Genomic DNA, 72089 nt, shown 5'->3' with positions numbered 1-72089 from the left:
CATCCACAACCACAGTTTAGTTAGTATTACCTGACCAGGGGCAACAGCAGCATCTCGCCAGATAGCGTCATTATCATCAGGTTTTCGCACAAGTACAACTGTGTGTTTGGCACCGAATATGACCTTGTGGACATCTCTGCAGAATCCAAAGATGTGAGACAATGGAATCACACCTGAGAACTCTTCATCTCCACTTAACATCGATCTACGTGTTGCAAAACCCAAATTAAAATTTTCGTTCATCGATGCAACTGCGTCACCGGCATTATTCATTGTTACATTCCTGTTCTCGGGGCTGTCGGTTATATCCTTTGCAAACATCATTGATGGTCCGGCTGATCTGGTGTAATCATCCGAGTATCTCGCCAACCCGAGAATTGTTGTGGCAACGTCGACGTTATCATGAATTGTTTCAATTTCTTTTCCATCTATCATGTAAATAGCGGATTTAAATAACGCCATGATGCCGTTGTTAACAAATCCAACTCGGTCGCCGATTCCGTAGTTAGTGTTATCATTCTTTAAAAGCCTACCTTCAACTTCGATGAAGGCCTCAGCGGGCAAGAAGTATCTACTTGTATCCTGGACCTGTAGTTCAATTCTTCCGCGTTGGTTAGGATCACGTGCTTCATAAGAATAATATTGAAAATCACGTACAGAATCATCTTTAAGTACTGGTTTGGACATATCAAACGCGTCATTGGATTTTCGTGCAAACATTATTATTATTTGTGATGATCTAATTAAAATGTTATCGTCACCGGAAACCACTACCAGCTATCAAATTAGCAGTTACACTATCTTGCAACGCTTTGGAGGTAATTCCTGCTGTTGCGATCTCAGCTAATTTCTGATTTACGGCCTTATTTACTACGCTACTAACATTTGCCGGCATAGCTTCAGTGGATGGTAGTTTTACTGGCACCAACCTCTCGACTGGGTTTTTTTTTCGTATCAGCTGTGCTAGTCGATCCTTGATTGATTGAAATGCTTTCCCGGCAAGACTACCAACAGTGCCAATGGCTTTATCCTTGACAACATCAGCGGCTTTCATCGCGAATTGTTTTGCTAACGGTCCAGCTTTCGGAGCGATTCTTGTGACTAAATCCCTAACAACATCACCGACTCCATCTCCGTAAACAACCTCGTATACTGGTAATCGTGAGTTTACTACTCTGACACTTCTTGGTCTGCGAAAAGAATCGTGTAGTATCATTTTATTTAATTATTGTTTATCTAACTGAATTTGCTAGCAAATTTAATTATTAGTCGCTGTGGTAACCGTCTGCGAGTTCATCAATGAGCCCCCGGTAGATGCTGATATCCATGATGCCACGCTGAAATAGTCTCTGACAGATATCTGCGGCTTCATTTATAATTTCCGGAGAATTGTTTCCGGCACGTCTTCCTCCGATGAGAACTTCCAACCGTGATACATCATCGATGATATTATTAGGGCAGGCAATAAAACCGGATCCTAAACCCTCCCCTGTTGATGGTACAATTCTTGGGGATAAAATGTCTTGAGGCAAACTTTCAGAAGATGTTGTTAAGCTAATTATCGGCGACCTAGTTTGTTTGAATTTTTGCCCCCGCGGACTTCCTTCAGATGCAGCCTCGTATTCACTTAACGGAGTTAGGTCAGGATCTATTGCTCTTCGCCGTGAAGGATATTGTTGTCGTTCTGTGTGTTGCAACGGTGATTTTTCTTCTTGAGGTTGCGATGGTGGAATTTCAAGTTTACGTATAGCATCTACAAGTCTATCGTATTTTGTATCGTCCCTGCTGATTTGTTTTTTATTTTCACGTATACGATACGAATATTTGATAAAATTATCATCTGTCATAGAACCGTGTTCTGGGTTTAAAGACACATCTCTTCTAATCAATCCTAACAGTATTGTCTCAGGTAATTTCTCTTCTGGTACATTTTTAAGAAGTTCAATATAATCCGGCGTAAATCTTTTGGCGGGGTCAGTAATTCTCCCTGTTACTCGCTTACCAGCAGGTACTGACACAACAACTTCATCGGGTGGAGGCGGGGGTTTAAGTCCAGCTGAAATATCCTGTAAAATTTTCCTTTGCTCTATTAAAGCCTCTTTGGTAACAGCTGCGGATTTTTCAGTAGCTTTGGTCACGGGTTTAAATAATTCCTCCGTAGTCTCTGCAAAGCCTTCCCGTGCTTGCTGTCTTAGTTGTAATTTTTGTCTGACACTATCACGGACAGGAAGAAATTTCTGAATTGCTTCGAGACGTTCTCGAGCTAATCTAGTCGTATGTGCTTCTCCAATATTTGCCATTATTTATTTGTCAATGATTTAATTCCGCTAACATAAAAATGTTTTTCCTTGGAAACTCATTTCGTAGGGGGGGGGCTGGACCGACCGACCGTGTCAATGATGACCCGCGGGGGAATAGTTTCAGATTTATTGAAGTAAACCAAGAACGTCAGCGCGCGGATGTTATTGCATTTCCCCGGTCGTCGAAGAGTCTCTCCGAGAGAAATTATTCGACGTTCAGGGATATTTTTTTTTTATTCTGTGGTCGTCATGGAAAGGTTTATCGTCGAAATAAGTAAACCGAAACTGTTTTTGTCTATTCAGTACTATTTTAGTTTCGGTCTGTTCACCCCCTCTGCTGCTAGATTAGTTGATGCAAAAAAAAAGCCAAATATGTCAATGAATACGTTCACGTTAAAATAAAGCTTTTCTTGTGTCTACAGAAAGATTAAGGCGGATTTCATGTTATAGTACGAAACACTGTCTATTGTGTTGCATAAATCTACACGACAAAAGTAATTTCAAAGGAGTAAAAGGGGTAGGTAGTTTGGTTCAGATAAAAGTTAAACATCGCTTGCAGACTGATCAATGAATTGCACAGTTTTTGTTTTTACAATTGAGAACCTGCTGTTTCAAGCAACAAATGCTCTGTTACAACCGCTAATATTGTGTCAGTATGATTATTCAGGCAGACGTTAAGGGCATGGATGGGTCAATACGGTCATACTTTAAACAACTAAACAAAGACTTGTGTGAAAACCTAACTTTTGTAGTAGTATTATTATTCGTATTTTACAATGTTTTAACCGTTTAATCACATACACAAACAGTATAAAGAAACCTGAAGCTTCGTCCTGACGTTAAGGACTTCATCAGCAGACTGATTCAATCTCTACTGACTGTTAACATCACTCGATGGAATAGTGAGCGATATTAACAGATTGTTCCAGATGTGTGGCAGTTTGTGTATGTCATTGAACAGTTATAACATTGTCAAAAATGAAACAAAGACAATTAAATTACAAGAAGCAACACGATGAAGTGAGAATAAGATCCGTATTGGCGTAGAATAACTTGCACATCAAAATTACGTGTAAGTATTGTATATTGAATTCATAGACAGTGTGTTAAGTTTAATGATCATGTAGAAATCTGCAGCATGAAGTTAAAACGGTTGGGAATAATTCCATTCAGAAATTTTGGTAACTTTGGTTCAGCTGAGTTCCAAGCATGAACATGTCTTGCTTTTATAATAAGCACTTATGAGGACACGTTCACAACAACTGGTAACAAATTTGGTGGTCATAAGAGACAAAGCACAATCATAATTGTGTAAGCGAGTGCGTGTTGTAAGGCTGCTTTTGGGGTACACGTATTTTCATACGATCGCAGTGTAAATATATTTTCAAAGGATCGGGGCTATCACAATATTGGAGAGAATAAAATGCACGAACCCTCCTTGCTATTCAATTTAAATTTAATAAGTCTGTGTGTGTGTGTGTGTGCTTAATGGAATGGTTTATATTCTGCAGATTAAAAGCAAAAGTTCTAAATAACCGAAATCGACTTGGTTTATTTGTAACCCGTCCATAAAATGATAAGTTTTTATTTTATCAAATATTTTCGGCAGATGACAAAAATGAGAAATCAGGTTAAAGCCGTCTGTTCTTCGAAGTAATAAGATAAAACCTTTGAGCTTAATATAAGCACAGTTCATAACTTTAATAGCAGGGCCAAATATCGATGTAAGATAATATCAGGGCCAAATATCGATGTAAGATAATATCAGGGCCAAATATTGATGTAAGAATATTTATAACGGAGATGACATCGACAAAAATTATATAGAAGAACAGGCTTCTTGACGGACAGGCACACAAAAAAACGAGTTATATTTCTATCTAACAATTAATGTTTTAAGATCAACTCGGATGCAGCTTTTGGAAATCGGTAATAACTTAGTACATGTTTACATGGAAACAAATACTTCGATAAAGCTCATATCACTATTATAAAAAAAAATTATGTTAATGGTCAAGTGACTACAGTATTAGTTATGCAGTATGAAAACATTGACACTTATTCATTTTCAAATTTGGATTCAGTTTCTGGACAGTTATCTGAAGAAGTTATGGCTAGACGGATATAGAGAATCGAGAGAAATATATAATTAAACAGAGATGTGCATATGAGCTGATTAAAGACGGAGGAAAGACTTAACGCTTCACATTGAAGAAGATACAGGCACAAGATGGTTGCAAGAATGGACGTAACCTTCTCCATGCTTACCGGTCGTATACCTTAGCAGGCCGGGTGTGACAGCAGTCATTTACACCATATTTATATATATACACGGGTGGTTACTAACCATGAATACACGTGATAGTGAAGGTCACCTGACCTCTTTACAGAATTAGATGGAAAAATTTAATTTGGTATGTTGTAGTTACAAATGAAACCGCGTGAATCATACAAAATAAGATGTAGCTGGAAAATTGGAGAGCATTGGGCGATTAAAATTAGACATGGACATGCTTTACAAATCAACCAAGTCCCCCTCTGATGTCATCTCAGATTTCATCACCATATTCCATTCGATCAGGACCGCTCCGGTGGTTAGAGCGTCCATCCCGGATGCGGGTGGGGTGGGGTGGGGTTCGAACCCCGGCCGAGTCATACCAAAGACTTCTAAAAATGGTACTAACAGCTGCCTCGCTAGGCGCTCAGCATCAAGAGGTTAGTGTTAGGACTGGTCGGTTTTATGTCAGGATAATTTGACTGGGTGGGACATTATACCCCAGTGCTAGACATCACTTTAAACTGCCATGCTGCAGACATCGTAGCGATATGACTCGAAAATTGTTAAAGCTACGTTAAAAATCTAAATCACACACACACACACCATTCGATCAATTGCGTTCAACAAGATTAGTTGATACAAAAAAAAGCCAAATATGTCGATGAATACGTTCACGTTAAAATAAAGCTTTTCTTGTGTCTACAGAAAGATTAAGGCGGATTTCATGTTATAGTACGAAACACTGTCTATTGTGTTGCATAAATCTACACGACAAAAGTAATTTCAAAGGAGTAAAAGGGGTAGGTAGTTTGGTTCAGATAAAAGTTAAACATCGCTTGCAGACTGATCAATGAATTGCACAGTTTTTGTTTTTACAATTGAGAACCTGCTGTTTTAAGCAACAAATGCTCTGTTACAACCGCCAATATTTTGTCAGTATGATTATTCAGGCAGACGTTAAGGGCATGGATGGGTCAATACGGTCATACTTTAAACAACGAAACAAAGACTTGTGTGAAAACCTAACTTTTGTAGTATTATTATTATTCGTATTTTACAATGTTTTAACCGTTTAATCACATACACAAACAGTATAAAGAAACCTGAAGCTTCGTCCTGACGTTAAGGACTTCATCAGCAGACTGATTCAATCTCTACTGACTGTTAACATCACTCGATGGAATAGTGAGCGATATTAACAGATTGTTCCAGATGTGTGGCAGTTTGTGTATGTGATTGAACAGTTATAACATTGTCAAAAATGAAACAAAGACAATTAAATTACAAGAAGCAACACGATGAAGTGAGAATAAGATCCGTATTGGCGTAGAATAACTTGCACATCAAAATCACGTGTAAGTATTGTATATTGAATTCATAGACAGTGTGTTAAGTTTAATGATCATGTAGAAATCTGCAGCATGAAGTTAAAACGGTTGGGAATAATTCCACTCAGAAATTTTGGTAACTTTGGTTCAGCTGAGTTCCAAGCATGAACATGTCTTGCTTTTATAATAAGCACTTATGACGACACGTTCACAACAACTGGTGAACAAATCTGGTGGTCATAAGAGACAAAGCACAATCATAATTGTGTAAGCGAGTGCGTGTTGTAAGGCTGCTTTTGGGGTATACATATTTTCATACGATCGCAGTGTAAATATATTTTCAAAGGATCGGGGCTATCACAATATTGGAGAGAATAAAATGCACGAACCCTCCTTGCTATTCAATTTAAATTTAATAATTGTTAGTGTGTGTGTGTGTGTGTGTGTGTGTGTGCTTAATGGAATGGCTTATATTCTGCAGATTAAAAGCAGAAGTTCTAAATAAGCGAAATCGACTTGGTTTATTTGTAACCCGTCCATAAAATGATAAGTTTTTATTTTATCAAATATTTTTGGCAGGTGACAAAAATGAGAAATCAGGTGTGTGTGTGTGTGTGTGTGTTAAAGCCGTCTGTTCTTCGAAGTAATAAGATAACACTTTTGAGCTTAATATAAGCACAGTTCATAATTTTAATAGCAGGGCCAAATATCGATGTAAGATAATATCAGGGCCAAATATCGATGTAAGATAATATCAGGGCCAAATATCGATGTAAAATAATATCAGGGCCAAATATCGATGTAAGATAATATCAGGGCCAAATATTGATGTAAGATTATTTATAACAGAGATGACATCGACAAAAATTGTATAGAAGAACAAGCTTCTTGACGGACAGGCACACAAAAAAACGAGTTATATTTGCATCTAACAATTAATGTTTTAAGATCAACTCGGATGTAGCTTTTGGAAATCGGTAATAACTTAGTACATGTTTACATGGAAACAAATACTTCGATAAGGCTCATATCACTATTATTAAAAAAAATTATGTTAATGGTCAAGTGACTACAGTATTAGTTATGCAGTATGAAAACATTGACACTTATTCATTTTCAAATTTGGATTCAGTTTCTGGACAGTTATCTGAAGAAGTTATGGCTAGACGGATATAGAGAATCGAGAGAAATATATAATTAAGTAGAGATGTGCATATGAGCTGATTAAAGACGGAGGAAAGACTTACCGCTTCACATTGAAGAAGATACAGGCACAAGATGGTTGCGAGAATGGACGTGACCTTCTCCATGCTTACCGGTCGTATACCTTAGCAGGTCGGGTGTGACAGCAGTCATTTACACCATATTTATATATACACGGGTGGTTACTAACCATGAATACACGTGATAGTGAAGGTCACCTGACCTCTTTACAGAATTAGATGGAAAAATTTCATTTGGTATGGTGTAGTTGCAAAGGAAACCGCGTGAATCATACAAAATAAGATGTAGCTGGAAAATTGGAGAGCATTGGGCAATATGAGTTTAAAAAAATACAGCGTGTTTCTTTCTTTTCGTCATAAGACATCGATTCTTTAAACCTGTGTGAAGTGTTTTCAGCTTAGATGTCTATAAAGTGGAAGAGATCGGAGGACCATGGGGCGATTATCAAACTTAGCTGGTAGACAAATGAGCTTTGCATATTCCTGGACCATGAGTCAAAGGAAGAACTGAAAAGCTGCAAAGCGATGAATAATTCTCAGACGCCTATAGCACTATTTCTATCATCATTTTCTGTTTTATATATATATATATATATATATATATATATATATATATATATATATATATATATATATATATATATATATATATATATATATATAGTTACGTTTAGGCTCTTACAAAAACGCAACAGCAAAAAAAAGAGTGAAGACAACAAACTTTGTAAAATTTAACCAATAATTTATTTCCCTTGAAAAACAACGTAAAAATGAGAAAAAGAACTTACGGTTTTACGAATCAGATCCAAAAATAATCCAGGAATAATCCAAGAATTAAAAATAGAAGTCCAAGTAATAAAATGTCCTAATGAAATTGAGTTCGAATCCCGATGAAATCCGACATGGAGGGCGATTACGTATGTTGTGGTCAGCATCGTACTGATGTGTCAACAATTCTTTGTTGAATCACAGAAAATGAAGTCCAGTCTTTGAATTCTGTGTAACTTAAGTTAACTGTCCTTGTCCAAGAATTAATTTAGAGCACAGGTATTTCCGGGGGGGGGATCTCTTTAAATCCAAATAATTTGAAGAGAAATAAAAAAAATTGAACTCAAACTGGTCACAACAAAACACCTTTAAGTGTCAATGGTTTAAAGACCGACTGACTAAATTCTCTATTGAAAACAGTTATACACTAATTTAAGACGTAAAACAGATTCCCGTATGAGGGTCACATGATCACCTTTCTAGAACAACATAGAAGCTTTTTACATGCCTAACATCACGCATGGCCTTGACTAAAACCAATCATTTTTACTCTGAGAAAGATTTTTAAATTTTTTTTTAAAAGTTGTTTACTTTAACTCTTAATGATTATAAATCAAGGTCAGGAACTGGGTAAGCATCAGATACAAAGTTTCTATTATTAGGTGTTTACGAAAAAGAGTCAGTTCAATCTGGATTACTGGAAAATGTCAAATCCAGTAAATAAAGCTACATTACGACATCATGTAATGGAATTTCAAAAATTAAAACTAACAAGCAAACAATTAAATTAAATCAAATATACACACACACACACACACATATATATATATATATATATATATATATATATATATATATATATATATATATATATATATATATATATATATATATATATATATATATATATATATATATATATATATATATATATATAAGATGATTATTTGGATGAGGTCCATTTTAACTACGCCACATTAGTTGATGTCAAAAGGCTGGATCTAACCACTAACTCCCAATGTCCCCAACACACAAAGATAAGACCAAGCCGATGTCAAAGGACTGGATATAAACACCAACTCCCAATGTCCCGAAACACAAATATTTGCTGAAGGTAGTATTTTTAAGTTCCTTTTCCAGATTTGATCCTTGACTTCACTGTGGACCCCTGGTGTGGTGCAAAAACATTACCTCTCGAGCCTCGTTGCCAGATAGTGAAGTATGTGTACTAGAATATTATACACAGAAGGACGGACAAAGGAGGATACTACGTTGTCCTTCATGGTATAGATCTAAGGTACGTGTTTTGGTAAGGATTCTTCCAACTGATTGACTTCATTAGTTTAAACTTTTAAGTAGCTTCCTCTTAAAAGACAGAAATAATTGAAATATTATTGAAGGAAACTTCATAGCGTTTTTCTTTTTAATCTGGAAGCTTTAAGTTTTGATCATCTCATGGTGGAATTGCTAGTTACAAATGACGGTAAGAGAAGACATTTTGGGTCTTTTTATCTCAGAAGTTCTCTCAACCGACATCATCGAAATTAAGGCTATGATTGGTTAAGCCCGTTTTCTCAACAGAGACACAGACAGAGCTATCAAGATAAATACCAGCTGTGCTTCATAGCAAAGGAATGACTTTTCTTGCTTCCCTCCAATATTAACATCATATCATAGACAGACCATATAAACAGAAGGCAGAGTCATACTTCACTAAAGGACATTTATGACTCTACAGAGGCAGATAGCTAAAGTATCAACTGACTTCGCTAAGGTGTAAAATCATACCATATAACTTTTTTTAAAAAAACATTTGACGACCGTCTGCTATTTTTTAAAGTATGTGGTGATAATTTTGATAGAGTTGACTCTTTGGCGACTAATGTTAGTGTTATTTAGAAACAGCAGTACGGTTTCGTTAATGATATTTCTGACGTTGCAAAGTACCGATACGTATACGATGTTAGTTACAGGTATACGACACTTAATCGCAGAAGTGACATACGAGATGTGTAAAAAGAACCCCCTATTGACATATCGGCATTCGTAAAGCCATTCCACTGTAAATCCACTTGATATAATTGGATCTAATTTTCTTTTTGGTTAGGGGAATAATTGCGAATTCTACCTTTTCGACACAACCTCCTAACATAATAAATTGACAGCCAATCTCTGAAAGAGTAAAATACTTCTTTTTGCACAAGGTATTGAGTACTTTTAAATTCCCATGCTGTGAAGTTTAAAGAATATCCATCTATTGAAAAAATGACTGTTTGCATTATTGCTGTCTAAACATAACTGGTACCTGGTTGTATTATCATGGTTATTTCTTGATCGCTTGAGAAATTTGAATTGGCTCTGTGTTAATAGACCTACTTGGATGTGAAATCTACTCTTTCAGTGCTACCACTCTAAGTTAAAGTCCAACAGTAAACACCCTTTATTTAATGTCAACAGTTAGAACGAGAGGAAAAAAATTCTTAAATGTTCATTTTGTATTATAGGGAAATGAATTTTTTCTTGAAATTTACAACATTTATTTGTTTTCGGTCTTTTCTATTACCTAGTCTAAGACCACAGAGTAATATTAGAATAAAATAACAGAAAAGAGCGAAAACCAACGATCTTTGTAAAATTCAACAAATAATTAAAAAAAGTATATATTTCCTAATTAATTCCAGTGGTCGTCCGAATGAATTCCAATTTTGAATGTGCTGATACACCGATAGCGTGGAATGTGTGATGTATTAATGTATCACAATGATATGGTCCAAAATGTCCTTTAATGAATTAACAATAATCCCAAAATAGCGATATAGTCTAAGAAGTAGTAATTAGCACTTTGTAATTCCAGTGAATAATTGCAATAAATAAATCCTCTCAAATAAAAGCTGAACACAACAATGAGATTGATTCCACTTCGGATATTAAGGTATGAAAAAGTAAGTCTGGAGTAAACAACATTTATTTGAAAAGCTAAGACACCCATAACAGAACAAGGATGAGGGTAATTTTCCAATCCAATTCTTAAAGAATTTACTTCTAGAATATTCTTCATTTCGAAATAAAGCTAGACCTTGAATTTAGCATATGTAAACATGTCTGCCTCCAATAAATGATGATCTTAAAACATAACCTAAAATCGTAGACAAATATTTGCTGTGAAATATGTCAGACGGCCTTAAATTCAATTACTGACGAAAGTCAATCACGCAATATGGATATGCATAAGATATAATCATTGAGAAAAGACAAAACACCCAATACAAATTAAATATATATAACACTAGGGTTCAGCTAAAATCTTATAAAATATGTGTTTCTAGGGTTTAGTTAATATATAGGGAGCCGGACAACATGGTCGAAAACCTCTAACCTTGGACGGACGGAAACCGATTTGTTGTGAGTATGAGAACAAATGACCGAACCTGCTTGTGGCAATGATACAAAGCCAGAACGTTGATGCAGTGCTAGGCTTGACCTCTATACATTCGTACTTTATATAATGTTTGATTTTCAAAGATAAATGGATTTTCCTCACTAGTTATCCTGACTAATTAAACAAGACCCTTTTAATCTTAAGCATTAATGAAAGAAATTTTAATTTGCTTGTATGATTGATAGTGCAATTTGGGTCGTGGAGTATACAGCTTAGTAACTTTCACTTCCTGGATTTCAAAGTTGAATTTCAAAAAAGAGATAATTTATTTATGCTTTTCATGTATTTTGTAATTCAAACATAATACTTGCACCAGATGCTGGTATTGCCTACTTTGGCGAAATTTGTCGTTTTTTCCTAAATTAATAACTGACGAAGTCAGTGTGCTTTGGATAAGTTCAAGAAGATATTTCCAGCTCTTGGGTGCAGCCATTTTTTTTCAGCGTTGAACTTAGTTCATGCACAGTTTCCACAATTACATGTATGGAAATTTCACAGTACATGAAAGAGGTACAGAGCTATGCCAACATTCTCTCCAGTGTGTATGTTGCAAATACAAACAACTTCACCTTTTACCTGTCATTCTCTTTGAAGTACCTAACATCCATAAAGCACAACCTGATCTAAATCGCTTCCAGTCCAAAGAAGGACATGTATTTATGCATGCCGCACTTTACAAATTATAACAATGACTTACAGAATGCTATGTATGTGAGATGTTAGTACAGTATAGTTGCGCAAATCCCCATCTCATATAAGTCTCATTAAATTTCGTCGCTAATTTGTTCGCAAAAATGCTTAACGATTGTCACAATTTTGAATAACCCAATAGATTCATAAATTAATCACTGAAGCATGATTTTGTGAAGGAAGATTTATTTCGTCAATATTCTATTCTTCTCTTATCGAAACCCAATTAGCACATATTAATATTTTAAAGGAAACTTAGTTTGCTATATGTTTTATGCAACTGAAATCAGCTATTTGTCGTGTACTTTTTTAAAGGAATATACATATCTTCGATGCAATGCAAGATTAATAGTCCGCGGAATGGGATATTTATTTTGTAGCGCTTCTACACGGTTATTTGTATATTATCGCATCTAATCTAACAGATTTTTCAGAAGTGTCATAAACAAAAACTTGGTGATCTTCAGACCGCTCAGTACTTGTGGAAAAGAGGTCTAGCAGAAACGTATATATGTTATATATCTTGTGGTATACAGTCTCAGACTACTTAAACATATTATATTTTTTTAATTTTTAAAATCTCGCATCAAAAATTTGTCTGAACCACCCAAATGTAAAAGAAAAGTACTTCAAGGTACTTGGGCGATAGTTTTGCTATTTTTTTAAACTGGGCCACTATTATTGTCGCAATTTTATACGAATACATTTCTAAACACTCTTATTCCAAAACAAAACAAAAGTACACTCCACTTCCTAATCCTAAATTATCATCTTTCAATTGTGCCTTTTTTAGTGCAGTTCTGAGTAGTTTTTACACAACCTAACAGAAAAGCACTCAACATCTCGGAATATTTTGCCCAGTTGCTGAACCCACCACCCAACCCCGCAAAAATTGAATTACAAAATCAATAAGTGATGCTGAAGTAAAACGTTGTTGTTGTGGAGTTTAACGCCATTTTTCAGCACACGATAGGCTATACATGGCGGCCAGTATTAATGGTGGAGGAAGAACCCGGGAAAGCCTCGGAAAGAACCACCGACCCACGAGAAGCTACTGGCAAGATTTCTCACATACCCACATTGAATCCGAGACTCGAACCGGCGCAGACAGAGAAATTTATTATTATGTATATTTAATTTGAAATATCTGTTGGCCTTTCTTAATGATTAGTATTATGTACATTTGTTCTTCGTACTAGAACTTGCCCCAAATCAAGTTCACTGTTTATCTGACAAGGGAAATTGATTTCTTATACAACACAATACATAGCTAATATTTTTTTCTGACACTAGATTAAATATTAGGATCATTATTAATGGGAAACATGTATCCTAATCTGAGCCGAGGACATTTTCATTCCCCCATGGATAAACCTGTTGTACCTGATGTTTACCATTATTATTGTGATATATCAAGAGAGTGTTACTACATCATCACACTGCAGGCCATTGGCACATTACCACGTTCGAGAATACAGGCACATCAACACATTCAATATTGGAACTTATTCGAATACACTGAAATTCAATTGGAAGTTTATACATTTGGTCTTGCAATAAAACTTTTAGGACTATTTTAGATTTATTTCACAATACAGTAAGTTCTTTTAAAATTTAATTTTCACTTTTTCCTCGAAGGAAATACATTATTTATTGAAATTTAGAAAATTTGATGGCTTTTGTCCTGTCTACTTACTTAGTTTAAGATCATAGAGTCGTAACATTATGATGAGACCAATTTTGAGCATGCAGAGTATATACATACTTTTTCAAAGAAAACAGACCAATGTACAAAATAAACAGAGAACAAAGACCAATGTATATAATTAACAGAGAACAAAGACCAGTGGATAAAATTAACAGAGAACAAAGACCAATGTACATAATAAACAGAGAACAAAGACCAATGTACATAATAAACAGAGAACAAAGACCAATGTACATAATAAACAGAAAACAAAGAACAATGTACATAATAAACAGGGAACAAAGAACAATACACATAATAAACAGAGAACAAAAAAAACAATGGATATAATTAACAGAGAACAAAGACCAGTGGATAAAATTAACAGAACAAAGAACAATGTACATAATAAACAGAGAACAAAGAACAATGTACATAATAAACAGAGAACAAAGAACAATGTACATAATAAACAGAGAACAAAGAACAATACACATAATAAACAGAGAACAAAAAACAATGATATAATTAACAGAGAACAAAGACCAATGGATATAATTAACAGAGAACAAAGACCAGTGGATATAATTAACAGAGAACAAAGACCAATGTACATAATTAACAGAGAACAAAGAACAATGTACATAATTAGCAGAGAACAAAGACCAATGTACATAATTAACAGAGAATAAAGACCAATGTACATAATTAACAGAGAACTAAAACCAGTGGATATAATTAACAGAGAACAAAGACTAATGTGCATAATAAACAGAGAACAAAGACAAATGGATATAATTAACATAGAACAATGACCAAGAACAAAGACAAATGGATATAATTAATATAGAACAATGACCAATGTACAAAATGAACATAGAACAAAGACCAATGGACATAATTAACAGAGAACAAAGACCAATGTACATAATGAACACAGAAAAAAGACCATTGGATATAATGAACATACAACAACGACCAACGGACATAATTAACATAGAACAAATCCCAATCAACATAATGAACATAGAACAAAGACCAATAGACACAAAGAACAGAGGTAAAATTATTAATGTCACAGGACGTTTATTTGACACTTTACATACCAATGTTTGGACAGAACATAAGCGAAAATTCAAAATGACTGTTTATCAGGATTGAATATTTGGCGATGGACTTAGGTCAATACAAGCCGCTCAAAGTAATCTCGTATATTGCTTTGCCTGAGTGGATAAAAAAATAATTATATGTGTTTCTTTTATGCGTTGGAGTCGGTGTTTAATACACCAGGTGACGTAGATAATCATCAAAATACAATCTGTATAGATGTAGTCATCGGTTCATTTAATTTTATATCTCTATAAATGTGTATGAGATATTTTGAAGAGGAGATATTGGTATGGAGATTCGTATAGTGCAGTAGCGAAGCCTTGACGCAGAGCCAAGGGGCGCTCAGCTGAGAACAATTACATTAAACCTGTCATAAAAACTAACGTAGAGAAAGTGTGACACAGGTTGATCATATTCACTTCAATAGTAGTGTTGCTTTGTTGCTTATAAAAGGACTTCAAGCACATTATTGGTTGTCATGGCAAAGGAATGGGAGATGCGTGCCGTCTCCAAGGACGCTAGCCAAGACGGGTATATTCACTTCAAGCGATGGTCCTAACAGCTATAAAGAGGAACATTGTACCGTTACATTGGAATAACAGCTTTATCAGATTTGGTGGTGTCATAAATAAACGAACATCATGAGAAGAAATATATATGTTAAAGTGTTTTACTTTTTATAGGCGAGAAGAGTTTTCAGAACACAGAAGGCCTTGTTACACGTTAGAAAACTCGATAGATATGTTGGTCTAGAAAAGATTCAATAGCAAAATTTAAAAATTATCAGCATCAGTTAAAAGTTCCGTACGCTGTTTTCAATTTGTAATGTATCATCGTATTTCAAACTTGTAATAGAGAACTGCATTAAATAGATATATCCTCGGAGAGTCGGCAATTATGGATATTGAAAAAGTCTAAATACATCCCATCAGAAGTTAGTTTTACATAAAGTCAGTTTATAAATGTTCTAGACTAATCATTTTCAAAGGTACTAAATGTGTTTATGTATACAAAACTGTTTAGGACGAGCCACACAATTAGTAAAAGACGAATTAAGATCAAAAATGGCAAACTTGTGATGCACAAAAAGGATGATGAACAAAATATCAATTCAACGAATGTAAGCGATATCTTTGAGAAATAAATTCTACACAATTAGTAAAAGACGAATTAAGATTAAAATGGCAAACTTGTGATGCACAAAAAGGATGATGAAGAAAATATCAATTCAACGAATGTAAGCGATATCTTTGAGAAATAAATTCTAAAACAAAAGCTGAAGACTATGATCACTCGTGTTATGTATATTTAATTTGCATTGGTTGCAAGTTTCTTTATTCGTTTTATAAAATGGATGATTATAGCTTAGACCTGACCCTGTACAAAATCAAGTTCAGTTTCCACCTGACCTGAATCATTGATTTTGGTGGCAGACATTCTGATTATAATTAAGATTTTGTCTTGTAAAATTTGATACTTTTCGGAATGAAATTTTCCATTAGGTAATAGTGTTTTGTTGAGAAAATGCTAATTGTGACTGAGGTCAAGCAGTTTATCTAGAAATTATTCATTCTGCTGTAAGATATGAGCAGAATCAGTTGTATTATTGTTGTGTCCATTATTATAATTGGGCTGGAATTAAATATTCAAACGATTTAATTCAAGTTATTCGTCTCTGGAAATACAAAGGGCTCGAAAATAGCATTCTTGGAAGTAGAGACCTGGGTTTGTAGTGAAATACAAATAAGGATATAGTCTTGGATTGTATTATTGTGATTCAACAAAAGACGGTTCGCACATCACTGTGACATGGGAGATCACGGGCACATCAACACTTTCAGCGTTGGATTTATTTTGGAATACCACTAAAGTTTATTTAGACCTTTCATCATTCGGACTTGTGTTAGAAAATCTCTGATTTAAAAAAAATCGAAATACCATACGCATTCAGATTAAACTTATGTCTGACAGGAACGGTCATATATTATAGTAAACCAGAATAATAACTGTTAAAGCACGTTTTGGTGTTATTGATTTGGTCGAGAAAAATATGTAAATTTCTTGCTTTCAAACCACACAACCTATATCAGATTCTGTTGATATCGGTATGGTTCTCTGGCTAATAAATTCTAGCAATTTATAATTTATAGTTGGTGATACTTACTATGTAATTGTTACTCAGAGTTACACACAGACACAAACACACGCACGGTGAGTCATAACGAAGTTTGTGATCATGGTAGCTTGACTGGGATTTTAAGATGGCTGCTGAAAACGAATGCAATTTAAATTTCAAATATACGAAATATTTCCCACTACTCATTCATACCTGGACCACTCCAGTGGCCTAATGGTTAGAGCATCCGCCTCGGATGCGGGATGTCGTGGGTTCGAATCCTGACCTAGTCATACCGAAGACTTATAAAAATGGTATTAACAGCTACCTCGCTAGGCGCTCGTCATTAAGAGGTTAATGTTGGGACTGGTCGGCCTGCTGTCAGGATAATTTGACATCATGCTACATGTCTGCGGCATGATGACCCAGTGACAGACATCACTAAAAATTGTCACACTGCAGATATCGTAGCGATATGACTGAGAAATTGTTAAAAATCCAAATCACACATCCATCACACACTTCTTTTTGACATTATACCATGATGTTTTCATATGTAAATCTTGCCCTCCTGAAATTAATAGCTCCATTAGTATTTTAATAGTGACTGAGATTATTGCAACAAATCACATATAATCGAATGCTCAGATTTGAATTCGCAATAATTTCCTTTGTCAGGTCTTATGTTACGTGTTTAGGCTCGAATAAACAGTAACAAAAGAAAGAGTGAAAACAACAACCTTTGACAATTTTAATAAATAATTTATTTCCCTGGAAAAACACTATAAAAATGAAAAATTAAGAATTTACGGTTTCAGGAATCAAATCCCAAAATAATCCAAGAATAATCCACGAATTAAATTTTAGAAGTCCTTGTAATGAAATGTTCTAATGAATTCAAGTTCGAGTCCCGACGAAAATTCCAAAGTGGAAGGCGATGACGTATATTGTAGTCAGTATAGAGCTAATGTATACAGACCTTTTTAGATCCACAAACAATAATATTCCGGTGTTTGAATTTCCGAACAAAATTTAAATAAATGTCTTTGTCTAAGAAATTTTATTTTAATAGGATTCTAAAGATAGCATACTTTAGACTAATTCATGCTGTTTTTTTTAGGATAAGGGAGCAGAATTTTTTTTAGCAGTGTGCTTAGATCATGTACCATTTCCATTTGTATAATATCCAAAGAAATGTCAGCCAACTTACATCAAAGTAGCATAGAGGTTATGTCAACATTCTCTCCACTGTGCATGTTTCAAATGCAAACAACTTCACCTCACATACGTCACTCTCTCAAAAGTACATAATGACTGGTGACCAGCTCCTAAATCCCTTGCGATGATTTCAGCTTGTGTACTACCTCGTAATGTGCATAATACAGTGAATCGTTGTACACATAAAATAATTGCGCAGAAAATAAAAATTATTACATTTTCGTTTATATTAAATAAAAAATGGAGCGCGTTTGTACTTGAGATCTCGTTACCAAAGCAAGTGATACAAATGTACTACGTGTATTTGGTATTTCAACAGGAAAAAATAAGCAGCCATAAAATAAAAGACTCAGAGATTTATGTAGCAAAAGTTTCAATGAGTATAGATTTTACGACTTGAACAATTATTATATAGTATGAATGTTTCAGTGATATTGGGACAAATTTGAAGAAAATCATCATTCCAAGAAATTAATAACTTGATTTTGTAATAGGTACAGAAAAATTTAACTACTAGACTCATCAAACGACGTAATCAGGTTGAAGTACAATTTGAATATAGAAAGTTTTACCACAGAAACAAATCATCAAAAAACATTTAAATAGAGCCGTAAAGGACAATGTTATAGTAGGTTTATTTTACATTTTACATACCAAATTTGGGCACGAAATAATCGAAAGCTGTTTGACTGGATTGAATATATAACATTGCACATATACAAATTTCAATTGTAAAGAGAAAACATAGATTTGCCTGTGTAGAGTAAGAATAAAACTGTATTAAGGCAAAAAAATATAGGGATAAGAACTGTTTTGTTATTGTGTGGAATGAATCTTATATAACCCTAAAACTTTTCCCATACACTATCAACGTACATTTGAGACAGGTACAATAATTAGTTTCACAGATGTCAGACAGAATATGACATGAAGAAATTTGAAAATGAGTTTGATATATCTGTAGATGTTTATGAAATCATTGAACAACTTACATCAAACTAGTTAGAATAACTAAAACAGAGATAGAAACACATCTTGATGTATTTCAACATGGCGGCCCTAATGAAAATAATGACGGAAGATTTGGCTATGCTGGACTACTTTTTCCCAAACATTGGCGTCATAATACACAGAGATCGCAAACATACATAAATCTGTATTAAAAAAAATGCTTTCTGTTTTTTCAATGTACAAAAATATACCAGAACATAATTGACTAAATTTCAATACAGACAGCTGGGCAGATATTTTCATTTCATGAGTGAAATATTTCCTTATATCTACTCAGATAAGGTAGATTCCCTTTTCATTATATTTTTAAGGCAAAAACTTCGATTGGCATGGATTTGTTTCTCCATTCTGTACGTCCCCAGCACCACGTGTTACAGATTGTGGAATAAGCCCGAAGAGTCCTCGCTGCTGATCGGAAAAGGCAACTTAGTGCAGGCAACCTGTTGACCGAGGGTTCCGGCCAGTATCGAGGGAGGAGAAGATCCTGGTAGCTGAGTAATGGGGAGACCCATAAGTGTTTCCCCGATGCAACGCACTAATTTGGCCCCTATTTCATAATAAACGGGTGGTCGGGATGGGCCCGGGACCGGCAAAATGGGTTAATTGGTGGGTCGGTGACCACGGGTGGTGAATATACAACAAAAGCATAGCGGAAAATCAAAATAATGAACATCATCTGAAAGGAACAAAGGCGTTATCTGATTCAGATGATGAGCCACGTGGCGTGGAGTCATTTCCACACTTCATGGTTATCCTATCAAACAATGTCTCAGAACCGTTTGCCGCACTAGTTCCATTCGTAGTCGAGAAGACTCTACTTCACACTTAAAAAGTGAAAAAGTTAAACCAAGGTAGATTGCTTGTGGAGTGTGGGCGAAGAGGACAGATTAAGAAGGAAAAAAAATCCCAAACTAAAATTAAGTCTTTTCACGATGTGACAGTGCCTTCTTTTGCTCACTCGTCACAGAATTCGTCCAAAGGAGTGATTCGCTGTTGTGACTTGATGGGAGCCAGCGACACTGAAATCATTGAAGGTACTAAGAACCAAGGTGTCACTTCCATCCGTCCAATTCGTATCGAACGTGTCAGAAATGTGCAGGACGCCAACACCATCATACTTATCTTCAACACACCTACATGAGAGAACGGCCAAATTGACTTCGGGACGATACATCAATAGATTTGGATCATTGTCAGTTTACTTACAAGGACTTTCCTTTGTATTTTTTGTTATTTTTTTTCAAACCTGAATTTGTGTGAGTCCACAAACAAGCAGTCTATTTTGGAAAGAGACACTGTATCCAAGTTTCGATTGTCACTTAATTTCAGGTGCAATCAATATTTATCAATGTCTGTTTTGTTCATCGTTTCCAGACATGATTGTAATCGTGATAAGAGTTAAAATTGTTACTTAAACAATCTTTTACTATGTTTTTTTCAATGCTTTTTCTTTAAAATACCATTTGTCTTTGGATGTAACAGTTATGCGATACTTACGCGTGAAGCGGACTATGGAATAGGACCAGGTTATGGAAGTTCAGTCTTTGACAATTAGCAGGACTCATATTGAGAACTTAATACTTGCAGCGAGCTTTTAGTTTATAGGCATTCTAGATGGCGCATTCTCGATGATTACATAAATGTAACTGGTAGGACAACAATCCTGATACATTTAGAGATATGTTGTTCATCCTGATATAGAGCTGGGAGGAAAGAAGAAGAAGAGGAAGAAGAAAAAAATGGAATGGGACTAAATGTGGAAATACGGGAAGGAATAACATACATAAGGGCAGATTTCCTTTCTAAATGGAAATGAAAAGTAGTTCCAAAAGAAGTTACCACCGTTGTGGTGATAAAAGTCGTATCGCCACTTTGGCTATTTAATTTTTTCTCCTATTGATATATAATTATGAAATATATAATAAATTCTTTTATTGTATAACTAATAATGGACGAATAGCAAAATGGTTGCACATTGAAAAAGGATGCACAGCAGGCGGAAAAGGCAATAATTCTTGCTGGATATTTTCGTCTTGCGTACGGGAATACTGACTGAGAAAAAGAACATTAAAGGAATAAATGTTGGTGGTACAAATTACACTAATTCTCAATATGCGTACAAATACATCACGTATACTCCTTACTTCAAAAAATGCCTTTGAAATCTGTTTTGAATGTATTATATTAATCTCCTACATTTCTAGGTCTTAATATTATTACAGAAAAAACAAAAAACAATGTGGTAGGAAACATAATAGCCAGCAAACTGAAACTAAGTCCTTAACGCAGCCAAAGCTGAGATTACGATGAATTTGTTTTTGGGTGGTCTCTTTTTTGGATTCGTTTTGATTTTGGGGTTTGGGTTGGTGGTTGTTTTAAGTCAACATATTTTACAGAATATTCCAATTTTACCTGTCTGACCAAATTTTAGAAATTATAAATGTACCTAAGAAAAAATAGAAGGTAACAGTATTTTAGCAAAATATGGTTTCAGAAAGGTATGATAATTATTTCATTAATGAAGATAGTTCATGGAAATGTTTCGACCACTTCCAAAGGAGATTCTCGCTTTCAACTGACTTCTTCAAATTTAAAAGCAATAAAATCTTGTAAAAGAAAATTGAATTTCCGTTAGAATTGTAGATTACAGCCACCTTTATGTTAATGTTTTGGCACACACTATTGTCAAAAGGATACAAAGATTTTATGTAAAAATAAAATGAAGACGATTAAAGCCCAACTTTTTGTAAGGAAATGGAATACTCCGTTCTGGAAATGGAATACTTCGTTTAGGAAATGTAATACTCCGTTTAGTAATATGGAAGGGAAACATTTGCATCAATTTTTATGCATTTATATAAACCACAAAGTGCCCAGTCATCAGAAGTATGTAACTGCAAATTTGCATAAAACCGTGGCTACAAATACTTTACTTAGAATAGTCAAAATGGTCACAAATCAGCTTTCTTTTATTATTTGTATGTGTCACATGCTGAATAATATATCATCTCTTCTTGGATAGTAATATATCCCAAGTATTTTAAATAACATGGATAGTAATATATCCCAGATATTTTAAATAACATGGATAGTAATATATCCCAAGTATTTTAAATAACATGGATAGTAATATATCCCAAATATTTTAAATAACATCGATAGTAATATATCCCAAATATTTTAAATAACATGGATAGTAATATATCCGACACATTTTTAAATAACATGGATAGTAATATATCCCAAATATTTTAAACAACATGGATAGTAATATATCCCAGATATTTTAAATAACATGGATAGTAATATATCCCAAATATTTTAAATAACATCGATAGTAACATATTCCAAGCATTTTTAAATAACATGGATAGTAATATATCCTAAATCTTTTAAATAACATGGATAGTAATATATCCCAAATCTTTTAAATAACATGGATAGTAATATATCCCAAATATTTTAAATAAAATGGATAGTAATATATCCCAAATATTTTAAATAACATGGATAGTAATATATCCCAAATCTTTCAAATAACATGGATAGTAATATATCCCAAATCTTTTAAATAACATGGATAGTAACATATTCCAAGCATTTTTAAATAAAATGGACAGTAATATATCCCAAATATTTTAAATAACATGGATAGTAATATATCCCAAATCTTTTAAATAACATGGATAGTAACATATTCCAAGCATTTTTAAATAACATGGATAGTAATATATCCCAAATCTTTTAAATAACATGGATAGTAACATATTCCAAGCATTTTTAAATAACATGGATAGTAATATATCCCAAATCTTTTAAATAACATGGATAGTAACATATTCCAAGCATTTTTAAATAACATGGATAGTAATATATCCCAAATCTTTTAAATAACATGGATAGTAATATATCCCAAATCTTTTAAATAACATGGATAGTAACATATTCCAAGCATTTTTAAATAACATGGATAGTAATATATCCCAAATCTTTTAAATAACATGGATAGTAACATATTCCAAGCATTTTTAAATTAATGGACAGTAATATATCCCAAAAATATTTAAATAACATGGATAGTAATATATCCGACAACATGTTATAATGGATCAGTGAAGTCACACCAAAAACCTTGTTTCCTCAAAGAAAAATTTAATATTCAGAATCAGAGAAAAAACTAATCTAACAATATAATAATTCTACTTATTCATTTACCAATACAATTTATGTATAAACAATATAAAGACAGACCTAATTTGTCATATTGAATAAAGTTACTTAAATTTCATTTAAATGTCGAAAATTACAATACGAAGGTCCATTGTTAAACGGAAAAGCTTTATAGTAAACGGTTATTATACATTTTGTGGTTTTGTGCTTATAATATATGTTGGCGTATGAAGACAAAAAATATGTCAGTTTGCATGTGTATGAGCCATTTATTCCTTACCTTTAGCTTTATACGGCATAAGATGTGCACACATCGGTTTCTCTTTCTATTCCTATTCTTTCTTTTTATTTTTTTAATTAATTTATTTGTTTCTTTTGTTGTTCTTGTTTGCTTTGTTTTGTTTTCCGTCAATTATATACCAGAAATTTTTAAAATGGATTTTTAAATAGCAGCAGCAGACCTGGACCAGCCCATTAAAGTATTAATTCTACAATAGCAATACAAACAGTGAATGAATCTGGCCACAGCTCAAGGAACCCCAGTAGTTTAATACTGTCGATCCCCGGAGACGAACTAACACGCCGACACAAGGGAAAGTGGGCATGCCAGTGTCCCTTTCGTGAGAAAGGTGACCAGTCCGTCCAGGTCCCACGGGTTGGACAGGATCTTTGTTCTGCAACTTAGTACTCATGCCCACCATAACACCTGCATCATCGTTTACTCTTAATTGAGACTTACACAGGTATGCAAACTTCCCTCTGGTACCAGAAGTAGAGTGGGTCTTACCGCTGACACGAAGTAGACCCATTTATCACACCATTTCTTCCTTCCTAATGCCACATTCGGTATCGTTACATGCAGGTACAAGCAGTTTGGGTCCAAGATCCATAGTTGTCTCCCTGGATCAGGCCAATCAGTGGGTTTATACTCTTCACCATACGAGCCCCTTGAGCTGCAACAATGTGTTTAATAAGACAGGGGATAATAGATAATCCTTAAATCAAACCTTTTCCTATTCACACTGCTCACAGTTCTGACCATAAAGTTCTAGGAATAATCAATTTAGAGCAATGTCAACATTTAATATAATCTAAAAACCTCCAACTTTATCATTAGCTAAAACAGGTCTTCTCTAAGATCTGATTTTTGAAAATGCGTAAAATGAATTTGAGACTCTATATCCATGTATATACACGGCAACAATATGGATTAACAGGTGTGAAATTGTCCCTTTAAGACTAAACTGCATTGTAACATGCTGCAGGTCCAGGCTTCAGTCTCATCGTCGACTTGTATGCAATGTGTCTGAAATAGTTAATAGAAACAAACAGCAAACAGAGTTTACAAAAGCACAGACAATATTAACTTATACTTCTATAGGTGGGTGTATGAGTGGGTGAGAATTTGTGCATGCCGTTCACATCATCAGTCTCGAAAATGGTTTAAACCATTCGCAAGCGATTAACGCGACAGGGTTACAACCTCAGATACCTACTTGGTTCATTGCATACTGGGTTACCTCCCTTGTAACAAAAAACTGCAAATACCAATGTTTCAATGTAAGCCAATATGTGCTCCCGCAACACACACAACACTGCCATGTCTATGCTGTGTTAAACCCAATTATCATTAATCTGTTAATTGTTCTTAAAAGTAACATTTATTATAACATAAGAAATTAAATTATGAAGATGTACATAATTTATTAATAGAGACTGTATGATTCTTTATGCAGCAAAAGAATACAACGCCAAATTCTAAACACTATACTATTTGCAAATTCTAAACACTATACTATTTGCAAGTTTCTAAACTCTACACTATTTGCAAGGTTCCAAACACTACACTATTTGCAAGATTCTAAACACTACACACTATTTGCAAGGTTCTAAACACTACACACTATTTGCAAGTTCTAAACGCTACAATATGCCAGGTTCTAATAAACGCTACACTCTTTGCGAGGTTCTAAACATTACACTATTTGCAATGCTCTAAACACTACACTATTTGCAAGGTTCTAAACACTACACACTATTTGCAAGGTTCTAAACACTACACACTATTTGCAAGGTTCTATATATGTTCTATCTTTATGAAACATTACACACTGCAACTTTTAAGTTGCTTTATATGAGTACATGTATACGATAATCTTTAAGCCCCTAACCTTGGCATAGTTATGTTTCTGCGGTTAATTAAAGCAAATGTTATTCAGCTACACGTAATGAAACATAATTAAATCAACAAATCAACAACTGCTTACTAGTAAAAACGGTGTTGTTTCAGACGTACACATGGTTAAATCAATTACTGCTTACTAATGCTTATAGTGTAATTTCAGTCTTGCACATCCAGTTAAATCCGTAACTGCTTACTAATAATGTCAGTGTGTACTTTCAGACTTACACACAGTTGAATCCATAACTGCTTACTAATGCTTAGGGTGTAGTTTCGGACTTTACAGTTAAATCCATAACTGCTTACTAATGTTTAGGGTGTACTTTCAGTCTTGCACATCCAGTTAAATCCGTAACTGCTTACTAATAATGTCAGCGTGTACTTTCAGACTTGCACATAGTTAAATCCATAACTGCTTACTAATGCTTAGGGTATAGTTACAGTCTTACACATCCAGTTAAATCCATAACTGCTTAGTAATGCCTGTAGCGTAATTTCAGACTTAAACAAATCTAACGTCCCTTTCTCATATAACTATACAATAACTAGTTGCACTCTGTGTGTTGTTGCAAAGTCTAGAAATCTCTTAAATTTGCATTGAAATCAATAAAACAGGGCTCGAAGTAAACACTAGCAAAATGCCCAAAAACTGTGGAAAATGCGAGCTAAAATTTCAAGGTTTTTACAGTCGGGTTATATACACATCAAACCATCAGTTAATTCCTTAAAGAACGTAAATTCAGCAAAAATAGACAGACATAATTCCGAAACGTACAAATAGCTTGTTTGCGCCTGGATTCCTCTACCCTGTGATATGAGCCAGGATGTAGGACAGTCGCCTCTCTAAAACACTCGAAGTTGTCAACAAGTTTGGAAATTTCCAGGTGAAAAACTAACATCCTACATTCAGAAAGAAGTAAATATCTTACCTCCATTAATAATTACTTGAATATTTAATTTATAATCAGAGAGAAATATTAGCAATGTATTATGTTGTTACGAAATAAATGTCAATGGTCAGGTACACCATAACTTGATTTTAGACAAAGGTAAAGTACAAAATACAGATATAAATAACATATAAATCATTGAGAAAAGCCAACAAACAATACAAATTAGACATACATTAACATAATCGTCCCAGGTATGATGGTGAACCTGTTGACATGTTTGATGGTGAACCTGTTGATATGTTTGATGGGGAAACTTTTGACATTTTTTATGGGGAAGTTGTTTTATGTGGAACCTGTTGATATGTTTGATGAGGAACATGTTGACATATTTGATGGGAAACCTTTTGACATGTTTGATGGTGAACCTGTTGACATTTTGAACAACTTCTTTAAAAGCATGATGAATGTGATTATTTTTTTAGCAGACTTCAGTATTGCTTGATAAACAAATTAAATGACTCTGTTTTGTTTTCCCTCGACGACATTGTTTCTGTAATAAAAGCTCTGCTTCATGGTGTAATACCTAACTCAACAAAACCAAAATACTATGCACTCTTAACAACTACACTCCCTTTCCGATAATACTAATAATAATAATAATAATAATAATAATAATAATAATATAAAAACATGAAACATGAAACAAAGTATAAAGACATGCTGCGGTTCACTATATTGTAATAACTTTATGGTATTAGGAATGGAGTCTGGCAGGCACAGTGTTCTTTTAGTGGGTGAAGATTATTTGATGATAAATGTTGTGACGTGAGATGATGTTTGGCCTATGAGATTGTGACATTTTTGATCATCTCATTTCATCTATCACTGAAAACATCCACCACGTGTGAATTGCTTATTCCGTTTCTGAACATATGCCACGCCATCTGCATTTTCTTATGGACGTGTACTCTGTGTTTTATACTAAATATGAGTAAACAAACCTTGTTCTGGTCCTCGTAATGTCACACTGTTGTCGCCAGTATCTGTGAATTCGTCAAGGAATTCGTCCAATGGCATCAACTCTGGAAGTCCCGGGAGATCAACATTAGGTAAAGAAGTTCGCATGTTAGCGGTTATTGTGCCCTATTCATTCTCAAGTCGGACCATGTGTGTGTCGTGCTGGAATTTCTTATGAATAGTTAAGGAAATGAATTATCTTACCTTTCTGAAATATGGAATATCAAAGACATGAATATGATGCTAGTCCTTAAATTAGTGACTTCTACCATCTGGTGGAGTTTTGTTACCGAAACAGCGGAGACTGCTATTTCCCACCACACTGGTCAGATACACTAGCACTAAAATTATGTTTCCATGAGATCACGCTACTATATCAGAATGTGTTACAATCTAAATACATTTAGCTGTTAATATACACAGGAATTTAGTAATATAATTAATTTCACCATAATATGGTGTATTATAAAGTTGTCTTTCGGCATTTGGATAAACAAATCTGCTCTATATTTATCAGAAGTTGATAGTGTTATGACAAACACTGTGTTGATGTAAAGTCGCTATGCGATATTGAAAAGACTGTTCTATCTCACCTTTATTATTTATGAAAATCATTTTAAGTCCTCAATACTGGTCTTTTCTATATATAACACACGAGTGCTACAACTTTACATGAAAAGTAACAGATTATCTGGGAACGAGTTATACGTAGAGAAAGTCTTGTCATGTTGAATTTCGTTAGGGCTTTACTATTATTCTTGTCATGTTCATTTCGTTAGGGCTTTACTATTGTTCTTGTCATGTTGAATTTCGTTAGGGCTTTACTATTATTCTTGTCATGTTCATTTCGTTAGGGCTTTACTATTGTTCTTGTCATGTTGAATTTCGTTAGGGCTTTACTATTATTCTTGTCATGTTGAATTTCGTTAGGACTTTACTATTATCCTTGTCATGTTGAATTTCGTTAGGAATTTACTATTATTCTTGTCATGTTGAATTTCGTTAGGACTTTACTATTATTCTTGTCATGTTGAATTTCGTTTTGACTTTACTATTGTTCTTGTCATGTTCATTTCGTTAGGGCTTTACTATTATTCTTGTCATGTTGAATTTCGTTAGGGCTTTAATATTATTCTTGTCATGTTGAATTTTGTTAGGACTTTGCTATTATTGTTGTCATGTTGAATTTCGTTTTGACTTTACTATTGTTCTTGTCATGTTCATTTCGTTAGGGCTTTACTATTATTCTTGTCATATTGAATTTCGTTAGGGCTTTAATATTATTCTTGTCATGTTGAATTTTGTTAGGACTTTACTATTACTGTTGTCATGTTGAATTTCGTTTTGACTTTACTATTGTTCTTGTCATGTTGAATTTCGTTAGGACTTTACTATTATTCTTGTCATGTTCATTTCGTTACGACTTTACTATTATTCTTGTCATCTTGAATTTCGTTAGGACTTTACTATTGTTCTTGTCATGATGAATTTCGTTAGGGCTTTACTGTTATTCTTATCATGTTGAATTTCGTTAGGACTTTACTATTATTCTTGTCATGTTGAATTTCGTTAGGACTTTACTATTATTCTTGTCATGTTGAATTTCGTTGGGGCTTTAGTATTATTCTTGTCACGTTGAATTTCGTTAGGACTTTACTATCGTTCTAATCATGTTGAATTTCGTTAGGATTTTATCATTATTCTTGTTATGTTGAATTTCTTTGGGACTTTACTACTGTTCTTGTCATGATGAATTTCGTTAGGACTTTACTATTATTGTTGTCATGTTGAATTTCGTTATGGCTTTACTATTGATCTTGTCATGTTGAATTTCGTTAGGGCTTTGCTATTGTTCTTGTCATTTTGAATTTCGTTAGGATTTTACTATTATTCTTGTCATGATGAATTTCGTTAGGGCTTTACTATTTTTCTTGTTATGTTGAATTTCATTAGGACTTTACTGTTGTTCTTGTCATGTTGAATTTCGTTTGGGCTTTGCTACTATTAATCTTGTCATCTTGAATTTCGTTAGGGCTTTACTATTGTTCTTGTCATGCTGAATTTCGTTGGGGCTTTACTATTATTCTTGTCATGTTGAATTTCGTTGGGGCTTTAGTATTATTCTTGTCACGTTGAATTTCGTTAATCTTTACTATTGTTCTAGTCATGTTGAATTTCGTTAGGATTTTATCATTATTCTTGTTATGTTGAATTTCTTTGGGACTTTACTACTGTTCTTGTCATGTTGAATTTCGTTAGGAGTTTACTATTATTGTTGTCATGTTGAATTTCGTTAGGACTTTACTATTAATCTTGTCATCTTGAATTTCGTTAGGGCTTTACTACTGTTCTTGTCATCTTGAATTTCGTTAGGGCTTTACTATTGTTCTTGTCATTTTGAATTTCGTTAGGACTTTACTATTATTCTTGTCATGTTGAATTTCGTTAGGGCTTTAATATTATTCTTGTCATGTTGAATTTCGTTAGGACTTTACTATTGTTCTTGTCATGTTGAATTTCGTTAGGACTTTACTATTATTCTTGTTATGTTCACTTCGTTATGGCTTTACTATTATTCTTGTCATGTTGAATTTCGTTAGGACTTTACTGTTGTTCTTGTCATGTTGAATTTCGTTTGGGCTTTACCACTATTAATCTTGTCATCTTGAATTTCGTTAGGGCTTTATCATTATTCTTGTTATGTTGAATTTCTTTGGGACTTTACTACTGTTTTGTCATGTTGAATTTCGTTAGGACTTTACTATTATTGTTGTCATGTTGAATTTCGTTAGGGCTTTACTATTATTCTTGTCATGTTGAATTTCGTTCGGGCTTTACTATTGTTCTTGTCATACTGAATTTCGTTAAGACTTTACTATTACTCTTGTCATTTTGAATTTCGTTAGGACTTTACTATTATTCTTGTCATGATGAATTTCGTTAGGACTTTACTATTGTTCATGTCATGTTGAATTTCGTTAGGACTTTACTATTATTCTTGTCATGTTGAATTTCGTTAGGGCTTTGCTATTATTCTTGTCATGTTGAATTTCGTTAGGGCTTTACTATTATTCTTGAGCGGTCTTCAATTTCTTGCTAACTAACATTATGTTTTGAAAAGTTGTTCTTTTTTCGTCAGCTAAACAATACTTCATGACCAAATTAACAAGACATCCAAAAACTATAAAATCATTTAAGTTGGTTTGAACATTTCCTATTGTTTTTGTCTTATTTTCACACAGTGTTATTGCAAAGTGTCGAATTTTGAATTACAGAAAATTTTAAAATTGAATTGAGCATTAAAGTCTTATAGCATTTAGGCCGGAAAAGTCGTTGTGAAGTGACACTTCGACCTTTCTTCGTTCATCTCATCCACGTCACTGTAAATTTTAAAGGGACATAATTCCAGCTCAGTGAAATTGACCGGGGTATCTTAACACGGTCCTTAGTAAGTAAACATTTGAGCTACCAACCCTAACCGCATGGTAGAAACTATGTCCACTTATCATATTTTCAAAGGGAAATTGTCACGCACTGTCGTTCACATATTCCGAGCTGTCTAAACCTGATGAAAGGAATTATTTATCTGGGAAAAATTAGGGACCACTGCCTACGATTGGTCAGAATAAATTAGAGCGTACACTTTAGAACAATCGGTCTTTGAAATGACGACCTTAGTAGAAATTTTTTAGTCCGGAAATTTCTTAGAAGAGGAAACTTAGTCTCTATTCCGGGGAGGCATAAAGAGATTAGTGCTTTCCTCGTGAAACAAGGAATGGACCAGGTGGTCGTCGTGTAAAAAGAAAGACATGTTTTGTGCTAGGACGCACACGTCCTGAAACAAACAGCGATAAGGTACACAATTTTAGTTTCACGTAATATTCTATTATTCGATTGTTTGTTTTATGCAAATGTGTTTGCTATGACTAGATTTCCATATTATGTATTGCTTATTCAATTCATGGAAATGTGTTGATGCTAGAGTTGTCATGCAATTTATTTTATTTAATTTCATGGAAAGTGTTGATACTAGAGTTATTATGCATTTTATTTTATTCAAGTTCATGGAAAGTATTGTTGCTAGAATTGTTAAGCGATATTATTTTTAAATATACAGCTATTAGTTCATTGGTAGAATTGATTTCATGCGACCCAAATGTTTACATGGGTAGGATTTCATATGGTTATATGAAATAACTTCATTTGTTGTTAGGACGATACAGATCATCGCGAGTTAACGATAATTACCTGATTATATCTGATTTTGTAATGATTGGATAATCCTGTAGGTTAAGGAATGCAGTGAGTTACATTTCTTTTGAATTTCATGCAATAGTAATAGAACATGTAGAAGCATATGTAAATAATACGGTAATATTTGGTAGACGTTCACGTGGTAATTTAAGACTTGCCGCTGGAAACGAGGTCAATGTCCTATCGTACTAAGTCAGAATCTACGCGGTGTGTGGATAGCAACATACTCTGAATAACGTAAGTGAATTGTATGTACCTCTAGATAGTGGGGTATACAGAATTATGGGGTAAATTTGTCCTTTAAGGAACAACTTTCTGAGAGAAAGACGAAACAGTTTGAAAACAGGAGAACGGGGAAAAGAAAGAAAGAAGGACGAGGTCAGAATAAAGGGACCAGGAAGTCCATGATGGGGCAGAACATAGAGCTTAGGAAGGATGAACTAGAAGACGCTGATATACGGTCAGACAGGAAGTCGATGCTATTTTTTCATCTCGTTATGATGATGAAATAAATCCAAACTGGACACACCTGTTAAATTCTATTGATATAATCTAACTTGAATTGGAATTGCCGTTATTAATCGGTTCTGACTGAATTTGTTATTTTCTTGTCAAAAGGGGGCTCGTGTTGTTTTATTTCTTTCCAGTATTCTTGCTCAGTTCTCTGTTGAAATTCCATTCTTTTTTCACTCCCAACTGGCTATAAAATCGAGGAAGGTCATCCTCTGGATAACGCCAGCCAAACCCAATCAACCACCCCTCTTACTAAGAGGGCGACGTTCCAGTGATTGTATCGTATATCAAGTTTAATTGCCTCCATAAGAAATGGTTACAAAGATACGTTCAAAATGGTTTATATATATATATATATATATATATATATATATATATATATATATATATATATATATATATATATATATATATATATATATATATATATATATATACACATACATATATATATATTCTTCCATATTCAGTGGTAAAAATTTAACATCTTCTATCGTTATGGGTCGACGGCATATATTTGTAATCAGAGAAAGAAAGAAAGAAAGAAAGAAAGAAAGAAAGAAAGAAAGAAAGAAAGAAAGAAAGAAAGAAAGAAAGATAGAAAGAAAGAAAGGAAGGAAGGAAGAAAGAAAGAAAGAAAGAAAGAAAGAAAGAGAGAGAGAAAGAAAGAAAGAAAGAAGGAAAAAGAGGCAGACCTGACGTTACAAACAAGACATGATATAGTCTTGCATAACGTGAATTACATACAAGTCACATACATTATCTAGTTTCTCTTAGATACAACCTGACAGTACATATTTGCTAACAAATACTCATATTTTGATTTGAAATTAGATTATAATAATATTATCAAAATACATTTCAAAATAAAATAGTTCAATGGCTATATATTATTCTGAAATAATTTTATTTCACAAAATGCATACAGATTTTTATAAAATAAAAACATCACACAAACCTGGACTCAAGTAGCAATCTATAAAAAGGATTACATAAATCTTTGAAATGACGTGAAGCGTAGCTTACAACATCTGACAGTGACGTGGAAATGACGTCACAACGTATATTACAACACCTGACAATGACGTGAAAATGACGTGAAGCGTAACTTACAGCATCTGACAATGACTTGGAAATTATGTCACAGCGTAGATTGCATTATCTGACAATGACGTGGAAATGATGTCACAGCGTAGATTACATTATCTGACAATGACGTGGAAATGATGTCACAGCATATATTACAACATCTGACAATAACGTGGAAATGATCTGAAGCGTATATTACATTTTCTGACATTTGACTTTGAAATTATGTCACATTTTATTACATCACCTGACAATGACGTGGAAATGATGTGACGCGCAGCTTACAAGATCTCACAATGACGTGGAAATGATGTAACAGCGTAGTTACATTATCTGACATTTGACTTGTAAATTGTAACAGCGTATATTACATCATCTGACAATGACGTGGAAATTATGTCACAGGGTAAATTACAACATCTGAGAATAACTTGGAAATGATGTCACAGCGTAGATTACAACGTCTGACAATGACCTGGAAATGTCAAGTCAACTTTTGTCTGTCTCCTTGATATCTCTGGCATATGTTGAGTTCACCTCTCATAGAGATACGCCATTCTACAACCTTTAAATTTGCGGCGAGACAAAAATATGTCCTGGACGTATGTCGTCGCAGTGATTTACAGAAAAATCATACATTTTCTTTGCCGAATATTTCTCGGCGGAAAACAGAAACCGCAAACTATTCAAACAATATCGGCTCTTTCGACAACTGGCTTGACTGTATGCTTTACCAAGAAATTACAATGTGGTCTGAATGGCATCTACTGACATGCATTTAATATAGGATTCGTAAGATCGGACCGAGAAGTTGTGAATGATACTCACGCGTGAGGTCTGGGTGGAAGCTACTAATTTCATCAATCTCCTCAGTTTTGAGCATTTAACCTTTCCTTGCATAAAACATAGAGCGACGAGAGTTGTCTACTCTGCCTTATGTCCAGCAGGTATACTGATCGGCACGATCGAGAAGATTCAAATTCCATAAGCTACGAAAACTCAATGGAAAAAGCTAGGATTTAAAAGAAGAATAAATGTGATCCTTAAAGGTCAAATATGGAAAACCTTTTTTAAAACATGTTTTTCTTTCATACATTAGAACACCATATCTTGTTGTTATTATACGTTGTTATTCCATCCTTTACGAATAAATCAGTTTGTAAATTTAACCCTTACAAATATTACCTGCCCTATATGTATGCGGAAGTGACATATAAAACAACGTACTTGCTAATATAGAGATAGATTCTAGTCCAGCGAATTTGCAAATGAACAGCGATCCAATGGAAGTTTAATAAATGAAAAAGTAATGGATCACCTATGTCAGACTGTAGTGATGATGTGAGATCCCCACTCATTACGTTTTTCGGTTATCGTTTCTTTGTGGTGATCGAGCACGGTGTTATTGCCCGGATCGAGTAAACAATGAAATAAAATATGAAATTAATGGCTGGAATAACAGAGATCTGAGCAGATCTATAAAATAGAACAACAAGAGTCCCCTTATGTAAAATGTAACAGTTTAATCAATTACATAAACAAAATGATATTAAAGATGACATTTGAATGATTCATTTTCTCTTAGACAAAGAGTTACAAATTGATTAAAAATTCAATCAGCCATTCTGTTACAGAAAAAAAAAACAAATATCACCATATAATCAAGTGATCAATCTAACTCAAATTGCCGGCATGTCAGTATCACCTGACTGCTTCCGGTTTGTTCCAAATTACTGTTGGTGATAGGTCACCGTTGCCCTCTCTCTCTCTCTCTCTCTCTCTCTCTCTGTGTGTGTGTGGAGGCTTTGGGTCATCAACCGTCTTGGTTGTAGACTGTGGTCTTTTCCACGGTGCAGTACATCTATGGAGCTATACCCTTCAAATAAAATATAATACCCAATCTAAATACGTGTCAGGTGCTTTCTTCTCCTGGAATCAAATAATATTCACACTCTTTCAGCGTCAGATATCGTTTATCGCAATTTAAGAGAATTAAGTTATGGTCAGTTCGCAACGTAATACACATTCAGAACCCTGTTGCTCTAAATTTTGTCTTTTCTAGCTGCTCCTCGCATTCCTGCTAGAACCATTACTTAATTATTCCTCCTAGATAAATCATTACACCCCGCTGTGACTATAAATTACAAGATAAATTATGTCTGTCGACACACGTTATTAATGCTAACACCAACGAATGTCGATGGGAAAAAATTTCACAGCATAATTACAAAAACAGATTAATGGACTTCATTCCTTGTCCTAACTACATTCCTTTGCTGATTATCTATTCACTGACAAATATTTTTTTTTTATAGAAAACCTCAGCCTACATGATACAAATCATTTAAGATAATTTACTTCTCACAATTCGTATCAGAAGGGATGCATGAAATTCCTAAAATACATGTACGTGATTTATATTATATCTGAACGAGGTAATTCGAACAAATTCATATAATCCACGAGTTATATAACATTGGAGACAAAATTCATGCAAACAATTAAGTTTTGATCTCAAGGAAAATTTAAGCATGACTATAAACGAATAATTCGGCAAATAATTACAAGCTTACATCAATAAACAAAACCGTCGCGCGCTTATTATCAGAGAATTCCCTCTGTTTCTTCTCTGGTTCCGAGTCTCTCAATTTTTTTCCAGGCCCACGTTTTTTGTACTATTTATTTAAGGAAAAAAATTACTTATTAATTGTCCTCAAAGTTAAGTTCTCGCTTCCTCAGAATCAGAACTTTTGCTGATTTTGCGAGGGGAATTCCTTAAAACGTTGAATTACGTTTGGGAATACATACTCCTTCGTTTAGTTTTGCCAGTCAGGATTACTTTCTTTAACCACTAAAAAAATGTTAACACTCCCATCAAAGTCAGAATAATCTTCTCTAGTCCAACTCTATTAATAACTATTCTGGAAAATACCTTTCTATGACACCTGTTTCAGATGGCCCAAGATTCCCAAAATTTTTACACTAGTTTGTCTCAACTCTGTCAATTTTTGCTATTAACCGAACGTTAGCATTGGCGCCTTTCATCTGTCTGACCGTTATCGAACTGACTCTAAGTAAAATTCAGTTCATGCCCCAAACGGAGCATATTCCAGCGCTTGCAGTCAGAATTTATTGCGAGTCTAGCCCATATGTCAAACTTAATGATTACATATCACGCTGACCACGTTAGAATGTACTGTGAAATTATCTACACAATTTTGCATCATTACAACCTACGGTCATTGATTGAGAAAAAAACATAAAGCAAGCAAATGATGACAATTGTTAGAAATAAAATTATGAAAAGTTTGTGCATTCAGCGTAGAAGCATGGTTACAGTGTATCGCCTAACTATTATAGTTATATAAGTCACGTTCAGGAAATAAATACAACAGATCCATATATTTTACTTAAAATTATCAACCATAACACCTCAACAATAAACTGCAGTTCTTAGAAATGGTAGACGAGGTCCTTCCCTTTTAAACGTAACCCATTATTTCTTAGCATAATATTATGCCATAGCTTGCTTGATATTTTCCGCTCTGAGTTTTTTCATCATAAAGTTAGGATGCAAAAGCTTATTGATATGTGTCTGCAGTTTAGATTTATGTACTCAGTCAACCAATCTCTCGGTCGCTCCCTCACCCTACCCCAAAGCCCGATTTTTGCCTAAAATAATATGTCTAAATTCATTTTAAATGTTTAAAATCATTTGTGTTGATTTGATTGCTTGAAGTATGCATGGGAAAAATTGAATCAGCAATAGGTACTAATCGGGTGGTTCATCATAATAATTTACGGCTTGACACAGTATTATCTAAAAAAAAAAACCGGTTTTCTGCATCTCGTTGAGAAATTTAAAGAAAAGAAAACAATAGCCCCTTTCTTTATTTAATCACGATTAGTGATAACTACAAAATATCTGTCATCAGTACTGGATCGGAAACGGAGGGTGGGGATGTCGACGTTTCCGGAAACCCTACCCCCCTTTAAAAAAGTACACCCAAAAAGTAGTCACTTGTCATTCGAAATTTGACCATCGTTCTATTCTTGCGTGCGTTTATTGGATATCATGCACACTTTCGGTAAAGCGACACACGGACTTTTGCTTTAGTGCCGTTTCAAGGAAAGTCAGAGCCCTTTTGCGATTTTGGAACCACCCACCCCAACATACACACTTGTCATGATACGGCCCTGAACAACCTACGAGAGTTATATTTGGTATAGGTTCCGTATGCAATTTATTGCAACATGTTGCGGGTGCCACTGGAGTCCAACCCTTGATAGCTAGTATTAAAGGTCAACTCAGTCAGTTTCTCTGCAGAACGTTGGCACTTATATACACGAGAGGAATTTTCCATAATGATTAAAATTCCAGGCAGATCTCATGCAATATGAGAGCACACAGGGAAGTTGGGGGGGGGGGGGGACTTGATTGGGCGGAACTTGATTGGGGGGAGGGCAAAACTTGACGGGCTTGTTAGTTTTCGTATATAGGCTACAGCAATTTTACAATGTTTTCTGAATGATGGTAGGGTCGTATCGGGATTGGGTTGGGTGAGGTTCCCATGGTTTCCTTGCAGCCCTTTCGGGAAAAGTCAGGGCCCTTTTTAAATTTTGGACTCACCCACCTCCAGCACTTGACTGGATCCGGCCTTCGTCATGTTCACGTTAAATGACTGTACAATCGATACAATTCTACGTTAGTACTTGATTGGTTCATTCTACAAATATCTCTGACACATAAACGCAATATTAAGAAAGGGAGATAAAGCACTAGGCAAATTTGCACACTAAATCTTTGCTCTGCATTTGCACAATGTCAAACGCGAGTTTGAAAATAATAATAATAATAAAAATAAAAAGCAGCAATATATTTTGATAATAAAAAAACTTTTGTCACACAAAAAATATTGTGACGGTGAAGTGTTTAGTTTCACAAACCTGCAAGGTTGATCTGTGCAAGTTGTAGATGCAACAAATAACAGCATCGCTGTAGTAGTAACGATGAAATGTTTTTCTTGTTGTTGTTGTTGTTACTTCTTGCTTAAACAGTTTGACAGGTGCGTTTGTGGAATCAAATCCCTGTCAATGTGTTATTAAGGAGATTTTTTATTCCTGGAAAATGCTGATTTTTCGTTGATTTTTCAGGTATATTACCCTGTTTTTGCAATGAAATCGGACGATTTTTGTTGATTTCGTGAGGGTAAAATACCCTCTTTTTGCACGAAATCGGACAGTTTTTTTCATTCTGCTCGTGCAAATCAATAAAAATTCACTGACAGATAAAAATAATATTATTATAAATAATTTTATGTTTCATGGAAAATTGTTGATTTTTGTTTACCATGCTGGTGTAATTGCCTTTCGGAATCAGCAATATGGATGATTTTGTTTATCATGCTGGTGTAATTGCCTTTCGGAATCAGCAACATGGATGATTTTGTTTACCATGCTGGGGTAATTGCCTTTCAGAATTGAGGAATCTGACAGAATTCCCTGACAGATAATTATTGTGGAAAATATTGCAAATCGGACTAGGGTATAAATCAGACTTTTATTTCTGCCAGTGCGGTTTGTATAGAAATGCCAAAGACGATTGTGTTATCCCAAGATGATATTGCGAATCGGACTAGGGTAAAAATCAGACTTTTACTTCTGCCAGTGCGGTTTGTATAGAAATGCCAAAGACGATTGTGTTATCCCAAGATGATATTGCGAATCGGACTAGGGTAAAAATCAGACTTTTATTTCTGCCAGTGCGGTTTGTATAGAAATGCCAAAGACGATTGTGTTATCCCAAGATGATATTGCGAATCGGACTAGGGTAAAAATCAGACTTTTACTTCTGCCAGTGCGGTTTGTATAGAAATGCCAAAGACGATTGTGTTATCCCAAGATGATATTGCGAATCGGACTAGGGTAAAAATCAGACTTTTATTTCTGCCAGTGCGGTTTGTATAGAAATGCCAAAGACGATTGTGTTATCCCAAGATGATATTGCGAATCGGACTAGGGTAAAAATCAGACTTTTACTTCTGCCAGTGCGGTTTGTATAGAAATGCCAAAGACGATTGTGTTATCCCAAGATGATATTGCGAATCGGACTAGGGTAAAAATCAGACTTTTATTTCTGCCAGTGCGGTTTGTATAGAAATGCCAAAGACGATTGTGTTATCCCAAGATGATATTGCGAATCGGACTAGGGTAAAAATCAGACTTTTACTTCTGCCAGTGCGGTTTGTATAGAAATGCCAAAGACGATTGTGTTATCCCAAGATGATATTGTGAGTATAATCAAGATGAGAAATGTTAATTCGGTTTCTGAAATCGCATCGTTGTACAAAATTGGATATAACCGCATTTACGATATCTGGAAGAAATATGACACAGCGAAGAAAACTGCGGTTGTTAAGGCGCTAACAGCAGCAGCTGAGAAATCTGAAACACCTGAAAAACCTGAGGAAGAATTTATTCTTGATGCACCTGCAGATGCACCTGTAAAAGTCAAATCTGTCCCGAAGATTTCAAAATCTGAGATTATACCGAAATCTGCGATTTCACCTGAGAAAGTCGCGCCTGTAAAAGTCAAATCTGTCACAATTCCACCTGCAACTGCTACAGAGATAGCGCTTCAAGCTCGTGTTAAATCGTTAGAAGCGCATTTAACACAGTCGGAATATCGAGTGACTGATCTCGAGCGGATACAAACACGACTGCGACATGAAAATTCCGATCTGATAAAGAGAAATTCCGATCTGATAAAGAAAAATTCCAATCTGGAAAAATCTAACGCGGAATTATCCGAGCTGAAACAGACACACACACAGTGCGGAGAAATTATAATCGATTACCAGCGACGGATACAAAAACTCACCGATGAGAATTCAATACTGAGTCGAGCAACCCAGGAAAATGTTTTGGATTTCATTGACTATAAAAACCGGGAAGTAAATGAAGCGATGCTGGTCCTGGAAAATAACATAAAATCTTACCAACAACTGCAACAACAGCAATACGAAATACAGAGCGAACAACGACAACAACGACGAAAACTCCGTGATAAACAAGAACGAGAACAGTTGCAACAACAACGGAGAGAGATCGCAGAGTTGGAGCGGAAATATGACGATCAACTAAAATTAATCTGCAAGGGAAGAGATATATGACTAACGATATTATCGCGTTGAAGTTGCTTCATGATGATTATTTTCGCGACAAGATGATTATTGACGATCACAACAACATCAGTCACTGGCTGTTACCGCAGGGAGCAATGATGACTTTCACGGTCAGGAACGGAGAAATTGTTCCGATTATCGGAGTGAATTCTCCGGACTTAACCGCGTGTTCGTTAATGAAGATCGCGCTGGAATTCCACAAAGAGTTTCAAAGGCGAATTTGCAACCCAAGTGTAACTCCAAGTATGTGCTTCGCTGGGTCAGGGTCGGTTGTGTGGGTTAATTTTTATGATCCTGTCGGTGTGACAGTGGAATCTGACATCACAGAATGTGGTTGTGATAAGTGTAAATAAGGATTGTTGGTTCTGATTGGACTGTCTCAGCGAGTATTTTCGTTGCAATCGCTGCCGAGCAATTTCATCTCGGGTTGGATCTCTCACTGATTGTTTCTGCGAAAAACCTCTTTCGAAACGGTCGTGAATCAAACAAACAGCATGATCTCCGATGGTTTTTACAACAGCAATCCGAGCATCTGGAACGATAACTTTGCCGTGAATCATTGCTGGATCAACCATTATAATTTAAAAGGTAGAATTTAAAATTGGATTTTAGCAGGTCGTGGATTACAGATTCAGTGGCATCTGAAACCAGAAGATAGTGTCATTGTAGGAAGCCTCAGATCGACAATCTGAGAGAAAAAGTGTGGAAAGTATCAGAATCACAATAAAAATAAAAATTATTATTGATTCTGCTAGTTTCCACAAACAGATATAGGGTTTGAAATAACAATCTAAGGGTTGCTGTAACAAACTCTGGAAAAAAACTAACATTTTTTAAAAAATCATATCAACTAAACCAACCATTAACACACCAAATATGAAACTTTAACCATGTTGTATGATCATCTGTTGCGATAATATCACTTTCAGACAGTAAAGTGTTTTTCCAAGTGGTATTGTTGAAACAATCAGGAATTGGCCACTCAGGATAATACAGTGTATAATCACTTCGATCTGCATTTCTGTGATTATCTGGTTTTAACTCCGCACAGAATCCTTTATAAACCAATTTAATTTTTTCGATGATACTCTTTACGGTTAATGTTGCTGATTGTATTCTCGCTTCGGGAAAGATTGTCGTGAAATGTTTCATTAACGTGTTATATTTTTCCAACTGTGATGGATCCCGCAACATCTTTTCGACGCGTTTTATTAATTCTTCTCGATGTACTATCACTGACATCATTGTTAAGTCCGCAGGAACCACCCAAGGAAGATTCAACATTTCCAAGAAATCTTTCACCGTATTGATTTGTTCCCGAGGTGAAGTTTTATCACCCCGAAATGGTTTCATGATTTTTTCTCCTGTAAACGTTACAATAACAAGCTCCCGTTGTCGTTGTAATTGTCTGTTTTTTGTGCGCGATTTTAATCTTATCTGTGGGAAGCTTGCTGATATCACATTGAAATATCCAGTTGAGATAATTTAGTTTCTTTTGATACGGTTGTAATTGCTCGTCAGGATCCCACATTTGTAGTATCTCAAATCATCATCTTGGTGATCCGGCATGATATTTTGTAGAATTTCGGATAAATCATCATCGATCGGTACATCAATTTCTCCAGCTTGTTGTAGTCGGGTTTCAACAGTTGTTTATAAGAACTCATCAATGGGTTTGATTTCTGTAGGTGTTGCTGTGATCTTTTTTTTCGACAGCCAAAGTTCATACTCATCTGGGATGGTCTAGATGATTTCATAACCAGTATTTTTCATCATAGCAATCAACCTCGGAGTGAAATAACATTTCGAATTGTTCTCGTCGAGGATGTTACTGATAAACGTAAACCCGTATGGGGTATTTATTTCTCCGAGTTTGGGAGCATGAAATCTTTTTTCTGGTTCAAGCAGATTTTTTTCGTTGTCGATGATAGCCTCAATGATATCTTTGAGAGTCAGTGGAAGATTTTTGTAACGCCGAGCCACTGCAGAATAATGTATCGCTGATACGCATCTGAAGCGATGCAGCGCTTGTTTGGTGGCCTCGACAGAACCTATTTCTTCCGAAAACACAAACAAATACTTGAATCGCTCATCAACGATACTAACTCCCGCTTCAAGGGTGTGATTAAACACAACCACGTCAGTGTCGTTGAACGCGTGATTGGTATCACTGAAATCGTTCTTTTTTGTGCTGGATCGGTTTCGGCATGATAATACTTTGTACGAAATCCTCGTTGTTGTAATTGTGATGCAATTCCTTCCACGGAGAATTTCGTGTTGGATTTATTGTGGGTAAATACCACAGCACGATTTTTTCCCGCGAGATAATCCAACAACGCAGCTAAATTATCTTTGTGGGATTTTTCCACAATAAATTTTTTATCATGATCGGGTTTATAATCATTGATGATAAATTTCATCTCAGACCGTCCCAATTTATCTCGAAATAACATCAAATCATCACTGTCTACGTCCGCGTCAAGAACAATTACTCGTGGCGCTGATGTGATTAACCGATCAAGAGTTTCCCAACGATAACGACTGTGTGTCACCGACGAAAAACATTGTCTTCGAATCCCGTGATATTCATCTACGATAACAACGTTTGGAATTCCCCGTACACGAGTCAACGATTCAACTTGGACGATAATTTTTTGGGATTCATCAGGTTTAAACGTAATATCTCCAGCGATATCACTGTAACATTCGAATCCATAATCGGATTTAATTTTTTCTGTAAGAGTTTTTCGATAAGATATCCACAGCGCAGGTTGATTTGGTTTGATTGATGCCATAGCAGCCTGTTTTTCCCATCCCGCAAGCTGATCCATCAATGTAGTCCCCGTCAGGAACAATTTTACAACCTGATCCTGATTCATGTGCTGGTGGTTCTTCATAGCGATAGTCCGGAATCCTGTCAGGAAATTTTCCAGGATAATCACTTCGATGATAACTTGCAGACATTAAGTATTCAATGTATTTAGGATCTCGTTGTTGTTCTGGTAATTTATCAACGATGGCATCAATGATAGAATTAGTTGATGTTTTTTGTAAAACAGCAGCAATTTGATCATCAATATCCTCACGGGGAATTGTTATTTTACCAGATCCTCGCGGACATGTCACAATAAAACAATCCGAGTGAACGTAAACAAGACAGTTGTCGCATTTAGTTTCCACGTATCCGTGAAATTCATTAAATCCATGTCTGCGTTGACAAATATTGAACATGTGTCCTGGCTTTCTTGATACTGATAGTCTATTCATGTTGGTATTTACCACACTGAGAAGTTGATCAGGTTGGCCAGTCAGCGCGGTGGAGATTTTAATCATATCCTGCTCGGATAATCGTCAGATACACATGCGGGAAGTACAACATCGACAACCTCAATACACATTGATTGAATCGAAACAGGACAGGAAAGTAATTCCGTTGCAGTAAAAACACCATAAGGTTTTTTACACCATGAGAAAGGTTTGTTTGACTTTGTTCCAGAAAGTTTGATACTGTGAAGTCCAGCTTGTTTATCGATTTTCCACTCAGGATTTTGTTCCGCTGCAGTATTTATCAACTCATCATGTTCGTCAAAACTAACTATAATCCATTTGACAAGCACATGATAAGCACTATTCGTTTCAAACAATATTATTTCATCGCTCGCGACATTGCACAATTCTGAGAAATACTCAGTTACGTTATCAGTGTTAACTCGTTTAGCGTCAGTATCAAATACTGGATAACGTTGACGTTGTCGAGGAATAACTTCAGTGACAGCTGATTGTCCAGCAAATGCAGATGAAATCAAGTTAAAATCACTATCAGACACAAACACGTAGAATTTGTCAAAATGCTGCACAATGATGCCCGGTAACATGTATTTGCTACCGTTGTAACTTCGCACGGTAAAAACATTGATAGCGTCACATTTTCGATCAAAATAAACAACATCAAGTATCGAACCAAGATATCTGGAGTAATACTCGCGCAGATAAAATAAATCAGTCTTGGCATTGTCGATGAGTTGATCGTCAGGACTGTTATCAAATACATACTCGACTGTTTCTGAGTGTCGGATTGGGATATCCAGCACATACTGTCTTGGATCTATTATGTCAATGTTAAAGTCCATATACAATATGCATTCAAAAGTCTAATTACTATTTAAAATTTAATTGATATAAATTTATATAATGCCGACTTCGCTGTTTGCCACAAACAAGTGCAAATGGCTTCCACAGTGATCACCAGTTCCATGTGGAAGAAATTCATACACGGAATTCTGCAGGATTCATATGATTTCCTCAAGAAAAAATAAATCCGCAGGACCTAAACCCTGTGTAGTGTGTAATAAGGGTGTCCGGAGCAAGTATCAACTCTGTTCTGATTGTGGTGGACCGAGATATCGATCACTTATCGATTACTGCGCTAGAAAAAACAAACCAATCCCGACCGTTGAAGAGTTTCTGCAACAACGTCAGGAAAAAACCAAATAGTTTGAGATCTTTTCATCCAAGGTTTCCTACAACGGTAATAATACAAGGCTTGGATCGATATTTTAACCCCTGCATCTGTTTGTGGAAACTAGCAGAATCGATAATAATTTTTATTTTTATAGTGATTCTGATAGTTTCCACACCTTTTCTCTCAGATCGTCGTTCTGAGGTTTCCTACAACGGTAATAATACAAGGCTTGGATCGATATTTTAACCCCATATTAATTGAATATAAAATACAAGATAGTATATAATGCCGCGCTTGGCTGTAAACAAATGTAGCTGGCTGCCTCAGGGATCATCAAATCCATGTGGAAAGAACAGCTGTGGGAAATTATGCGGTCTTCATGCGATATTTGCAAAAAAATCAAAATTAGATGGGCCGAAACCTTGTGTAGTGTGTAATAAGGGCGTTCGAGGTAAATTTCGACTTTGTACAGACTGTGGTGGTCCAAGATATCGATCCATGGTTGAATACTGCACTAGAACAAACAAACCAATACCGACCATCGAGGAGTTTGTACAACAGCGTCAAGAAAAAACTAAATAATTTCAATCTGAAGGTTTCTACATACAACCCTCAAATCGTTAATCTGACAGTAAAAAGTGGAGCAACCCTCATGATTGATTATATTTTTTAGTAAATATGAGACTTGCTCCATTTTTTTCTCTCAGATCGTTATTCTGAGGGTTCCTACAATGACAATAATACAGCCCTCAGATCGTCAATCTGACGGTAAAGTTTGGAGCAACTCTCATAGTTGATTATATATTTCAGTAAATATGAGACTTGCTCCATTTTTTTCTCTCAGATTGTAATTCTGAAGGTTCCTACAATGACAATAATACAGGTCTCAGATTGTAATTCTGACAGTAAAATTTGGAGCAACTCTCATGATTGATTATATTTTTTAGTAAATATGAGACTTGCTCCATTTTTTTGTGTCTCATATCGTCATTCTGAGGCTTCCTACAAGGACAATAATACAACCATCAGATTGTTTGTGGAGCTCGGAGATCATTCAACCGCCCGACGCGAACCAGTTAAGCATCACGCAGCGCTACCAAATTCTGTTCGTATGATTATTATAGGCCCATCTGGAAGTGGTAAAACGCAGTTGCTACTTAATTTAATAATGAAATGGATGAAATGGGATAAATTATATCTGGTAGCACCATCTGTAGACGATCAGCGTTGTTATGATGTGATAAAAGATTATAATGAAAGAGCAAAATTGTTAAATGAGAGCGGAGATGATGTTGTTGAATTTATAACTGACATTAATGAAGCACCAAGTATTGATGATATTGATGGGTCAATTAATAATTTAGTTGTGTACGATGATATTATGCTGGACAAGCAATCAAACCCTGCCAGAATATTTTCACGAGGCAGACACAAAAACACATATATAATTTATGTAACCCAGCGATATACACAGATTCCTAAAGTGATCAGGGATAACTGTAATATTCTTACTGTCTTTAACGGAGTTGATACACATACACTGAGAAATATTCATCAAACTTGGTGCAGCGGTGATATGGATATAAATAAATTAAAAAATTTCTTCATTCGTGCTAAAATAACTTTGCACGGATTTGTAACAATAAATTTACATGATCCTCGAACACGGTATCGAATCGGGTTAGATAAAAAAAAATTTAATTCAGAGCAGCAGGGAGGGCGACGCTCTCAACGCGTCACCGACTTTATCGCGTATTTCCTTAAATCGCATCGAAGAAAAAAAAACCTATCAGCGATAACAGGTAAGCCAATTTGTTATCGACGGAGTCGTCTTACACTGAGTATCGCAATTTTTTTTACGATTTTTGCGATCCCCCAGGAAGTTGTATTTTGGCGAAATGCAGGTGAACCAATTAGACTCTGTTCGCCCTCCCTGCTGCTTTTACTAACCGCCTTTATTTGCTGACGCATGCGTAGAGAGCATCATAACCCCAAGGCAAGAGTAACGCTTAGACACTTTATAGCGACGACTCTATCACCGAGAACCGGACTATTGCTTACTCTTGCCTTTAAAATTCAGCCTAATAAATTTTTAAATAACAGCACTGTTAACCCTCTCTCTCTCTCTCTCTCTCTCTCTCTCTCTCTCTCTCTCTCTATATATATATATATATATATATATATATATATATATATATATATATATATGCGTGACCACAGGGAAACCCAACCTACCTGTTTAGTCGGTTGGAGAAAAGCTGCAAAGTTGTGATAAGCAATCCGGAAAAGTCAAGACGTCCCATGGTGAATGAGTCATACAATACTTAGTACATGTATATAAATTTCAATCAACGAATGATTACATTGATATTTTTTATTTATTTGAACGAATGTTTTCTCTCATTTATTGATCGTTTCATTCTAATGCAAGATCATGAGCGTTTTCCGAAACAAAACATAAAAAGAATAGGTTCTGATATTTTCGTTCCTCCCACTTACCAGTGTTTTATATAGCATAGCATTCTTCCTGCTTCCTACATGCAATCCAGGAACAGCGGGGGGGGGGGGGGCAGGGGACATCCCACCCCCCACCCCGATTCTGCATGTGCTGTAAAATTGCTGTAGTCTATATACGAAAGTTAACAAGCCCGTCAAGTTTTGCCCCCCCCCCCCCACCCGTAAAAAATTGTAAATGACGTCCCTGATCGAATCTTTCATAATATTTGGAACCCCAGGATTCGGACATTAAAAACATCTCTAATTTGCACAGGGGCCCCGAGTGGCCGAGTGGTCTAAAGCGCTCTCCGTTACGGATCACTGCCATCTCACCTCTGCGTGGGTTCGAGTCTAGGATTCGGCCAATGTGGGTATGTGAGAAAGCTTGCCAGTAGCTTCTCGTGGGTCGGTGGTTCTTTTCCCGGGTTCTTCCTCCACCATTAATACTGGCCGCCATACATAGCCTATCTTGTGCTGAAAAATGGCGTTAAACCCCACAACAACAACAACTAATTTGCACATGTTTTCTCCAGTATGATAGTGTTTAGTGGGCAATAGAAACGATGCCAATACAGAGCTGTTTATCTGTCTCTCGCTCTGTCTCCGTCAGTTACCTATTTCTCTCCATAGATAGATAGATAGATAGATAGATAGATAGATAGATAATATTCCCATTTATTTCAGACGACAGGCGACATTTGTGTTTTTAATAGTGATATTACTGAGGTTTCCGTGTTACTCAAGCATGACAAGAAACTGACTGAAATACTTTCAGGCCATAATATATATATATATATATATATATATATATATATATATATATATATATATATATATATATATATATATATATATATTCAACCAAGTGGTACTATCAACATGAATATCTCTGGCGTGATATTTTATACAAACTGCTTCGTTGTTGGTTAATTTCCTCTTCTGCACAACAAGTTTGCACCCATTCCACTTTGAAAACATAGGCTCTCATCCTGCATTATCAACTGTAATATAAAAACTGCGCACTTAGCGTAAGCAATATATATATATATATATATATATATATATATATATATATATATATATATATATATATATATATATATATATATATATATATATATATATATAATTTATTAACAAATAGAGATAAACAGTTTTAGTAATATTTGTATTATGTATAATACACGCTTATTAGAAGTAAAGAAAATATATTAAAAACAAAAAAAAAAAAAAAAAAATTACAAAAACAAAAAAAAAAAAAAATTACGAAGATAAATGTATACAACATATATACCAGTATAATCTTTATAGCTGTTAAAGTGGTATTCAGAACTCAATTTATTTAATAAAAATATAATAAAAAAATATGGTGTGCATTACGGTTACTATCAAGTATTTTATAAATAATTAATCCTATTATATTGATAATTAATTACAATTCAATTTCATTTTTAAAGAATTAGTAAACTTATTCAGAAAAAAAAAAATTACTAAATGTCATATAGTGTTTTTGAATTTAGACCTTTTGGATATACCGTATTAAGACGGTGAATCCAATAGGTTTCCTTTAGCTGATTCTGAAATGGAACGTCTACTAAAGGAAACCTATTGGATTCACCGTCTTAATACGGTATATCCAAAAGGTCTAAATTCAAAAACACTATATGACATTTAGTAATTTTTTTTTTTTTCTGAATTATGTCCCCTGTTTACAATTAGATATGAATATTTCATATTATTTTACTTTGCAGAAAATCTTAATTGGTAAAAGTATAATCTAATAACATAAAAATAAGTTTACTAATTCTTTAAAAATGAAATTAATTGTAATTAATTATCAATATAATATGATTAATTATTTATAAAATACTTGATAGTAACCGTAATGCACACCATATTTTTTTATTATATTTTTATTAAATAAATTGAGTTCTGAATATCACTTTAACAGCTATAAAGATTATACTGGTATATATGTTGTATACATTTATCTTTGTAATTTTTTTTTTTTTGTTTTTGTAATTTTCTTTTTTTTTTTTTTTGTTTTTAATATATTTTTTATTTACTTCTAATAAGCGTGTATTATACATAATACAAATATTACTAAAACTGTTTATCTCTATTTGTTAATAAATTGTATATATATAGTTATCAGTAGAGATATATGTATCTTTAAGATCCAGTTTTATATATATATTTATGTATTAAGATATCATTAATCTTTGCTGCATATGCACATCTCCATGTAAATTATTCGTTAAAGTATTAGATAATTACGTTAAAAATGTAGCTATGACGTCATCTTGTTTATATCATTGTTTATTTCATTGATCACTTAGAAACAACATATTTAATGACGTAAGCAATGATATTGAATTCAGTTTGAATTCAGTCTGATGAAGCATTAAAGCGAAACCGGTCACACATTCTACGTGTTGGTGTTGTTTATTTTATAATATATATATATATATATATATATATATATATAGCAGCAGGGAGGGTGTACAGACCAGGTGGCTCAGATAAATTTAAGCCTCTCACCAAACATTTCTCCGTAGAAGCCTCAGAAAGCAGAAATAACGCCTCCTGCGCAAATTAATCCGCAAAATTTCCCCCCAAGATGCATTTTCAGACATAAAAAAAAGGCAGCTTTTTTTGGGGGGGGGTATTGTAAAATTTATTTGTGATTGCAAATTCCGGTTGCAATTTTATGAGTAAATTTGATCAAGACCGACTCGATACCTACTACGCGGATCATGAAGATTAATCGTGACAAATCCGTGCGGAGTCGCTTGAGCGTGACTAAAGAAATTTTTAAACTTATTTATATCCATATCGCCGTTACACCAAGTTTGATGAATATTTCTTAGCGTGTGAGTATCAACGCCATTGAAAACTGATAAAATATTACAATTATCTCTAATTACCTTCGGAATTTGTGTATATCGCTGCGTCACGTAAATCACATCGGTGTTCTTGTGTCGGCCACGCGAGAATATCCTAGCCGGATTAGTTTGCTTATCCAGCATCACATCGTCGAAAACAACAAGATTATTAGTATCGCCGTCTAAACTTTCCACTGATGGAGCCTCATTGATATCCGTTATAAATTCTATTGTGCCATCCTCAGTATTATCGCTAAATTCCTTTAGTACTTGATAACATCGCTGATCATCAACGGATGGCGCAACCAAATATAATTTATCCCATTTTAGCCATCTCATTATCAAATTTAGCAATAACTGAGTTTTTCCAGATCCCGACGGTCCAATAATTATCATTCTTATCGAATTTGGTAATGCTGAAGTGTGTTTCACTTGCTCGCGTTTTTTCGTGGCTGAAAAATCAATTACATTCATGTTATTAGAATATTATGGATTCATATTGTGTTAAGTGTCGCACTCGAACTGCTACGATAAATCCAATCGAAGTCGTTACACGCAACAACAGGAATGCTATCAAAGGTGAATGTGCGGTTTGTGGTACAATCAAATATAGATTCGTTAAAAAAAAGATAGAAGAACCGGAGGAGATATTACCGCCTCCTTAACAAATCTGCCAGGATTGCCTTGGGCGAAATATCCCGGAGAGAAACATCTGCCAGGATACAACTATTGCGGACCTGGTACAAGGCTAGATATAAGACTTAATAATAATAATCAACCAAATCCTGGTGAAGAACCAGTAAATGCTATTGATAACGCATGCTACTATCACGATCTCGCATATCGCAGTGGAGATTTAGAACAACGACATCTCGCTGATGTGAAGCTAATTCACGCAATAGACGCAGTACCTAATAAAAAATTCAAAGAAAAATTGGCAACCTGGTTGATAAAAGGAGCGATGAAAGGTAAATTAGTCCTAGGTGCTGGTTAATTTATAATGGAGCAAATATATTATTCTCCGCGAGGATTTTGGAAAGGAAAATCAGCAATTGCCAAACTTGCCAAGGCCGCAAAAGTAAAACACTCCACCGCTGCATCATGGTTATCAAAGCAAGCTGTTTGGCAAATTTATCTTCCTCCGCCTAAGAAAATACCATATGCGAGTTTCTCTGTCAGCGTCCCTAATGAAGTTCATCAGGCCGACTTAATGTTTCTTCCTTACGATACCGTTGACGGAGTTATATACAAATATGTTCTGACGGTTGTTGATATTGCAAGTAGGTACAAAGAAGCGGAACCGTTATCGAATAAAACAGCAACAGATATTGCTAAGGCGTTTAGCGAAATTTATTCACGATCTCCATTAACATGGCCGAAGCTTCTCCAGGTTGATCCAGGTCGAGAATTTCTTGGCGCGGTTACTTCACTGATGAAAAAGAATAATGTTAAAATCCGTCGCGGTATTGTAGGTGTTCATCACAATCAAGCTATCGTTGAGAGATTCAATAAAACTCTTGCAGAACGATTATTCGGATATCAGTACGCGCGCGAATTTATCCAAGATAAACGATCTCACGATTGGGTAACAAGATTACCTCACGTGATTAACGCACTAAATAACGAAGTAACACGAACAATATCAATGAAACCCGCAATTGCAATTACAAAACCAAATATACCACTAAAGCGAAGTTCAATAATTTCGCCGGTGTTAGGTAGTGTCACGGTTAGATATTTATATAAAGAAGGAGAAGCCGAGGGAGGAAGAAAAAGAGCAACCGATCCAAACTGGAGCGTTACAACGCATAAAATATCGGCCGTAACAAGATCATCAGGAAGACCAGCAATTTATTTTCTAGATTCATTGGCACCGCAACGAGGATTTACCAAAGAAGAACTACAAGTAATTCCAAGAGATACTCAATTACCGCCATCTTCGTTAATGTGAAATCTAATCCTACCTAACTGAGATAATTTTCTTACTCGAGACACGGCTAGATAAACTAAATTTGACCAGGAAATTCTATCATCGACAATCCAGATTTGACCATCTACTGTTAATCCCTGTGACGAGTGAATCGTTGCTGCATATCCGAGTTTCCACGGCGATCTTTCTGCGCTTATCGCATCATTGACAAGATTAATATCAACGAAAATAATATCGTTCAAAACCATTATTTTTTCTTCTCCGCACGGCAAAGTAACATTAATATTTTGTTTTCTAGTATCAGCTGGCCTATAGCATAATGGTACCGGCAACGTTGGAAATTTCTCATAATGAAGTTTGAATAATATTTCCTGAATATTATCACGAACAATTTTTCTGCTAGCCACAATCAAATGATCTGGACGCCACAAGGATAGAAAATTATCCATCGAAGTCTCGTCAATTATTTTTCTCATCACATCACATTGAAACTTATTAGGTTGCAATCGAATCATTTTTTTAAACTCAGTTAGTAAATTATCATTAGATCTATAATCGGCATCAATCTCTTCATAATAATCCACAAAGTTTCTGAGCCATCTATGAGGAGATTCACCATCAATAGGATCAGGTTGACCATGATCTCCGCACATTATCACTGCAGTATTTTTTTCTTCCAACCAACTTAGGAATGATTTTAGTATAACTAAATTTACTGTGCAAATTTCATCAAATACTATAATCTTGTTGATATATTTGTTTCCCATTCGAGCCGGATCCCATAATCCACCACTGTACTTGAAATAACTGTGATACGTGCAAGAACTAACGCCACGCTGCTTTATTTCTCTTGCTAACCTGTGAGTTGGAGTTAACACTATCATATCAGAGTTTGAAAATAAGTTTATCGCTCGTGTGGTTTTACCACTACCGCCAGGACCATTCAGATAAACGAATTTGTTTCGTGAAATCGGATCAAACGCAGATGATGCTGCTGATACTTCATCGCATTGGTCTTTATGAAACTTATCGCAATCTTCTACATCAGCGTCTTCACAATAATCTAGAATATCCTCATTCTTTATTCTCCAAGTTCCCCATGAATCATTAGTGATTAAATTTTCCAACCTACACTGATATTTCTTATCGATATAAAATGAATCCGTTGCAACTCTTACCGCGATATCGGCAAATTTATTTATCATCGACAATAAATTAATACTCACATAAGCGAGCATCGATGATCTTAGATGAGTATACTGCGCTGATTCTCCATCGAGATAAGTAATCACGGTACCTAATTTTTCTCCATCAATAATAATATTTTCTCTGTTGCAAAATATTCCTCTTGACACCGTATCGGCAATAATAAAATCCATTTCAGCGTCATTGATGAATAATCTAGCATGGCGATGTTTATGATCAACTGATCCTCCTTGAGTAAATTTACCAATTATTTTTCTTCCAATATCTTTCGCGTTTTCACAGTCCGTGGGTAACCACACTTCAGTTTGTTTCCTATACGATATAATTGCTTCACTTACCGTCAATGATATTAACATCGACGAATCCAACATATATCTCAACAATACCGTAGGGACCCATCTTCGTTGAGATAAATGCCGACCAAACCAAATATAGCAAATCCTATGCAAATTCTCAGCAAGTTCGAACGAAGTAACATGAGCGAATCCTGTCATAACAAAATCGGGTAATGGTCCGTTAATTGCCACTCTTGTCATCTCGTTGGTAGGATGGCCGAATTTAGCAAAGTAATCCGCACAATCACCATATCCAAGGAAACTTCCAGGATAGCACGCGCTCATATCAACTGAAATCATATCTTCGAAATAATATTTGGTATTCCACAATCCTCCGTGACCATATTCGATACAGCTAAGTTGAATATCATTAAGAAATTCATTCTTCGTGGGTTTCCACGAATTTCTCTCTCTCGCAGCGTGAGCGGCAACAGACGGAATGGTAAAGCAGTTCGTTAATAACTGATCTGGATTTGACGAATACTTCTCCGCGATATTTTTCATCGATTCATGTAATATTTCATCACGGTAAATATCTCCGCGTGGCAAGATAAATTGATCATATCTTTCTTCGCTTGAGAATAACCAAACCGATATTGGATCAGATGCGGCTAATAATTTGATATATCGGAACATTGCATCAGCGCCATCCGTGGAAGATTCCGCGGGATAGAATTTAACAACACGATCCTTCGGGAATATCATCACTGACTGCGACCACGCATGTGAATTGTGATCAACGATTTCGATTGGTGTTCCTCGAGAACTATATGGTGAAGAATATAATATTTCACCCGATAGCGTTTTAACCGTAATAGGAAATTTAAGTTTCTTGCTCAGCGCAGCAACATCATCAATCGATGCGCCATCAGCAACTGTCTTTGCCCATGAATTAATTTTATCCAATCTCAATTGGGTCAGACCGGATCCGCGACGAGTATTTCTCATGTGCTCGATGACGCGCTCAGCAACGCAATTTATCATCGGTGATTCTTTCATCGCTGGTAAATTTTTCGCATCAGGATTATTATTCAACCGATAAATTCCATAAACTACAGCACTAGATGGATACGCTCTAGCGTAATAAGGACCATCAATTCCCAATAACAATCCTGGTTTTGAATTTTTATCAAGAACGACGTTTTTCTTACTGCCGCGTACCGGATCTCGTTTATCACGAATAATCCAAGTATCATCCGGCATTTGTGCAATAAATTTTATTCCAAATATAAATCGCTCATCTTTGTGTTCAGATTTTATATGCTCGATTATCTTCTTTGCTCGCTCTAGATTCATCGTAGCATCAATAAAGTTAGTTTTCCACGTCGACCAAGTATGAATCGCTCCATCATCAAAAAATTCCTTCTTTGCACGATCTACTTCAGGAATTATATATTCTGCCTCATCAAGATCAAATAAATCCATTATTATATTTTAGACAAATGTTTAAATTATAATGAATCAATGTTCATGGATAATAGTTGGATCAACAAAATCATGTGATAAATCTTGCAGAGGTGAATATTGCGGCGCTCATATATACGAAGTTCGACGAGGCAACAAAGGACCGCAACGGTGTTTGGTTTGCCAAGTTGGCATTCGAGGAAAGACTCGATTATGTTTTTCTTGTGGTGGAAAGAAATATCGTGAGCTACGGAGATATTATGAAAAGAAATCTTCCTCAGTAATTTCTTGTGAAGAAGATTATATTAATCGTTTCAAAGCAAATTATGATTTAGAAGTATAAAATATTATATATGGAAATGAAATCAACGATTCCTATGAGTGAATATAGATCACATCCTACCATTGATGATTATGAAGCATCCAAGGATGGAAATGTGAGACACATCAGAACGAAGAATCTTGTTGGTAATATTAATATGAATGGATATCTCAAATTTACAATCAGCAAAAATAATAGGCGAAGAAAAACAAATTACTTCGTTCACAGATTTGTGTTCGAATGTTTCCATGGACTCATCAGAGACAATTTGGTTATAGATCATATCGATGGAAATAAACTTAATAATGAATTAACTAATCTTCGAGTTGTGACTCAGAGTGAAAATTGTTCCTCGGGTAACACTGGAAAACATCCGAAAGATGCCAAGTCAGTTAAGTCGGTAAATCAAGAAACAAATGAAGAAATTGCATTTGAGTCGATATATGCTGCTGCGAAATTTTATGAAATTACTCCAGTATCGATATGGCGAGTAGCGGAGGGAATAAACCACAGAACATTTTCCTACAATCTCGGTGAGTGGATCAGATTCTTCTATGTTCCAATAATATTTGATGATGATGAAGAATAATTAAATACTACAAAATTAGTATAATGGACGAAGAAATAATAAACGATATTATGGGAGAGATTAATAGTTTGAAAAGAAAAATAGATCTCCCATCGGACCTTGATGTGAATAAAATCAGATCAGAATTCGAAACAATTATTCTAGGGAGACTCGAATATAAATATACCCTGCCGTCAGAATATAAATTAATAAAGAAGATCCAAATCGCGATGTATCAATCACTTGCAACGGTTAGTGATGATCACATCGAGGATTTTGTTAAATTATCAACGCTAGTAGAAAAAGCTAGATTAATTTTATCCGACGCATATGAATCAAGGAAAATCACAAGTTCTCGTGTCAGACAACTGAAAAAACTTGTTGATGAAAAAACAAGAGAATTTTCCAATCTTTGAAATTTTACAAAATAAAAAAAAAGATTTAAATTTCCCTGGATTTTATTTATTTTTTTAATTTTGGCGGGGGTATTTACCTAACGGATTCACGAAATTATATAAATTACTTCGATTTGAGGGGTAAATACCCCAGCGGATTCACGAAATTATATAAATTACTCGATTTGAGGGGTAAATACTCAACAAAAAACATAAAATTACGAAACTTTCTTAATTTTTCTGATTTTTATTAATTTTTTTTTATTATTTACCAAAATAATTTATTTACTGAAATTACACAAATTTATTAATTTTAAGGGGTAAATACCCCAGCGGATTCACGAAATTATATAAATTACTCGATTTGAGGGGTATTTACCCCAGCGGATTCACGAAATTATATAAATTACTCGATTTGAAGGGTAAATACCCCCGCCAAAATTAAAAAAATAAATAAAATTCAGAAAAAATATCTTTTTTTTTATTTTGTGAAAATTTCCCTGGATTTTATTTATTTTTTTCGTTTGTTTTTCCCTGGGATACAGATTTACGATCTCACCAACAAACTTATACTTAACGTTTCTCTGCGAATATCAAGTAAATTTCCATCTTGATTTGTTAGTTTGAAATTTATTCTTGATAATAATCGATTATGACAGCGTAGGTAAAACGGATTAACTGGCTCCTTTATTATCAAGTAACCAGGAGAGACATTAGGAGAGAATGTGTATAATATAAATCCCTGCTCCGCTTTTGATATTGCAGGATCAACATTGTAGCTACCTTCCACAACATCAGCATGAAGATAAACAGCAATAACTTCGGTTATATTAACTATCCCAGGTGATATATGTCTCCCTTGTCCAATTCCATCATTATCATGCATCAAGATTGATTCTGCTTGTGTTTTCTTCTTAACCCACGCGTCGTGTAATTTAGGAAATAACCTATCGACTGTATCAGCGACAAATTTTCTCATCTCATCAACATTGTAGCCGGGAAATTTATAATTTGGCAACGTCCTCTCGGTTAGATTATGTCGTTGCATAAACGCGTTAATAATAAAACCCATACCAAAGACGGCGCTGTTTTGTATATAGCCCGTTGCTAGTTCGTTAATAAGTTCCATATCAGCAGCTAATTTATTTATCCGCTCTGTTGTAATTATAATTTCGTTACATGAAGCTTGTACGTTAAATACGCAATCTTGGAAATAATGTTCTAACAGTTTCTTTTGTATTTCGTATTCGTTGATAATTTTAACAAATAATATTGTAATGCTATCCTCGAACAAATCTAGCATATAAACTGATCCTGATGAAAAATCAAGACTCGCCTTAGTTTGTTCATACTGATCAATATAGTCCAAGTCAAGTCCGTGGAAGTTTTTTTCATTGCTGATAAAGTCGGATTTCTTTGGTTCTGGTGTTGTTATTCTACCAGGCGGAATATCAGGCCAGCCTAATACTGTCCTAATAGATGAACGGTAAATATCTACCATATACGGCGACGATACTTCAATGATTGATGATAACGTTGGTTCATGTGCTGATATCTTTATTCCTGGATGAGCATCGCCAGTAATATTCGATATTCTAGTGTTGAACTCGCTATTTATCTGTTCAATCTCATAGCTGCCGGTTGGTATACTAACGACAAACCAACTAGGAGTTCCATCGGCGTGTTTCTTATCAGCAACAACAAGTGAATTGTTTGATAATAATTTACCGAATGATTTTGATCTGATATTAGGCCAGCTATTATAAACTCGTAACTGTATCAATGCCATTTCCTTGACGCTAATTGGAGTTGGAAAACTAATACTAAATTCTGGATTAGTTGAGCTTAGTGATATTAACGTTGTTGTCGGCGGTGTTGTGTTTGTCACTATCTGGACTAACTCGGACATTATTATTATTCATTTGTTCAATCTCCGAGTAGATGCTGATCATCGAATAAAATTCTATATCGGATATAACTCCATCGTTGAGACTTTCGGAAATCAGCGATGATAACTTCGAATATGCGTCGTTAATTTTAGTTAGTTTATTTTTGTACGATAATAGTTTCTCGCTGGTGCATGAAGATATTTTTCTTGCAATAATATTGAGAACGCCAGCTATCGTTGTTGTTGATGAAATTATTATTGTTGCTACGATCGGCGCGATTGTTGTTACTACGGATAAAACAATACCCGCGCCGGCGATTATTGCTGATGCGGTATAAACAACAACATCAATAATAACTAATCTGCGCTGGTATTTCTTTATTTTTATTTGATATTCGTCTATTTGTTTTTTTAGCGAATCTTGCCATGATCGCGCAAGATTATATCGATAATCTGATGCGGTCATTATTAGTTATTTATCCAACCAATTTGGATTGTGTTCTCAGATTACCCCACTCAACTAAATATTCGAATATTACGATATAACTAACTGGTCTCATGATTGTTCTATCTAATGACGTTAATGTGAAAGTTCTAGTTTTATTTTTGTCCGTTTGAATAATGTAAAATCCAGGAAAAAACGTATGAAAATCATCTTCTTTTTCGTGTATCATAAAATCTATTTGTGATAAAACGTATATTCGATATATACCATCAAATTTCGGAGTAAATGTAAATTCATTATAATCAATTGTCCAAAAACCACTTATTTCGTGAGTCGCAAACGATACGTGACATTGTAACTTATCTGTTGCTACTTCATCAGGTATCGCGATACGCGCCAGTTCAGGAATATTCAACTGTGATAGTTTTGTGTTGATGTTAAGAATTTCTCTGTCGTACAATACTTCATCGACCTTTTGATTAATTTTTATAGAAAGATCATTTAATTCTGTGGTGATTTTTAGAATGGATGATTTATCGAATTTTTCATTCATTGCTGCATTCACCTTAGCAATTTCATCATTGATAGATTTTACTTTCTCATTAATATCATCAATTGTTTTTTTATCAACTTTTTCTTCTATCGCAGTATTTATCTTGGTAACATCTGCGAGAATATCATCGTTGATTTTCTTTTGTTTCTTTTGGATATTGTCGTGTATTGTTTTATCAACTTTCTTAATTGCGATTTGGCGTACTGCGTTAATATCTTCAATGATCTTAGTATTATCTTCGTTGATTTTCTTGTGAAGATCGTCGTGTGCTGATTTATCGACTTTCTGATCACGAACCGCGTTAATATCATCAATGATGGATTTTGTTTTCTCGTCGTGTGATGATTTATCAACTTTCTGAACTATTGCGGTATTTATATTTGTAACATCGGCGAGAATGTTATTAACGTCCCTGGTTGTTCTTGTTAGTTTTTCACCAAGATCGTCGTGTGCTGATTTATCGACTTTTTGATTTGCTAATCCACGAACTGTTTCAACGTCGCTGCTAATCTTAGTAATATCTTCGTTTATTTTCTTTGTTTTCTCGTCGTGTGCTGATTTATCGACTTTTTGATTTGCTAATTCACGTACCGCTTCAATATCATCATTGATGGATTTTATTTTCTCGTCGTGCAATGATTTATCAATTTTTTGAATCGCTAATCCACGAACTGCGTTAATATCGGCGAGAATGTTAGTAACATCCCTGGTTGTTCTTGTTAGTTTTTCACCAAGATCATTGTGTGCTGATTTATCGACTTTCTGTTGTGTTAATCCACGAACTGATTCAATGTCCTTACTAACTTTAGTAATATCATCACTGATTTTCTTTGTTTTTTCGTCGTGTAATGATTTATCAACTTTTTGATTTGCTAATACACGAACTGCGTTAATATCCTCATCAATCTTCTTTGTTTTTTCGTCGTGTAATGATTTATCAACTTTTTGATTTGCTAATCCACGAACTACTTCAATGTCCTTACTAATCTTAGTAATATCCTCATCAATCTTCTTTGTTTTTTCGTCGTGTAATGATTTATCAACTTTTTGATTTGCTAATCCACGAACTACTTCAATGTCCTCATCAATCTTCTTTGTTTTCTCGTCGTGCAATGATTTATCAACTTTTTGATTTGCTAATCCACGAACTGCGTTAATATCCTCATCAATCTTCTTTGTTTTCTCGTCGTGCAATGATTTATCAACTTTTTGATTTGCTAATCCACGAACTGCGTTAATATCAGCAAGAATGTTAGTAACATCCCTGGTTGTTCTTGTTAGTTTTTCACCAAGATCATTGTGTGATGATTTATCGACTTTCTGTTGTGTTAATCCACGAACTGCTTCAATGTCCTTACTAACTTTAATAATATCATCACTGATGGATTTTGTTTTCTCATCATATAATAATTTATCGACTTTCTGCTGCGTTAATCCACGAACTGCTTCAATGTCCTTACTAACTTTAGTAATATCATCACTGATGGATTTTGTTTTCTCATCATATAATGATTTATCGATTTTCTGTTCACGTACTGTGTTAATATCTGCGAGAATACCAGTAACGTCCATGGTTGTTTTTGTTAGTTTTTCACTAAGATAATCGTGTGATGATTTATCGACTTTTTGATGAGTTAATCCACGAACCGTTTCAATGTCCTTGTTGATTTGATTGATATTATCATTAATGGATTTTGTTTTCTCGTCGTGTGATGATTTATCAACTTTTTCACTTATTGCAGTATTTATCTTTGTAACATCGGCAAGAATGTTAGTAACGTCCCTGGTTGTTCTTGTTAGTTTTTCACCAAGATCATCGTGTGATGTTTTATCAATTTTTTGGTGTACTAATCCACGGACTGTTTCAATATCTTTGCTGATTTGATCAATATCATCATTGATAGATTTTGTTTTCTCGTCTTTCTGATTCATTAACACACGCATCGTTTCAATATCAGCACTAATTTTCTTTGTTTTATCACTAAGATCGTCGTGTGATGTTTTATCAGCTTTTTGGAATGTTAGTGAACGCACCGCTTCGATATCTTTGTTTATCTTGGCAATATCATCGTTGATGGATTTTGTTTTTTCAACAAGATCATCGTAATCATCACTTCCACGTAACGATTCGATGTGCTTATTGATTTTTGCAATATCATCGCTAATTTTCTTTGTTGTCTTGCTAAGATCGTCGTATAACACTTTATCGCCTTTCTTATCCATTGTGGTTTTTATTTCAGAAACGTCAGCGATAATATTAGTAATATCTTCGTTGATCTTTCCTACTTTATCAATGAGGTCATCGTGCAATTCCTGATCAACTTTTTTCTTTGTTAATTGATCTGCGACGAATGAAGTATCAGTTGTTTTCTTTATATTATCATCAACTTTCTTGCTAAGTTGTTTTAAGGTTTCATCGAGTTTTTTAAGATCGTTAGTTAGTTTAGTTAGTTGTTTTGTAAGTTTTTCCTGATCTTCATTGTAGACTGCCTTATCCAACTTTAACAATAATGTCGCTGATAGTTCTTTATCAGATTTTTCTACATCTGCGATATTTGCCTTTGATGGTAAACTTGCGATAATATTAGTAACGTCAGTGATAGATTTTGTTACTGAATCTGATAATTGAGTAAATTGCTTGATGCGTTCGTTATATTCATCTCGGCTAATCATATCAGTGACTTTGACATTGCTAGTTTGTAATCGACCTTCGGTATTTTGAAAAACAGCAATTTCACCAGGATTTATCTCTGCCAACGATAGAAGATTGTTAATGTCTTTCTTGGTTGCAAAATTTGATGTATCGATTTTTTTTTCTTCATCTGTTTCTTCTTTCTTTCTAAAGAGAGATCTACCATAAATGTCAACCATGATATTTATCTACGGTATATTCAAATAAAATTTTGTGATAAGGGCGGGATGATTTTGAAATTGCATCAAGAACGTTAATTGATTCTGGACCGCATATTGGTGGATCGGTTGATGTTTGCGTTGGAAGTGTTGAATACCAAACTGGAAGTTTCAGCGAGGAAATATATTTGAAAAATTCGTTTGGTGGTGCTAGTCCATACGAATCAAAGTAAATGATTTCGCGAGGATTAATCGCGTACGCAACCCAGTGAGTGCCAGGACCAGAATTTTTATCGAGATTTATTATTCCTGTCTCGGTAGAATTTGGTTTGTCCGGTAATTGATCTCGCATGAATACTCCTCTGAAAAATCTTATTTTCTTTTTCTTTGCTTCATTGATTAAATCTAAATTCGATGATGGCGTGATGATCTTAGGCCGGATCCGTACATTGGAGGTCGTCCTAGTCTCAGGCCGGATCCGCGATGGTATTTTTTTTTACCGTATCTTCCTCCGGTAACTTTATCCAATAATTTTTTAACTCCGAATCCAGCCGTTGCTGATAACGCGCCCGTTATCAACGGAGCTAATAAAGGCAATAGGAAAGGAAGGAAGCCACCTACCTTGACCATGTCTTTCACTGCGCCAATGGAGAGAGTTACATGAACACCAGAATTCATTGATCTGGCTTTGGTAAATCGTCCGTGTTGACCTCGTGTCAGTGATAGTTTGTTAGGTCCACCGTGAATCTGATTATTTTTCAAGATTAATTTTAAACCTCTTCGCGCTGTTGTTGCTGCTTGAAGTTTTTTTATCTGACCCGGGGTCAGTGTTACGCTGACGTGTTCGTATGGCATATTAATAATCACTTTATCTAAATTTAGAATTTATCACATATTTTCTACGGGCGCGTCGATGACTCTCATTCTACCACTGATGCCTTCTAGGATCATTGTTCTATCACTAAGAATAACCGCGATGGCTCTTGCCGGTCCTCCAGTGTTAATTCTGGCTTTGAAATGAATATCGACAACCGACTGCTTTACCAAATCAAGATGTTCCAGGGAAAAATAATAGATGGGATAGAGAGTATTAAAATCCAATTGTGATATTTGCAATCCGGTATCAATATTTTGATCGCGACCCATAAAACTTAATAATCGATGATACGCGCGTGCCGTAGAATATTGAGCAAAATTAATAGCTATTTCTTCGGATGGTTCTTGTTGACCGTTTATTCTTAATGATACGTTTGTTGCCCCAAATTGATCAAATATCATGTGACTGTGAGTTTGATCGTATCTATTTGCATTTTGAAGAACAATGAAGATATGCCTGGGAGCTGAAACACCTTGCTGTGACGCAATTCGCCAAGTATATATTCCGTTCATATTAACATCGGAGGAGTCGGTTGTTGTTGTTAGCCAGGACATGATGGATTTTCCTCCTTGATTCATGAATGATAATAATTTTTCTTCTTCGCGAATTGATGGTGTTACTGCTGGCATCCACAAAGTAATTTTAGTTAATGTTACCTTACCAGCATCACCCGCATCTCGCCAAATGGCTCTATCATTACCCGCGGCGTCTCGAATAAAGGAGATTGTATGCTTTGCTCCATAAATAACTTTCCTGAAATGCCGGCAAAATCCAAAAATGTGAGACAACGGAATTGCACAGGAGAAATTATTCTCGGCTCCAACTAACATTTTCTTTCGCGTAGCAAATCCAAGATTATAATTTTCAGTTTGATTAATTATCATATTTTCAACATCAGCAACAGCATTGCCGGCGTTATTATTCGGTCGTCTAACAACAAACGGTTTGAATATAGGTTCATTAGAATTATCCTTAGCAAACATCATGCTAGGACCAGCCGATCTGGTGAAATCATCCGAGTATCTTGCTAGGCCTATAATCGTTGTTGCTACATCAACATTGTCAGTGATTGATTCAATCTCTCTTCCATCAATCATGTAAGTGGCACTCTTGAATAATGCCATGATACCGTTATTGACAAATCCAACGTTAAAATTTGCATCGTAGTTGGTATTATCGGTTTTATTAAGTATCCCAACAACCTCGATATACGCCTCAGACGGAAGAAAATATCTTGTTGTATCGTGAACTTGAATTTCCTTGCGGTTAGGTGTATTTGGTTCAACTACCTCGTACGAGAAATACTGAAAATCTCGCACGGATGTGTCTCTACCCACAGGCTCGTCCATGTCAAACACTTCATTTGACACTTGTGAAAACATTATTACTAATGATATCGTCTAAAACGAAGACCATCTCCTGAAATGAAACTTGTATTTCCAAGATTTGTATTTGCAATCTCATGAGCTAGATTTGTGTTTGCAATTTCATGCGCCAGATTTGTGTTTGCAATTTCATGTGCTATATTCGTCTTAGCAACTTCCTGCGCCAGATCATTTATTTTCTTATTTGCTGCTTCATTTATGGTTTTGCTAATTTCGGGCGGCATCTCTCTAGTGATAGGTAATCTGACTGGTCTTTTTTTACGTATTAAATTTAATATTTTACTTTTGACAGCGTTGAATCCTTTACTAGCTAAATTGCCAATACCAGAAACAGCAGTCTCACCAATCTTTCCTATTGCTTTTAATCCTAGTTGTTTGATCACTGGACCAATTTTAGGTGCTACTCGCGTGACAAGACTTCCAATGATATCACCGAGTCCATTGCCGTGAACGTATTTATATACTGGTAATCGAGAATTAACTACGCGGACCTGATTGGGTCTGCGTTGATGTTTGTGAATAATCATATTATTTCAATTATGTTGTTTTAATCGATAAGCTCATCAACAAGTTCTTTATAAACATGAGAATCAATCACGCCACCACGGAATAATCGCTGACAAATATCTGATGCTTCGTTGATTATTTCGTGAGAGTTATTTCCGGCTCGCTTTCCTCCGATTAATACTTCGAGGCGAGATACGTCGTTAACAACACTGTCGGGGCAAACTGAATATCCTTTTCCTGTTATTGGTTTCTCAGATAATATTTTTTCTTCTAAATCTAATAGATTTATTTTTGCTAAAAAATTTACATACCCAGGATCTTTTGTGTTTGTAGGTTTACCCACAGAAGCAAAATACACAGTAGGAATCCACTGGCTTCTTGTCGGTCTTGAAAGCTGATGTTGTGGATTCAAATATTTTTCTGGTTCCATAAAACCGAATCTAGCTATTTGAATTAATTTATCTTCGTCCCTAAATTGTTCAAGAGCATCGTCGGTAAAGACTTGTAATGGCATTGATAATTTTTGTCCGATTTTTGGAAAATCCTCTGGTTCAAATTTCTTTGGTTTAGTTTCAATTTTGCTAGATGAAGGTAGCGATAATGATTCAGGTTGATGCAATATTCCATAATTGTTCACAGCAGATAAAAAATTAGGATATTCTAGATCGTTTTTAACCGTTGTGACATCATTGTAGATATAGTATATCCACTTGGTCCATTGCGCAAATGATACATTTTCGGCGGTATTAGGTTTCATAAATTTTTTTCGTTTATCTTTCATATAATTTTCTGCAGTAAATTTCACAACCTCATTCGGTTTCATTGATTTTATTTCTGCGATAGTATCATCGGTAAATTTACTGGAGCCTGGGATCCTTAATCTTTCTTCTTGTTCTTCTTCTTGTTTCTGTGCTTGTGCTTGTGCTTGCTGTAACTGATCTTGCAACGCTTGTGTTTGCGCTCTCACCTGTGCTTTTGTTCGTGCTTGCTGCAATTGTCCTTGTAACTTTTGTGTTTGTGCTCGCACTTGTGCTTGTGCTTGTGCTTGACGTACTTGAGTTTGTTCTTGATGAATTTGATCAAGTTGACCAGGAACAACTCGAGTGTGTTGCTCGATATCTCTTGTCATAGGAATAAGCCCAAGATCTCTAAGTTCCTTATCTTTCTTTTGTTTGCCGTATGCTACTTGTTCGATAACTCCGGTGACTGGACTCAACCACTTTGACGATACTTCACCAATATGATGTTGCTCATCATCGTACTCACGAACTTTTTTCTTAAATAATCGTTTTGTCGGAATAAGTTTCCTTACTGCCGCTAATTCTTCTCGCACTAATCTAGCCGAATGAGGCTCTCCAACTGTGCTAGTTTTTTTACTCATCTTATTTTCAATGATATTGTTTTAATGTGAAATAAAATTAGCATCTGCAACCCACCATAATTCATTATGGCACAAACAAATTTTACAATACCCCCCCCCAAAAAAGCTGCCTTTTTTTTTATGCCTGAAATTGCATCTTGGGTTGAAATTTTGCGGATTAATTTGCGCAGGAGGCGTTATTTCTGCTTTCTGAGGCTTCTACGGAGAAATGTTTGGTGGGAGGCTTAAATTTATCTGAGCCACCTGGTCTGTACACCCTCCCTGCTGCTTATATATATATATATATATATATATATTGCTTTTCTTAAACAGACATTAACAAGATTGTCTTCCAACAGAAAAAAGGGACAACAAAAATATCACATGTATTTTCAATTATTAGGTCCATATATCTGATATTGTATCCACTGATTATGGTAATAAATGTAAACTTCTCAAAGTGTCTTGACAAAAGAATACTCGACATCGAGATAACGCTGTTTCATTGCATCCTAGCAGTGAAAACTACTATCAGTTTATTGACATAACTACGACAAGCGCCATTTTCGACAGGACTCGCCCAGGGAAGTTAAGATGTAAAACTGAAGTCACAATGAGTCATGTAGTGCCTGTTTTCTGAGGAATTCACAATATATATGACATATGTAAGTAGAAATTTTGGTTTTCAACGTTAATTACGGAGGTTGCACATTTCACACAAAAAGTGAAATCAACAATCATTCGGAGCACATTGTAAAACAGAATTTTCCGTTTGTTATCGGTAAGCATGTTACGCTCCAAGCTGCTACGCGATCCAATTTATTTCACACTGGGTGGACATATGATAATAGACAGGTATGTTAACGTATCAGGTAGGTAAACACATCCCCATGTAGAAGTGTCTATAGCTTTTTTCATAGAATAAGAACAGGGATTAGGTGTATGTTTGGGAATGGGACATTATAATCTATGTGTGCGTTTGCGCGGACATCCACAACAAACACGCAAGAGTGTGAAAATGTTACTTAACATTCACACACACACACACACTCTCTCTCTCTCTCAACACATGCACAGATGGCATGACAATTTTTTAATATAAAAACTTGAGATATGGGTCGAAATTTCAAGATAAACATGTCAGAATTTTGGTGCACTTGCTTTAGCGTAAGACACTCGATTGGCGTCATTCACAAGTTTCACGACCGCTCCGGTGGCCTAGTGGTTACAGCGTCCACCGTCGTTGGTTCGAACCCCGGCCGAGTCATACCAAAGACTTACAAAAATGGTACTAACAGCTGCCTCGCTTGGCGCTCAGCATTAAGAGGATAGTGTTAGGACTGGTCGGCCTGGTGTCAGGATAATGTGACTGGGTAGGACATCATGCTACATGTCTGCGGTATGATGCCCCAGTGCTAAACATCACTATAAACTGCCACAATGCAGACATCGTACCGCTATGACTGAAAAATTGTTAAAGCTACGTTAAGAATCCTAATCACACACACACACACACACACACACAAACGCGCGCGCGCGCGTTTCACTATTTTAGATCGATGCATGTACATCGTTGAAATATCACAACATGTAACATGCATTACAGGCAGAAGAAAATCTCCTCCCTCCTTCCAGTTAGAAATGACCACCGGTAGGTGTGATACAAGATATAAATGAGCAAGTGTACATGGAAAAGGGTAAAATCAAGCGTTCATTACGTCCCGCTAGTATGACTGACCAGTTAAAAGTATATAACGTGATTACAGCACGAATTAGGACTTGCTCATCTTTAAAATAAGAAAAAAGGACTTAGAAAATTTTACTTGCCCGACTTCGAAAATGAGTAGTCCTGGTCGGGCTTTGGCGTTTGATCTACCCTGCATAAACACATACGCGAGACAGTGTAAATACAATCGAAATGAGTACAGTCTGTAAGTGTCATTTTCAAAAGCACAACTGTATATCTAAGTTGTTCGTCAACGGCATTTACATGTGAGTTTACGGCTCGGTGGCCTAGTGGTTTGAGCGACCGCCTACGGTGCGGGAGGTCACGGGTTCGAACCCCGGCCGGGACATACCAAATACTTTTTAAAATGGTACTAAAGCTGATCAGCATTAGGAGATTAGTGTTAGGACTGGTCAGCCTGGTGTCGGGATAATGTGACTGGGTAGGACATTATGCTACATTTCCGCGGCACGACACCCGGGTGCCAGACATTACTATAAATTGCCACACTGTATACATAGCATCGATATGACTGAAAAATTGTTAAAGCTACGTTAAAAATCCAAATCACACAGACACACCAATCACACGTATCATTTTAAGAAGTACTGACAAGTGTATATTCATAGTGGGTGTCAACGAGACTGTACTTGGGTGCCCGCAAATAGGGCCGGGAAGGGGGCCACTTGCAGCCTACAGCCTACTCTCCCCCCCCCCCATTTCATCTCTAAACATGTTTTAGCCGTAAAACAATACCTGACCACTGCATGTTTGACCCACCCACCCGAAAATAATTCTGCGGGCGCCCATGAGTCGTTACTTGTCATTTAAGAAAGTACTGACCAGACTAGCGTATTCATGTACTTACATTGGGGGTTAACAGCCTGTGCGCGCCATTTTAAAAAGGACTGACTAATGTATATCTGCGCTTGGACACTTCACATTCCTTTAATGTAGAGCTTCTCGTGAGAAGTGAACCCATTATACGTACAATAAACTCTGGTGTTTTACGGTAGAGCAACACAAGTAGGTTATTTAGTGAAAAAGGTAATGGACATTATGAATTAATACGATGTGACACAACGCGTAAATACCTCATACCTAAAAATAGCCGGCGAGGACAGTACTTTGATTTGTTTTTTGTTTTGTGGGGTTTAACGACATTTTCAGACAATAGAGCAGTGCTGTCCAACCCGCGGCCCGCGGGCTGATTTTAAATGGCCTGCCAGAGCTCGAGCAGCTATATAGTCGTTGCTTTTCAGTTTTCTGCTGCGGCTCTCGGCTTCAAGAAAAACATTTTTCAGTGGCCCATGGTGTCAAAAAGGTTGGACAGCACTGCCATAGAGCCTGTGTTAGAGCCCGCTCAGTTTTCGTAAAAGTTTAGATTGACGGCCTGGGGATATGCGAAAATTAAGCGCAGCACCCCATGCTTTACCCTTCGGATTAAATTGGCTAATGACACGTTTGATAACTCTGATAAATTGTCCTTTCTTCTAAAAGTACACAAGGGAGCTTTTGAATCTCGAAATGTTTGTCATTTTTGCTGACAACTCTTGCACGTATGTTGCTCTCAATAAATAACGATTGTACAAAACACCTTCGTCGTGTACCGAAAACTTTGTGGTTGTCATACATAGCATTCAGTTTAAACAAGACGAATGTGCAAAATTATATCCGTGTAGCTGAACCGTGTAATCCGATTACATGAAGCAAAGCGTGCAGCAGCATCCTTGTCTCGTTTTGAATAAGGTAAAGGTCGTGTAGTACGTTGCTATTAATATGATTATAGTCTGAATAGACCTCCCTGTTTGCTTGTACCCTCTACCGATTTTAAAAAACGAAAAGCACAGATGAGATTAAAGATGCAGATAACTTAGTTCATTTATTGATTTATAATTTCTAACCCGATTAGGCGGGTCACTAAATACCGTTATTGTCTGTGCGTTCCAGTGTAAAAGACGACCATGTTCGCCAATCATTTCCAGTTCCTGGACAAGTCCATTTTCAACGAAGCGTGTCTGCACGGCTATGCATGTATGAACATTGATGGAAAATGCTATGTCGTCTGCTTCCGATATTCAAGCAGAGGAAAATAATGAAACTACAAATTTGCCTTTCACGTGGATTTAACAAGTGGTGTAATTTCTATATACATGTGTGCAAAGAGATATAACTCTACACTCTCAACATTATGGTAATTTACAGGATTATTCGGTAGTTACCGAATATGATGAACTACGTCACTCTGTTTTCAGAGGAAATTGAACTGGTCTATGGTGTACGCAATATGGCACCGTGTTAGTATGGAAGTCCGTTAACACATTATCCCCTGGTGACGAGTTTACGTGGCAGGAGGTAGTAGCCTACCGCGGACCTCTGAAGCGTCAAGGTCATGTATGATACACTAATGTGGGCGGTATTATAGATAGGCTGACAGATGTAGCTCTACAATGATACCAAATAATCTGGAAGTTCCAGTTGCACTACAAAATACAGAGGGAAAAACCTCATTTTTTGGACCCGATTTTTTTTTCCACCCAAAATTCGCCCGTGGTCGGAATCCGATTTTGTGTCCGGATTTTAGACTTTTTGGTCTCAGATCTAAGGCAGACTGGTATGAACTGCAAACAGGCAGATGAACCTTTGCAAAAAGTAGGATAAGATGGGCATTTGGAATAAAGAGTGGGCTCGATACGAAAATAATGGGTCCGTTAAGCACAAAAAAAACTCCAACCTTTACCCTTCTGCGCATGCGCAAGTCAAACAGCCAATGAAAAACAGTTTCTAACACAACTAGGCATTATGTTATTGGAAAATCACATGGAAGTTGAAATAGCTTTCAAAATTGTTTCCTACTCGAATTTCAGGCGAAAACGACAAAAACCTCCAGGGGTTAATGTGTTAAGCACGAAAGGCACAGAAGACTAGTAGTAGGGCCACTCTGGTCAGAGTGCATTTTTATTCACATTAAAGTTTTCCATTACTGAAATCGATAGGTGGGTACAAACAAACGGGGAGGTAAAGTGAGACTATAATGATCACAGGAATCACCTAGTATGTTCCAAGGCGTTGATATCGCCATAGTCTAATTAGGAAGGCATTAAGTAGTGCTAATCTATTTTCGACCAATTATCGTCGGCTGGAATAAAAAGCGAAGAATATCTTGGCAAAGCAAACATATATCGACGACTGTATCCAGGTTTGAATATACACACAGGGGCTCGTATCGGTGCTTACAATTTACCTGTCATACATGTACCATATAATAACTACAAGAATAACCGCTGTTATTTCAAGCTACATTTCGCGTAGCGTAATAAATTTGGTACGGGTGTTTAGCTATGTGTATCCAAAGTTTGGCTTATTATGACACCTTTAAGGAATGCCAGACCATTTTCCCACGCTACTGCTCGACATGGCCGTGATCACGTCCGCTTAATATGCAAGAACAACGCGCTGAATGGAATACTACCTTCTCATTGGCCAACTGAAAATAAGTTATAAATAAATGCAGGACGTCGTTTTCTTTAACCAATGAGAGGATAGTATTCCAATCAGCGGGATTTCACTTGCAAATTAAGCGGGCGCGATCACGGCCATGTCGAGCAGTAGCGTGGTAAATTGGTCTGGCATTCCTTAAAGGTGTGATAGTAAAGTCCCGTTTGATTTGAAACGCCAACAAATTTGACAGTGTTTGCCACCCCACCCCCCTTTAGATTGGAAATTATAAATCGATGAATGAAAAGACTAAGTTTGTGCATTTTTATGCCTTGAATAATATAAGTATATTGGTGGAAGAAGAATATGAAATGACCATGGGAAGTACCACCGACCACAGGAAGCTACTGGAAAGTTTTATTACATACCCAATATCCTGGTCAAGCCGAGATTCGAACCCACACTGACAGGTGAGCTGTGAAAGCAGTGATCCAGAACGGTGAGCGCTTTAGACCACTAGGCCACTCGGAGCCCCCAAGTAAACTGACGGAAAAGTTGATATCTACAAGTTGTCGTGAATCTAAACA

The 72089-nt window shown here is 35.5% G+C and overlaps 1 long non-coding RNA gene and 1 other non-coding gene across 2 annotated transcripts; one reads left to right on the top strand and one right to left on the bottom strand.

Moving 5' to 3' along the window:
• Positions 1–34791: 34791 nt before the first annotated feature.
• LOC149782938 (uncharacterized) lies at positions 34792–69640 on the bottom strand. Its single transcript, XR_016414477.1, has 3 exons — positions 68933–69640; positions 48341–48429; positions 34792–35162 (listed from the first exon to the last, which is right to left on the bottom strand). It is a non-coding gene; the product is annotated as an uncharacterized LOC149782938 (long non-coding RNA).
• On the top strand, positions 68341–68413 carry Trnar-acg (transfer RNA arginine (anticodon ACG)). The gene has a single exon. It is a non-coding gene; the product is annotated as a tRNA-Arg (tRNA).
• Positions 69641–72089: the final 2449 nt, after the last annotated feature.

The sequence above is a fragment of the Sinohyriopsis cumingii genome, chromosome 15, assembly GCF_028554795.1.
Source record: "Sinohyriopsis cumingii isolate HCF-2022 chromosome 15, ASM2855479v2, whole genome shotgun sequence".
NCBI lineage: Eukaryota > Metazoa > Mollusca > Bivalvia > Unionida > Unionidae > Sinohyriopsis > Sinohyriopsis cumingii.
Note: the sequence above shows the minus strand (reverse complement) of the source record. Positions and strands in the feature narration are given on the sequence as shown.